Genomic DNA, 72089 nt, shown 5'->3' on the forward strand with positions numbered 1-72089 from the left:
ATTAGCATTTTTTTAAAAAAAATACAACAACAAAGTTCTTTCGTTGAAATTCTTGTCTACTCTTCTACTGTTCTGTACAGAGATGTTTACTGTTTTGTGTGTTCAAAGCAGTAGAATTTAGAAGCAAGTTTTATTTTCATTTTTTTCGGAATGGATTTGTCGTATTATTTCTTCAAATTTCAATAGAAACAAAAATGTGTTTGTACTAAATACGCTTAAGCTCTTACAATAAAAATAAAGCAATTCGTGCTGACAACCTACTTTCACTTTTACAGTTAAATGTTTGATGACGTAAAATATGACGTCATTGTTTCAGTTTGTGCACGTGCACATGTTCTGCGGGCTGATAACTAGTTCTCGGCCCCAGGCCGCAAACTCATATTAGTGTCCAGCTTTATTTGTCATCCAATGATAACGCTGTATTTCTTAAAAAATATGTGTGTTAATTTTCATAGAAAAAAGAAAGTCGATACTAGATCTATATTGAAATTCGTTCATAGTCGCCTTCTATTTTTCATAGTGCTTCATAGTACCGCGTAGTGACTTAATCAATGGCCAAATAAAGCTGACACTAAATATGTTAGTGTTCATCCTTAGCTGTTCTACAGAAAGTAGAAACATTCTCCTGTCGCTATCGCTCCCGTCGAAGTTTCTAATTTCTGTAGAACAGCACGGATGAACACTAACATATACATAGGTCACGTGACACTCATAATCAGTTGAAATCATAGGCAATTTTGTTACTATATATAGTAACAAGTGTATTAATGTAGGTTCCCTAGCACCGGCTTAAGCAGAATTCAACTTTTAAACATGAAAATGGTGAAATTTTGAATTTAGAAACATCCGAAGATGTCTTCATACGCGTTTATCATGAAACCTTCAATGTGACACTTTCGTGCCATTCAATGAAAAGCGGTGTATGGTCCCCAAGTAGAAGGAATCGTGTGCTCTAAACAAGAAATCAATGGGTGGAACTTTTGAAAGGGGATCAGAGGTTATGAAGCCTGCATATCACAGATTACACATGAAAAGACAAATTCAAAAAGCAGGCAACATATCCTAAGGGTGATTCCAGTAGGAATTTTGGAACCACCGAACTAGAAAAATGCTGAAAAGTAAAAAATTAAAATACCACAACACAACAATAATGTCGTGCTGAACGATCTTCGAGGATCGGAAATATAACATCCCTGATTGAATGTGCGGGGCGACTTTTTACGGCCTCCACACGGCACAAATAACCCTGATCATGTTGCAATAAGATAGAGAAAATAGAAATCCCTAAAGAAAGTCCGAAACTGCCATATTGAAAATGTTGCAGGCTCGGTTTGAAAATGTTGCAGACTCGGTTTGATTGATTTTTGAAAAGGGCAACATATCGTATTTAAATAACTGGTAAGTCTTTAGTGATTCCGTTTTGTAAATTAAAAAATGAATACATGTTTGAATCAGTAATCTTTGCTTATATAAACAACCATTTAAAATTCGTTACGATAAATTTCAACTTATTTTACTTCCGATAATTGACATAACGTCCATAGTGACAGATACTGTTCTAGGATGTTTGCCTTTGTTTACATAAAGATTAAAAACAATGCGCAGACTGAAGCCAAATAAATAAATCATAACGTAAAACGTCATATTTTCATTTGCCTTAATATTTAGCGCAGCAGGCAGACCGTCTGTGTTAGTGTTGTATTCCGCCGTGCTTTAAATTATCAACAGAATTTACGAAACTCTTTACAATTTTCAACATTTAAGCATTAACATAATCGACTCATGGTTAGGTACTACTACATTTGAGTGTTTTAGGTTTCTTTCTAATTTGACCGGTATTGTTTCAAAAAGTTACAAATGAGTGAGATGGAAAAAAGTATAGTGTTGATATGCACTTTGTAAAGTTTGAGGAAAACGTCAAACATCAGGAAAAAGCATTATTAGAAATGTAAAAAATATAATGAAATAATTTGTGTTATATATTGATCCATATACATTGTATTCAAATTGTCAATATTTCGTACCCGTAGCATGGGAAGGAAAATGAAATAAAATAAAAAAAAAACACAACTTTCCAAAGTTACCTTACGACCAAATTATCATTCCAGAAAAAACTAATGGCATTAAACTATTGAAAAAACACTTCAGGGTTTAATTCGCGCTTCTTTAAATAAGAGTGATCCCTGCTTTGTCATTTAACTTTTATTATCATGCAATCAAAAACTACGCAGTTAAAAGAACTGAATATGAAATAGATCCCTTTTTACATGTATGTGTTTTCTTTCATTAAATTTTCGTACGGGTTAAGACGCAATTTCTTTGTATGATAATTCTTTTTCGCCTATGACGATTTCACGATTGCATAACGTGTGCTGTGTTGATCCGTGAAGAAATGTAAATTGATACTGCATGTCATGGAAGAGGTCAGACGACTGTATAAACGTATAAACTAGTTTTGTCTATATAAACAAATGACGAGACAGTTTTTACGGCTTAGAACAAATTTACCAACTAGGATAAATGGATAATACTGCAAAGGTAAGGACTCTTAAACATGATTCAAATGTATACGTATATATACATGTTTATTGCATATAAGTGTTCTTTATTTATATCTAAATATCAACATTAAATAATCTATAATCTTTCTGCTACAAGTATTTCACCACTTTGCTTGTAAAAGATTATTATGATATGATTTCTTTCTTTGTGCAGACTAACCAAGACTTTGTTTTGGTTTGAATCTAACAACAACTAATTCAGACAATGTTTATACCTAGAGCAGAGGAGTATGCAGTAAACTAAAACATTCGTTGTATATTTTTTATTTTTAAACTTTATGGGAATGATTGTACTATTATATAAATAATATAGAAGTAATATGCTAGTACAGGTAACTATACAAATATTTTGTGTCATTCTTTTAGATTAAATATAGTGTATTATAATGACTACCATTGTCATCTGTTATGCACCAGACATTTAATCTGTAATTTACTAACACAACCGTTTTCATCTGTAGTACACAATGAATAATTCTTAAACAAATAGAAATGCCCGAGAGTCAACTAAAGGATGCATTTTTGTCACAATGTTCAAGAATCATTGCCTGAACTTGCATTTTTTATTGTTTTTTTTATTTTTACATTATAGACTAACTTTGGATGAATGTAGATAAATAAAATACAGAAGAATAAGATGGAGATTCTCACATTGCTGGCCTTACTTTCTCTAACTGTGCTACACATAACAGATGTGAAAAGTTCAGAAATAAGTCTAACAACTAAAATCGGAAATCTAAACGGCATAATTGAAAATGTGGAATTAAACGGGGACACTAAAAATGTATCTCAATTTCTCGGAATTCCATTTGCAAAGCCACCGATTGGTGAAAGAAGATTTCTCAGACCTGAAGCTTACGGCACAGTAGCATCGCCATATAATGCCACGTTCTTCAGACCACACTGCATGCAAAGTCCAGTTGTGAATCCGTCTATCAAATACTTCCAAATGAGCGAAGATTGTTTGCATTTAAATGTATTCATTCCCGGTAATACAGCATCTTCTGATAAGAAGTATGCAGTAATGATATTTATACATGGCGGTGGATTTACGTTGAGCGGTTCGGAAATATTTTCGGGTGACAAATTGAGTGCATTTAACAACGTTATTGTTGTGACAGTTAATTATCGTCTCAATACGTTTGGATTTTTAAGTAACGGCACAAAATCCTCTGGTAATTTAGGTCTGTGGGATCAAAGACTTGCTCTCCAATGGGTTCACGATAATATAGCTGACTTTGGTGGGGACCCAGAGAAAGTCACTTTATTTGGTAATTCAGCAGGTGCGGCCAGTGTTTTGTACCAAGTTATGAATCCTGCAAACAAAGGACTGTTCTGCCGGATTATAACGCAGAGTGGCTCAGTACTGGCTCTATGGGCACGGCAATATAATCCGGCTGAAAAGTTTAAAGAATTTATATCAGAAATCAAATGTAACAGGGAAAGATACGATGAAATTCTTGTTTGTCTCCAATCAAAAGACGCTGCAGATCTAGTAACAAACCGTTTCGCTCCAGTTATAGACAACGATTTCATTTTGGAAGACTTTGTTGCAACATTTTCTAAACAAGGTAATGACATACCTTCAGGCTTGGATTTCTTTTCCGAGGTTGACTTTCTATCTGGAGTACAGAGTAAAGATGGTGCATTCGATATAAATAGGAGAGCGGAACAATATAAACAGTTTGGTATAGATTTAGCAAACGGGGTATCAAGGAGTACTTTTGAAAGTAAGATTGTCCCGTCAATGCTGTCTGAAGTATATGGTTCTACAGAACCACCAGTTTTAAAACAAGCCGTCATACAGCAATACATCGACTGGTCTAGACCTGATGATGCTACGTTAATAAGAGACAAAATCGTCGACTTTTTTTCGGACGTCTATTTCTTTGTACCTGCTATAAAAGTGCTGAAGAAACACCGTTTATTGAGGAAAACTAACAAAACGTCATATTTCTATGTTTTTGATCATAAGTCGTCATTGGACTTAAGAAATATTTGGTTAAAGGGATCAAACCATGCCACGGAGTTACCTTATGTATTCGGACTCCCGGATGCAATGAAAGTTGCGGCAGGGTTGCCTCCGGGTTCGCCAATAACACTTACCCCGACTGAAATGAAATTTTCTAGTGTCGTCATGAAATTGTGGACCAACTTTGCAAAAACAGGGTAACATAATTGACTTTGTTATTCGTTTTCATTAGATACCTTATAATAAGTATTAAATTTAATTAACTTGTTACAACATGCATCCAATATTTATGTATTATAAACGTGTATTACTAGTATTGAAAGACAAAATTCAAATATCGCAATAACATAATAATGTTTTTGCATTAAATTCTTAGTTCTTGATCAATCTGTTAACATCCTTCTAGGATTTTTATCTTTACTTGAAGTAATGTCATAAAGCAATTAATAATTCATGTTGATCTTTTCTTTTAGTAATCCAAACTTACCGACGAAGGATGACGTCCAAGAAGTGCCCTCTTGGCCACAGTATGATATCAATTCGCAGTCATATTTGGAGTTTTCGTTAAATATGACGACAGAGTCCGTGAAGAACCACTTTTCTGGATCAAGGATAGAATTCTGGACAACTCTTGTTCCGTTGTTAGAGAATTGTAAAACATGTGGCGATCAGAATTGCTCTCACTCTCGGCAGACTTCACAAGCACATTCTTTATCAAAACTCGCTCCAGTACAAGTAGCTCTCTTATTGTTTGTCCAAATATCCATATGTATGACGAATTATATGTAATTTTTGTTTGTCTTTACTATTTCCCCTGTTGTTCCCTATTGGATCATTCTTTTTTTCTTTTCTTCTTTACTTCTTCTTCTTCGTCTTCTTATTTTTACTTATTATTATTATTTTTATTATAATTATTATTATTATTATTATAACTATTATTTTTATTATTATTCAAACATTTAGAAGTTTCGCTTCAGTTTTGTTATACCTAGACCAGAATAAAAAAAATGTGTTGAAGGTTATGATTGTCGAGAACGCTTAAGAAAATGATCATTAGGACTATTAATCTTTTTAAAAGTAGACTATATACATTAAACATATAAAGTGAACGGACATTATCAGTAGAAAAAGTTTAAGCATTTTATAACCTCAGAATATTATTATAAGAAGCTTACAACTTTGAGCAGTGTCCTGCGAAATTATCCAATAGTGTCATGCGATAGTATCCAGTGGTGTCATGCGAAAGAATACACTGGTGTCAGCAAAGAATTTAGTGGTTTTTATTCTGTATTCTGATATCATTCATTTTTTGGATTGAGTTCTAGTGCTTTAAAAGATGAAGAAAAACAGCCAGACACACAGGCAAATCCGAAGCTATTTCAATGAACCTTTATCTTCAAAGGGAATGATAAAAGCATAATGGATTGGCCTATTACGTATCCCATGGAAATATTTTTTTCGCATTACGCGTCAACGATGCAATGTTATGTATTTTCCCTACATGTGAGCTGATTTTATTTTAAGTATATCATGAAATCGCAAAAGAAGTTTCTTTATCATGATATTGTCAGATTTTTTATTTTTAATGGATATTAAAACACAAAGCGAGTCAGAAAATATCACAAATTTATCATGGGTATGCTGTTCTATGTATGACAATGCTAAATCTATAGCTTTTGCATCAGCAGTAAAAATTGATGCATTATCTGGTAACCTCATACTAGATGTAAAATCATTTTCATACACAGCCGCACCTACTTTGCAACCCTCCTTTGAACCGTCCGTATAAACATGTATAAAATTTTCATGTTCTTCCTTAATTGCTAGAAACTTCTCTTTGAAATGTTCATGTGAATTTGATTTTTTTTTATATTTGAAAGGTTAATATTTATTTAAGGGTAATTATAAGACCAAGGTGACGTAATTAACGTTTTATTAATGTTCAGAACACTAAAAAGGGCATTATTTAATTATTTTACATAACCAACAAAGTAGATACAATATAACAAAAGAGCACGCCTGTAAAATGCAACAAACCTGGACGAATAAGAAATATACGTTGATGACTACACGACTCGTTTAACCTATGTACTAATGACGTACATATATTTTCAATTTAAAACAACAAGTTATAGTCATTTTTTAAGTCGGGTTTTAAAGAGATGATAACCCTTTTTATTAAAGCCGACATATGTTTACATAACATGATAACAATATTTACAGAACGTATAAAAACATGTTGAAATGACATTAATATTTCAAATACGGTTCATGAAGTTAAAGAAATAACAATAAACAAGGAATGACAAAAACAATCTTTGTTACAAGTATTCGTTACAGATTAGAATATTATATTGCAGAACAAGGTCAACATGGAGTAAAAACGCATTAGTAATTTATAACACAGATAAAACATGTAAGATAAGATTACACTGATTTTGAATAAAGCAAAAGCAAGTTAACAAAAATATAATAGGTAGACCAAACAAGATATAATATTTTACTTGCTAAACAGTCTGTGCTTATTCCTCGTTTTTGACGCCAGGTGACCCTTATTCCAAATGGACCTAGAAATCACCAAAACAAACCTTCAGACAAATATCCAGGATAATTGAAATCATCAAAACAAACCTTTAACCAGATGTCCAGGATAATTGTATCAAAACAGAGTGTTAACAATTTTTTTTCTATTTTAGCTCTTGTGACCTAGTTTTTCATTAGAAATGACCAATGTTCGAACTCATCCGAGCAATTACCTAGAAAAGCATCCTGACCAAGTCTGATGACAATTGAGTCAAAAATGTGACCACTTGAGTGTTAACAAGGTTTTCCCATATTCGGGCAGTGTGACCCAGTTGTTGACCACAGGTGACCCATATTCGAAGATCACTTAGAAATCATCAAAATAAATTTTCAAACCAAATTTAAGGATATTTTTTATCAAAACGTTAGCCACTAGTGTTTACAAGATTTTTCTATTTTTTAGCTCCTCTGATCTAGTTCTTCATCCAAAATGACCAATGTTCGAACTCATTCGATCAATAACCTAGACAAGCATCCTGACAAAATTGATGATGATTGAGGAAAAAATGTTCCGCTAGAGTGTCAACGAACAAATCTGGATGGGCAACGGATGACGGATATTAAATGATCCTAAAAGCTCGCACTGAGCAAGCTTAGGTTAGCTTAAAAGGATTGTTGAATTCGAATGTCATGTACTGGTATATGTATATCATTTTTGTAACCGCTGAGGTGGTAGAACCATGAACTCGCCTTGTTGTGAATTTGGAAATTAAGGCTATTGAGAATTTACTTTGCTTATCATTATAAACGTTATATACAAACATTACTAGTACTGAACAAGATATGATACATTTTGAGACGTTAAATTGCATATAATAATGTGCAACTAAGATAAGTATGCAGGCCTACCAATGAAAAACAATAATATCAAAATTTCGACCTAGCTTTATCAACATCTCTAGTTCATATTCCATATCTTACTTAGATGTGTGAAAATTTAATTAAACTCCTTAAAATAGTGTACCAGTAGGTAGAGTCGCGGAACGGTATTCCGAGGTCACGGTTTTGAGTCTCGGTCAGACTTTAGGGTAAACGCACGTTTTTTCGTGTTTTAACGTCTGCATAGTCCCGATGAACAGTTGGTGCCCGAGCCCGGAACCTCTGGACTGTGCAGACGTTAAAACACGGAAAAAACGTGCATTAACCCTATATTATCTCACCTTGTAACGTTCCGAGGACATATTCATGTAAATATGAAGGTAAATAACACGCACGCAAGGTTTTTATCTACAAATGCATGTTTTTTCTCCGTGAATGTACACCTGTGCATGCAGTTTTTATCAAGGAATGCTAGATTATGAGTTTGTTTTACGTATGCAGAGTGTTGATCCAAAAATCATCATTTAATGGCGGCCATATTTGATTTTGAAGCCATATTTAATTTTCTACATATGCTGCTAAAATACTATTCCAAGCAGTTGCTATTATTGACCTACAATGTCATTTTCATGCTATAAATAACATCCTTTTGTCATGTCCCATGTACATTGTACATTTTGGCGGCCATCTTGTATTTTTAAAAAGTGGATTCCTGGCTAAAATAAAATGAAATACAATTTCCTGCCACCATGTCAAGTTTCACAGAAGGTGCAGCATTATTTACTAGTGAATAAATAGCTCTCCCTATCCTTCAAATAGTCGAGCTAAAACAAGAGATTTAGTCATTAGCCATTGAATATAGAATGGCTTATTAGCCAATCCTTTGATTTGAACCGAGCGACAATGTGACATCGCGACAACACGCTGCATGATAACGCGCCGTTTGGCGTACATCGTTAGCGACAGGACGACAAGACGAAAGTCCAACAACTCGCCGTTTGGCGCTTTTTCCTGTTGTCACTATCGCCAACACGACGCATAAAAGCGTTCCAAATCAGTCACCATACTGGGAAGCTTTCTGTTGAAAATGTGTCAAGAGTTCAATCGTATACATGTACATGCACAGTGCGTTTCCTGGAGTGCAGGTATTAGAGGAGGGGTACTGACGTCTTCCTTCTCTAGTAAATCTGAAAGCTGGCCAGATGAAAAAGAAAAACAAAAAACAAAAAAAGAGAAAAAAAAACAAAAACAAAAAAAAACAAAAAAAAACAACAAAACAACCAACTAGAAATATGTCACGGGTGCCCCCACATTCCACTGTTTTGTCAATCTACTGACCTTGGGCTACACATGATACAAGTTGAAAACTGAAAATCTGTTACAATAGCCAATGGCAAAAACTCTACAAATACTGAATATATCCACAAGCAAACGCCAAGGTGCAAACTTCACATGCTGACCAACATTCTTGTATAATATCAGGACTACAGGTCAAATACTTTTTGAGCTATGCATGGTTTGACTAAGTATAAATTATATACTTAATTTACACGAAGTCAATGGCAATAACTATTAGAAAACTAAAACAATCAACATGCAAAACCCCAGATGCACAGCTTCAAAGTGATGTTGATCATCATTTCTGTAAAGTTGGTTGATTCTTACTTAAGCACTCAAGGAACACATTACTCAACATTTTGGAATGTCTTTTTTACTGAGTCAAGGGCAATAACTCTACAAATACTGAACATATCTACAATCAAACCCGCAGGTGCACAACTACATATGCCAACCCATATTTATATAAAGTTTCATGTCTCAAAGTCAAATACTTTTTGACATATACACGACACAAGTTGAAAAGTGCAAATGTTTACTTAGTTAAGGGCAATAACTCTGCAAGTACTGAAAAAAAGCCACAACCGAAACCTCTGATGCACAATTACACATTCTTACCAACATTCCTATAAATTTTCACGACTCTAGGTCAAATAATTTTAGCTACGCAAGATACAAGTTAAAAATTGAAAATTGTCTATTAAGTCAAGGGCAATAACTCTGACAAAGCAGAATTAATCCATAAGCAAAACAACAGGTACACAACTTCACATGCTTATCAACATTCCTATAATGTTTCATGACTATGTCAAACATTTTTGAGCTACGTGCGACACTAAATGAAAATTGTAAATTATACCTAGTTAAAGGGCAATAACTCAAAAAATACAGAATAAATCCACAAGCAAACCCCAAAGGGCATTCCTGTTGAGTTTCATGACTATAGGTCACATACTGTTTAAACTACGCACGACACAAATTGAAAAAAATGCAAATTTTTACTAAGTCAAGGGCCATAACTCTGACAAAACATTATAATTCAACAAGCGAAACCCATGGGCACAATTACACATGCTGACCGATATTCCTGTAAAGTTTCATCACTCTAGGTCAAATACTTTTTGAGCTACGAGCGACACAAAACAGAACGGGCGGACGGACGGACGAACGGATGGACGGACAAGGGTAAATTTAAATGCCCCCCTCCTTCTTTAGTGGGGGCACAACAAGTCATTTTCATATCAGAAGTAATATTTCAAACTATCAATCGTTATTGTCCTAGCAATTTCTACGTAAATTTTAGTTTCATGCACGTATCTACGGTGGCACAAAGGTGACATGTGTGTGTTTTTATTTATCTCGTGGTCACGAGATACTATGTCGTGGCCACGAGTTACTAAGTCGTGGCCACGAGATAGCTAAGTCGTGGCCACGAGATACTATGTCGTGGTCACGAGTTACTAAGTCGTGGCCACGAGATAGCTAAGTCGTGGCCACGAGAAACTATGTCGTGGCCACGAGTTACTAAGTCGTGGCCACGAGTTACTAAGTCGTGGCCACGAGATAGCTAAGTCATGGCCACGAGATACTATGTCGTTTTGGTTAATTATCTCGTTGCCACGACTTAGCTATCTCGTTCCTACGACTTAGTGGCCACGAGATAAATAAAAACACACACATGTCGCCTTTGTGCCACCGTACGTATCTGTATGTCGAGGTTAATTGCGGTGCTAGTGCGCATTGACGGTAGTATTTTTTATTTACCTAAACCGTCATTGATCACGTTCAATAAAACTTGTAAAGACTGTTAATTTACAATTTTGTCTTGTTGAACGTTCTTTACTCTTTTCATCTTATTTTTTACATTATATTCTGTGTGTATAGTTAAAGAAATCTTAATTGGTTAAGATTAGTTATTTATCTATTTTTTCGTTGTTGTATAAAAATTATAACAGTAACAGTTCAAATTGATATATTTTTAACTAACCACAATAAAGAAAATACATAAATCATTGTACAATTATTTTTTGTATGTCAAAACTTATAAAGGAATACATGTAGTAAGTATAAGTATGAGAACTGACATGAGTAAACCGCTTCTATTGTATGTACAAGTAATGTCGACTCTATAGAAAATGTGCGTAACCTGCACTATGTAAGCTATAAGATTTACCAAAATGAATGAGATATTAATTAATATAAATCTTCACATCCGTTAAATGTAAGCGCTCCTACCTTCAATAGTGCGATATTTAGTATCACAATAGAATTAAACACACCAAAATATCAGACAGATATACAGCACTATACAAAAAAGAATGAGTTTGTGTTCGATACTGCAGTCCATTGTTTATAATTCAAGTTGTTACTCTACTGACGTGATACTTTTAATACAAGTTCAATACAATAACAGTACAATAACGATTGTTGATGACCATTTATCTTCGTGTATGCTTACTGTAATAAGTCAATCAAGAAATCCAGTGTCTGCAAGAATCTGTCCATATTCATGCTCGGATACTGTAAAAAATACGAAAAGAAAAGAAACATATTTCTAAAATCAATTAATGAAACCAATTAAAATGTAAATGAAAAGTATATTTTAACAGTTTACAGGTCCTTATACGAGTAATATATATGTACTATATCGCTTAGGTGTTTACATAATGATGTTACGGGCAATTTATTAAAAAATACCTTGAACTGTTCTAAGATCTTCATAGTCAGGTGACTTAAACCCAGTGTCGCTGCTTGATGCTGAAAAATAAACCTTTCTTTATACTGGTACTAGTATTCTTGTAATACATCAATGCAACTCACCGAGTTAATGACTTCATAACGAATTAAAAAAATATGGTTGAAATATACAAGTGTCACACTTTTAATACATGCTATCTATTATCTTTTGAACAACAACAACAACAAAGACAACTTACAATGCCTGTATATTTATCTTGCGTGTATAATTAAAAGACTAGCAAATCATTTTAAATGGAAATACCTTGTACAATTCCATGCTTGTTGACACTGCCAGCATTTGCTGAATTTCCACATTCTAGTTCGATGCCTGAAAGTATTTGAATAATGATGTTACTAATTTATCTAAATTGTCGGTCCGTCGGTCTGTTTGTCCGTCGGATAACCACATGGTTTCCGCTGATTACTTTAAACACTATTTATCAAAAAGTCTTCATATTTCACATTTTCACATACTGATTGGTCATAACTAAGAGATGACCCCTATTGATTTTGAGGTCACTAGTTTTAAGGTCATGGTCACAAGGGTCTTAAATGTCAGAATGGTTTTCGCTCATTATCTTGAAAACGTTTTTATCACTAAGTCTTCATATTTCACTTTTTGATTGCTTATAACTAGTAGATGACCACTATCGATGTATTTAGGTCAAAGGTAAAGGTCACAGGAACCTTTAATCTGTCTGTTCATCCGTCCGGTCACCACATGGTTTCCGCTCATTATTTTAATAACTATTTATCACAAAGTCTTCATATTTCACATACTGATTGGTTATAACTGGTAGATAATCCCTATTGAATTTTTAAGTAACTAGGTAAGGGTCAAGCTCACGCGAGCCTTAAATGTCAGAGTTGTTTCCGCTAATTATCTTGAAAACTATCACAAAGTCTTGATATTTGACATATTAATTTTTCATATGTATAAATTACCACTACTCATTCTGGTGTCACTAGTTCAAATGTCAAGGTCACAGGGGCCTATTTATTTGGTGTCACTAGTTCAAAGGTCACAGGGGCCTTAAATGTCAGAATGGTTTCGCTCAATTATCTTGAGAACTATTTATCAGTAAATCTTCTATTTCACATATTAACTGGCTATAACTAGTAGATGACCCCTATTAATTGTGGGGTCTTTAGGTAAAGGTCAAGGTCACAAAGACCTTAAATGTCAGAATGGTTTCCTTTCATTATCTTTAAAACTACTTGTTATCAAGTCTTTGTGTTTCACATTTTAATTGATCATCACTAGTAGATGACTTCTATTTTTTGAGGTCACTAGATCAAATGACAAGGTAACAATACCCTTGAATGTTAAAAGGGTTTCCGCTTATTCTCTCGTTACACCAATTAGCAAACAAGTCAAAATTTCACACTTTGATTGGTCAGAACTAGTAGATGACTTTTTGTGAGATTGGGGTCACTAATTCATAGATCAAAGTCACAGGGACCTTACATGTCGGATTGGTTTCCCGCTCATATCTTTAAAACTATTTATCAAAAAGTCTTCATATTTCGCATATTGATTGGTCATAACTAGAAGATGACCTTTATTGATTTAGGGTCACTAGGTCAAAGGTAAAGGCCACAGTAACCTCAAATATAAAAGTGGTTTCCGATTAATAACTATTGAATGGCAAGTCTTACAAATGTCAAAATTGGTATGATCTATAATCATGACCAGTAGATGGGCTTTATAGATAAATGGGGTTACTTGGTCAAAGTTCATGGTCACAGTAACTATGTTTGTCAAAATTGTTTCCGTTCGTTATCTTGAAAACTAGTGGTCATCAAGTGTTTTTATTTCGCATTTTGATAAGTCATGACGAGTATTTTGGGTACACTTGGTTTAAGGTCTATATCACCTTCATGCACCAATTGATGGCATGTTTCTGTAACAACATTACCAATAGTGTGAGTCAAGGGCTAGAAAGGGGGGCATAATGTGTCGTTCGACATTTCTTGTTTCCTTTTGAAACTCGGTAGTGAGAACAAATTATTATCTTGATAGGAAGTCATTAAATTAAGAACTGGCCGTGCAAAATGGAGATTTAAGGGGAGCGGTGCCAGTCTGCCTCTCAATCAAGGGATCTTGAAATTGAGTTGATGAAGTATTGGTTGGTTCTAGGAAGCGGACTCGGAAATGACAAACATTAGTGCAAGAACCTGTTTTGCAATCGAGCTTAAATAAATAATGTTTAAAATGGATATGAAGAGCATAAAATTCATGATGAATTAGAAAAGTGTCCATAGGACACGGGTGCCCAAACACTCTTGTTCAAATATTTTTGGGCTACACTACATAAGTACCAACATTTTTGTAAACTTTCATGCCTACAGGTCACATACTTTTTGAGTTATGCATGAACAAGTTGAATTATTCAAATTTTTACTTTATACTAAGTCAAGGGCAATAACTATGACAAAACTGAAACAAATCCACATGAAAAACCCCACAGAGATGTTTCATGGCAAAATCCTTTTTGTGCTATGTGCGACACAAAATGAAAATTGCCAAATTTTTACTAAGTCAAGGGCAATAACTTCGACCAAATAAAATCAATTCACAATAAAAACCCAAGGTGCACAATTTCACATGCTGAGCAAGATTCATGAAAGGTTCATGACTCTAGGTCAAATACTTTTTGAGCTAATGATAATGTGCAACACGAATTGAGAATTGCAAATTTTTACAAAGGCGAGGGCAATTACTCTGACAAAACTGAAAAAAAATCTACAAGCAAAACCCAAGATGAACAACTTCACATGCTGAGCAACATTCCTGTAAAGTTTCATGACTCCTGGTCAAATACTTTTTTTTTGCTTTGTGCGACACAAGTTGAAAAAGTGTAAATATTTACCAAGTAAAGGGCAAAAATTCTACAATACTTAATAAATCCACACGCAAATACTTAGGTGGACAACTACACATGCTGACTTACATTCCATGAGTCAAGTTTCATGACTCTAGGTCAAATACTTTTTGAGCTACGTGCGAAAAAAGATGAGCACGGACCGACGGACGGACGTTCTAACGGGACAGTAATTATGTAGCTACTCTATTGTTCTCTCTATTGTTCTTTTTAGCCACACAAAAGAAAATAGCCACATAAAAAGCATTACGGAATGAAGGACATCAAAGAGAAAGAACAGTTACCTATTGTCCCTCTTGCCACATTATTACTGTCCCGTGAGAGCGGAAGGACTGACGGAGGGACAAGGGTAAATCTAAATGCCCCTCCATAGTGTAGGCACAAAAATCAATTATTCGTTAGAAAAAACATATACATTTACCAGAGTTTTCATAAATAGGTCCTTTTGTCTTGTAAGTATCATTGACCCTGTAAAGTAAATGAAATGTTTGACTTATTTCATTTAGATCATTTGACTTATAACAGATACATATACAGTACTCAAAAACTATTGTAATATATTCATGTTGCCAAGACAATATATTGAATAGAAGTAATTTTAAATGCACGAAAGTAAAAAGCTAATCTGAAATATTATGATGTGTTGCATTTGTTGAAATCGTTTTTTGAAAGTACCGAACCGAAAGAAATGGCTTTCAGGATAATCTCTCTCCTGCAAATGCATCAAATTTAATATGTTGATAATAAGCTTAGGGTAAATTTAATATTCTTGTTGTTTTAGAGAAATGTAACTTTAAAAAAGTTAATCAAGTAATTCAAAGTCATAAGGAGGGGCATAACTAAGAAAAATAATAAAGTTACATGTCCTAAAGAAATGCATTCCAATTTAAAAATGTAACAAGTTTTCCAAGTTTGAAGTGACATTGTTTTCAGGAAAAAAAACACAGCAAAAAGGCATAGCTTCCTTTCTGAAATGTTGTCACATGTATAACAAGTTTAAAGAGTTCTGGTGTCTGAGAAAATAAACCTTCGCAAAAAGTTTAAACAAGGCTAAACGTCTCAGTTGAAAAGGGGGTATTACTTTGCAAATAAATTTAGAAATGGCTTTTGTAATGGCATTCTTCTATGACAATAAATATGTATACTAAGTGTAAAAGTGAATACGTTTTATAGTTTCTGAGAAAAGGTAAACCAATGTCAATGCCAACGGCGAAGCCAACGAGAGGGACATGACAATAGCTTGACTATTGGTGTTTTTTTAAGCGGAACTAAAAAGGCGAAAACTATTTAGAAGTGTTGACATACTTTATATATTGTACAGCTTTATTAACGTTCATGTTAGGTAAGTTCTATCTGGACTTTAATTCAGTTGAATATATAAACAATCTTTACCTTTTCCGATATTTCGTAACCACAAGCATGATGTTAACAACTATTGATACAGCAAGAATTGTTCCAAGGGATATAGCAGCGGTATTTACTGACTGCTCTGAGGAGCTTGAGTCTAAAATTTTATTCCATAAAAAAACATCAGTAAACAGCACAATGATCTAGAAAAAAGCGTGCTACATGGGTATAATACATAAGACATATTTTAAAGTTTAAACATTTTGTATCTCTATAAATTCACCAGGGCATAACATTTAATTATATGACTTGCATATCATATTGAATACTGATACTCTATACGTAAATGCGTGTATAATTGCTGTCGCAGTAACTATTAATTAATCCCTATCATTTAAATAATCATCATCAACATTATTTTCATCATCATAGCCAACAGCATCAGCATCCCCTTTCACAATCATCATCATTACAAATGTATGGTTCAAAATCGATCTGTTTTAAATTAATCTTACCTAAATCAAGAGGGCAAATGTGGTCATTCTTTACTCTAATTCGGCAACCTTTTGTACATTGGCCGTTTTCTTTCTTACAAAGTGTACCGTTGCAATAAACAGAACATTTCTCAGAACATCGTAAACTATGGAAACCATCTACGCATCCAAGTAAACACTTTCCATTACTTTGTTGACATATACTCCCACTCGTTGTTGTTTGTATCTTACATGTAGAGGCGCATGCAAAATTGCATTTATCACCATAAAAGTTTACTTTGCAACCGTCACAAAGACCGGTTTCGATATGACAGGACTTTAGACAGTTCTGAGGACATTGTTGGTCACATTGGTCATTGAAGTATCCAGACTTACATTGTTTACACCTAGTGTCTGACAAACATGTGATACAGTTGTTATTATTGATACAACATCTGTCACCAGAATAATTGTCTAAACAGCCATAAGAGCAATTGCCAGTATCTCTGTCACATACACCGCTCAAACAATGAGTCGGGCATCTCTCAGAGCAAAGTGAACCATTAAAACCAAGACGACATCTATCACATTTCTCTCCATCGAAGTTGTCATTACAATTAATACAATTACCAGAGCTTTTCAAGCAGCCTTTCTCGTCACAATTTTTTGGACAGTCACTGTGGCATGATTCTCCAAATTTACCAGACATACAGTGATTGCATTGTCCTCCTTCAAAATTATCAAGACATCCATTTGAGCATTCACCATTACTTCTCTTGCATTGCTGATTTTTACAGCCAACAGAACAAGACAGTGTACAGTACTGTCCATACCAGCCCGTTAAACAAACATCACATTTATCCCCAACGATCGTTTCTTTAGTACATCCTTCTGTACAATCCCCGGAATCTTTATCACATACGTTACCTTTACACCCAGTAGGACATTGTTGATCGCACATAATTCCATATTTTCCAGTTCTGCATTTGTCACATCTTTCTCCAGCAAAATTAGGAGAACAATGGCAGTTTCCAGTCAGTATATAGCAAGTGTTTGACATACAACCAGCTGCACAACTTTTCTCGCAGTTTGCACCATAAAGACCAGTTTTACAAAGCAAGCAACTGTTATAGGACAAACATTGTTCACAGTTATCTCGACATTTGTATGTACAGTCATTCAACAAGGGGAGCTTAATGTTGTCGTACTGCTTACCTTTGTAATACCCATTCTTACACGATCCACAATCAGTATTCGACAAACACGTGGCACAGTTACCTGGACATAAACTATTACATAAATTACCGGTATCGTAATATCCGTCCTTACATGATGTACATTTATTATCTTCACAATTACAATTTTCAGAACAGTAACGATTACGACAATCATTGTCACCATTGTCGTTATTGTATCCCTCCTTGCACGATGTGCATGCGGCACCATTAGTACATGTTTTACATCCGGATAAACATTGTGATGTGCAGTCACTAGCATTGCCGGGGTAATAGCCATCATAACATTCAGTACACGTATCTTCATGACCAGGGCATTGTGTACAATTGTGTGTACATCGCGAGTAGCACCGAGCACCTCTATGACCATCAATACAACCTAGAGTACAATCTGCATTAGTCCATTGCCCTGGTCCACATTTTCTATCTATACAGCATGCACAATCTACTTTACATAATTCGTCTATTTCTGTAATGGGGAAAAACAATATTTCATTTCATTAGCACTACCAACACCTTTTTGTGCTTCATGTATGTATTTTCTTTTAATTTGGATGATATAATACGCTTTCAGTTAACAAACATAAATATTACATAGCTGTCTGTAATAAAGATTGATGTAAATTAAATTACCTCCTTCTACCTGATTGTTGCTAATATTTAACCATATACACCATGAAAACAAGATCTGAAATATATATTATGAAACTTCATAAATAATACATGTACTTCTTTTCTAAGACTGGTTAAACCATGCATATTCATAAATGATAAATAATAATGGTATTATTTGAATTTAAACAACTGAGTTTTTGCCACACTCTTTTAAACATTAACCAAAATTAAATAGGTTCTGTAAATGTTTTTAGAAAATTTGAAACGCTCTTAGAACTTGTACAAATTTCTAAACTTTTGATATCAGTGTATCATATTTACAAATGAACAAATAATTGAAGAAAATTACTGAAAGTTGAATATCATCAACTTTATTTAATGAAATGAAAACTACAATTTGGATAAAGGGTAAAATGTAAAATAAAAACTACGTATTTAAAAGCATACTAATATAATAACTATCAAAACATTGATTTAACGAATTTGTAATGTGAAGGGAAAAGATAAATAGATTTAAAATAAAGATAATAAGTACGGCAAATACATGATATTAGAAAATCAAAAGACAGGCGATGTTATTTAATGTACATTTCCAAAGGAATTTCCTCGGGAAGTGTCATCCGGTGACATTGAAAAGAAAATGGGAACACGATGTAGAGCTCTACCATAAAGAAACCGTGTGCTAATAGGATCATTAATTAATTGCTGAAGAATAAACACTTCTACTTTGGAAAATGTAAAATAAAATTATCTGACTTCAGCTGACCTATCAAAAATATCCGATCAGCTATTTGCATTTGTAGGTTTCGTGAAATAGTTTCTCATTTTTAGACAGTGAAATACTACCAGACATTCGTTGATAAACGCCATCAATACTTTGAATTCTCTAAGCAAAATTTTGGAAGACCTTTCGATGCCCCCTCCCTTTTTTATCAAATAGAATAAAGCATACTTTACTATTTGCATCGCCAAAATCTGTAACGACATTTAGTTAGATGTAAGATAGAGTAATACAGAATCCTTAGAGAAAGCCCAACACAACAAAATTGAAAATGTTGCAGGCTCGGTTTGATTGAGCCTGTTCATGGACGGTACTGGAAAGTGCAAGTTACCGTCCACGCCCCCTAGTACCGGCTTAAGCTAATTGCACCGGCTAAGCTGTAAAGGTAATTTTAATAAGCTTGAAGGTAAATACACTAATCAGGGTATTATATGCTGTATCAGTCTGTTTGTTTGTTTCATTTACGCCTTTTCCCAACAGTATTTCAGTCATATAGGCGGGTAGTTTCCTAACCATCGTTCCTGGAGTGTTACACCAGTACTAGACTACCTTCCTCCGTGCTAAACTACCAAAGCATCTCCCGGGGATCGAACCCACGCCAGAGAGGTAACTGGATTAAAAGTCATGGACTCTAACCCCTCGACCACGGAGGTGGTCATAAATGTCACACCATGATAAAGAAACATGAGAGAGATATTTTGCAGTTGTGGAAGATTTGTGTGTTCAAATTGCGGGACAGTTAGAATGTTTGATTCTGCGAAAAATAGCAACACATTAGCTTTTTTTGTCAGTCTCTGGATACGCTCTAATCAGGAATAAGCGGTGGTGTGTTTTAAGGTTTTAGGCGGTCAAACTTATTAATGCACAAATACCAACAAAGACTACTGGTACTGTATTTTCATGGTGAACAAATCTTTGTATTTAGTGCGTTTGTCCGACTGTTACGTTTTTTTGTCAGGTATCAGAGCTTTCTGCTATATAATATTTTACTGAGATTATAATTGAATGTTTTCGTGAATTGTTAAATATTGTATAGAGTAAATGCTTCAGTGATTTATTTATCTCATATTACTTTATAGGTACCTTATATTCAAAATGAGCATCAATGAAAGCAGTTATCAATCATTCTTATGTTCAGAGTTACATGTATTAGCTTTAATTCTACAGACCATATAATATCTCAATTGATATGTTAATAAACAAATCCTAAGAACAAGGAATCAGCAGCTGTCAGAGACATTTTGTTTGACCATTCAAAATTACTAAACCAATTATAAGAATTTTAATCAGAAAATGGGAAACTTTATAATTACGTATAATTGGTAAAATACAAAACAGCAAAATAAAATTTATGTTAAGAGAAAATCGTTCAACTGAGAATTGTATTCTAATTTTAAAGTTTTGATGTTATTAAATTTTACTTCATCAGTCTTTATTAATTTTAACGAGTGTGATTTGACAAAATTCTGAGTTTTGTTAATTAAATATAATTCATATATAACACTCACAACTTCGTGGTCTAATGTTTACTTTATAACAATATGATAAAAGACATTGTTTAGCACACATATCATTGTTTTAAGAGTTTTAAGACTAACTAACTGATCAAGATTAAGTATGAGAGTGAGATAGCATGAATGGAATCCCGGGTAAACAGTAGTTGCCTTGTTCAAGGGCTTGTCTGGTCCTAGCTACTTTACATATAGGACTTCGGTCACACCTGTAAGAAACTTGACATTTACCATCGAGATTATCACAAGACGAAGGTGTAACAACTCAACAACAGATCCACACCCGTGAATGTGATTTCCATTTACTAATATTATAATTGATATTATGATCTCAGAAGCATTCTAAAAGAAGGTTTAAAGTACATGCATATATCAATTGCATTTAATTGGAAGGATAACTTATAACCAATTGTTCCATAAAAGACTAGTGATAATTAGATATTTAAATAAAACTACACTAAAATGCTTCTTACTTTTTATTAGCATTTATACTTTTTATGATGATATACAATTTTTATATTTCATTAATTGCACGAAAATAAAAAGGATGATTTACTTTAATTAGAGATATAGTTGGAGAGATAATGAGTATTCGATTAACAATAATTGTGACTAAGGTGAAATTGCAATTGCTTTTGGGATGTTTAACTGGACATCAAAATGAAAATAAATATGATATCAGAAGTAACACCCGTCGGGACAGGTTGATATTGTTTGTCTTAACCACACTTCTTCTAATAGTACATCAGTTATAAACACCACATGTGAAAATCTAAATAGTGAGTTACCACCCAACCAGGAAACTATAGATTCTCTGAATGAGTTTCATGACGAAACAACGGAAGAAATTTTAGAAAACAGTGACATACTTAATAATAGTGCCTATGATAGTGAACACCTGTATGACATTTTTGATGATGTTTAAAACCTCAAAAACGTAGGAAAATAGGAAAAGACCGATAATTGGTCATCTTTATATTAATAGTATTAGATATAAATTTCAGGAAATTAGACCCATTTTTGATGAAAATTTTGTTGATATTTTCTGTATTTCTGAAACCAAAATTGATCATTCTTTCAGTGATAACCTGTTCTCAGTTGATGGCTACAAGTAACACAGATGTGATAGAGATGCCCATGGTGGAGGCTTGCTGACACTAATACGGGCTGATTTACCTATTAAACGCCGTACAGACTTAGAAAATCAAGGTCTGGAAAATTTATGTTTTGAATTGAATTTGTTTAAAGGAAAGTGGGGAATTAATTTTATACATAGACCACCTTCAATGTCTGACCATCTTTTTGAATCAAGGCTATTTGAAACATTAGACAAATTATTCATTGAGTTTGACCATGCAATTATAACTGGGGACTTAAACTATGATATGCTAAATCCTACCAAAAGTAAACTCCTTACAAACATTATGGATAGTTTCAACCTGGTAAATCTAATTGACAAACCAACATGTTTGAAGAATTTAGATAACACAACTCCTATTGATGTAATTTTAACAAACACCTCTTCTTCGCTATGTAATTCATCAGTTATCAGTAGCAGCATAAGTGACTGCCACAGTATGATATTTACTACTCTAAAGAACAGGCTAATAACGTTTCTAAAAAGAACACTTAAAAGAATTTCAAATTGATAATGTAACAATTGATAATGTAACAATAAAATGTGAAGATTGTGTTAAACTGCTAGGGGTAGACATAGACCTTTTACTTAACTTTGATATACAGGTCACCAGACTTGTAAAAAACTGCCAATCAATTAAACGTGCTCTTAAGAATTAGGAAATTTTTAAATTCAGAATGTCTTCTTCGTATTTACAAATCTTTTATCAGATCTAATTTTAACTACTGCCCCCCTTGTCTGGCATTTTTGCTCTAAAACAAACACAGAAAAGCTTGAAAAACTCCAGCAAAGAGCTCTAAAAATAGTATTTAATGATTTTAATTCTTTAATGACACATTATTAAAAAAAGTAAATATGCCTACTTTACATTTATCAAGAATTAAAACTATAGCCAAAGAAGTGTTTAAATGCCTGTATAGAAAATCACCACCATATATAAATGATTTAATTCAATTTAAAAATTCCAATTATTCTTTTAGGTATCAAAAAAGTGTAAATATTCCAAGGGTCAAAACAGTAACATACGGTAAGAATTCCTTTAGGTTTGAAGGCGCCCAGATATGGAATAGTCTCCCTAATTACATCCGAAAGGTTGAAAACTACAAAGAGTTTGGGAGACTGATCCAGGTCTGGAGTGGCCCAAATTGTAAATGTGCTATGTCTCTGTAAATTTGCTATGTGTTTGTTATTTTGCTTAGTTTTAATTTCTGTAAAATGCTTAGACTACTACTAGTTGAATCTTTGCTGTATGATTTGTATGCTTTGTTCATTAAAACTCCTTATTCTCCCTTCGATTAGGCTGTGCATGCAACTTAATTTAGTTAACTTTGTTTGTTACCCTGTATGTGCTTTATCTTGTTTCTTTTTTATGCTGTTTTAGTTCTATCATAAATTTTTATGTACTTTTTTTTAAGAAGTAAGTCAATTTATTTATCTGTTTATTTTTTTTTTATTTTTTTTTAGGAAACTTTCAATTACGTATAAATTCTACATGTTAACTTATAACTATTCCTATTTTATTAATTTTATATTTTTATTATAATTATTTTTATTTATTTCACATTACTACATGTATCATACTTAAATTTCTATACTACAGTCATTTATTACTTTTATAAATTGTTATTACCTTTAATACAATATGTACTGTGCATGTCATCAAACTTTGCTTTAATTTACCATCATCTTATTGATACTTTTATTTCTATTAGTTTTATATGTTTTTACTTTCAGATCTGTTATATGTTTAGTAAATATGTTTTTTGTCTTTGTTATTGTCGGTAAATAGCTTATTAGCTAATGTTTCTTGTAATATGTAAACCGACTTAAAATAAAGTTTCTTGTATCTTGTAACCAGTTATGGGGTCAGATGTGATAGTTGGAAGAGGATCAAACATATATGATGACCGGATAAGGAAAATCTCACTAGTGGTCGCATTTGATCACTTGATCTGCATATTAGAAGATTGATGCTCTCTAATTTAGGATCTATCGTTACAGAAACTACTGGTATACTAAAATGATCTGAAAGATGTTTTTTTTAGTTTTTTGTTTCCAAACATAAACCAGTTTTCCTATTTTTGTATCAGTCAGAAGTAGTTTATTTCACTATAAATTCATAATTGCACCTGAGGAAACGACAACGAGAAACAACGACAGAAAGAGAAAGATAAATATTCTGTTTGTCGATCACTTTATTCGTTTTGACAACACGATAACATGAGGACGAACAAATCAAGGAGTGGGGCACACAGGCGAAAGTACGATAAAACGCAAAATTTAAGGCGTAATACATAAATATAACGATTTTTTCCGTCGCATTTGATATTATATCCGCTCTCATTTTTTCGTTATTTCGTGTTGTCCCTGTTAAAGGGCACCCGGCACGAAATAACGACAAAACGAAAAATAATGGCAATTAAATGAAATTATGTATAGGTAAGCATTTACATTATAAAATTGGTCAAGAATGGCACAGGGATTTGACAAAAGTCACTAATGAACACTCACAAATTTAGTGTTGGTAGTCAATTTCAGTAAAGTAAATTTATTACGATTCATTTGAAATACTGCAATCCTATTGGATCAAATATAATAACAAACACTAAATATATTTCTCGTTCTGTCACCCTTTGCGTTGTTTCCCCTTCAATCGTATCAACACGAAATAACGAAATGGTAGAATTCAGACAGTATATAATTCCCCATCAATTTGCCAAAAGACAGTTGGACTATTTATTTCCTTATACGTAGATCTATCTTGCAGTAAAACTTTATTTTTTTTGTAAATCTAAATTTTTAATGTTTGTTTAAATGATTTACTGATTTAAGAATACGTTTTGTGACACTTTGAATTAAAAGTTCTGTAATTTAATGACGCAGTTACTTGATCAAGCTCCAAAATGAATTTTTGTATTTCCTCCGCCAGTTTGAAAAACGCCTGAACGGTACAAGTCGCATGCAAATGTTGCGTGCATCCAATAATTGAATTGTAATCTTTAGATTATGGGACAAGTTATTAGATCTTTTTGATGATTAATGTGTATGGTTATTAATAGCAAGTTTTAAATTTGTAGTATCCGTTTCCGGAAAGATTTAGGATAATTTGATCTACTTTTCAAAGAGAGCGGCCATTTTCAGTTACAGATATCAATTCCAGCCCAGTTAGAAATGAATCAATGGACAAGAAACAGTATGAAACACTCCTGACAAGTTTCAAAGCATTTATTACCATGAATTTAATGCTTTAAGAACCGAGCAGGTTTCAAAATGCCCTACGAAAAATGCAAAATTTGGCAATATTTGCATATATTCGGATGAAAGTAAATATTTTCAGAGAATCAAACATGAAAACATCGAAATCTTTGTTCTATGCTGAAGATTTATACCAACTTTCAAAGCGTTTTGTAAGTAAACAAAGTCAAAAACAAGGGCAACATTTTTTCATAAAAAATTCTGATTGACATATGGGTATTATAGATATGTGTAGCAATTAGCTCCAAGTGTTAACTTGACCTTTGAACTGGATCACGTAAAAAGCAATACTTAATTAACAGTGGTGGATAATTTTATTATGTATCATAAAAATCTTTGATGCATGTAGGAGATATGCTCCACACAAAACCCATAAACTTCATCATCTTTAGTGACCTTGGCTTTGTATGAATTGACCTATAATACAAGTGTCATGGCGGAAGTCATGATAATGACCAGTGTTACAATCCCTCAATAAATGATTTCTTAATGGTCCCTATACACATCTTCAATTCTTTATTATGTGTGACCTTGACCTTGTCTGCTTGGACCTGAATTATGCGCGCAACACTAAACCTTAAAATTTTGAACATTTGTGCAAAGTAATATTGAAAGCCCACTATGCATGCAGAAGTTTTGCTCCGGACAAGCCTTTTTCAATGACCTCTAAGTGTGACCTTGACCTTTGAGCTCGAGATCTAGTTTATAAGCGCGACACAGCTTATCAGAGTGGTGAACTTTTCTATGAAGTCTTATCAAAATCCCTCCATACGTGTACGAGATATGCTCTGGAAAAAATCTCGATATACTAGTAAAAGATTATATCTTTTGTGACCTTGACCTTGCATAATTACATTGACCTAAATTATAAGTGCAACTGATGTTGTTATGATAATGACCATTAGCGTTACAATCCCTCAATAAATGATGACTAAATGGTCCCTTTACACATTTTCATATTTTTATTTGAACTTTGACCCCTATATGTAACATTAACCTTAGCCGCTTGGACATGAATATTGGGCGTGACAATCCCTGTCAAAATGGTGAACATTTGTGTAAAGCAATATTAAAAGCTCTTTACGAGGATTGATCAAAAAAGTTCTTGGTTCGATGTACTTCATGTAGTAGAACCCAGCTAATGGTCTTACTTTTCAAAATTATCGCTAACTACATCAGTGCATTTTGCCCACCTATGCTCTAACTTGTTTAACCCATCAAATTAGAACTCTCTATGTTGGTCCTCAAAGAAGTCATTGACCGCCTCCATGACACTTTCTTTGCTTCTAAAACGTCTACCACGAAGCTTGGTTTTCAGTTTCGAAAACAGGTTACACAGGCCTCGACATTAGCGCCGAGACCACCTGATTTTGGCAGGGACCACCTAATTTTACAGGCAACTGGTCCGTTAGACCACTTGAATTTTTCAAATGGTGCAGGGCTCATCTGGGAGAATGGTTATTTGGTCGAAAAACGTGTTCTATAATTGTTGTTTAAAATCATTTCTCCGATGTACAGGTATATGTTCATTTATCTCATTAGTTCAAAAAGATATTAAGACATCTTTATAACAAATTTCAAGATTTTATTGATAAGTCTTTAGGCCTCCGGCCCATAAACATTTACAACATATATATATATAATATACATACATAAACAGTGAGTGATACAGACATGATTAAATACAAAACTAACAGTATTTCAGTATTCATTGAAAAATATCTAAGAAACCTTGTCTTTTATCTAATGCATAGAACAAATACATTGCAGTGTTTCTAATTTCATTTTCGTTAGACATTAATGAATAAAATTTAACAAGTGTTGGTAGCATTCTGTAATTTTCCGAAATATATTGGCAGCGTATATCATTATATAAAGGACAGGTTAACATAAAATGGAACTCGTCCTCTATTGAAGTTTCACAATAAGGACATATACGTTCTTCTCTACTTAAGCCATAATGTCTACCTGTTTCAATAAAAAGATTGTGAACAGAGCATCTAAAAGAAGCAAAACATTTTCGAAATTTGACAATATCTAGAACATGTACATAATATTCAACTGTAAATCTTGTTTTATATGATGACTAATATGTCAATTTCTTATTAAGCATACATTTGGCACTCCAATTTTGTAGATATTGATCTTTTAGTCTATTGACATACAGATTCAAAAAATCATCATTAATAGTTTCATTTTGGTTTTCCCAAATATAGCCAAAACCATTACTAAATAAATTTTCTCTGATATCTGAAACCCAATTTTTCCTACCTATTGTATCATAGTATAATAGCATATTATAACATAATTTAGGATATCTATTGTTTGGCATTTTTAACAGTCTTAGCCAATATTTAATACAATTTTTTGATGAGTAGATATACATTGGGTATCGTCCCAAGTCACCCATAACTGCATCATTGCAAGCATTAGAGTTTACTTGTAAAAATCTTTTACAACAAAATATATGGAGTGATTCAATACAGGAAATATTACTAAGACCCCACAATTCCGAACCATACAGCATAATGGGTTTTATCTTAACATCAAATATTTTAAAGAAAGTATTATAAGGTATGCAACCATATTCCTGAACAGAACTTAGAATATACAGAAACACTCTTTTTGCCTTAATAGACATATGCTCTGCCATTTTGTACATAGATAATTTGCTGGTAAAATGAACACCTACATAATCAAATCCTTTAACAACTTCAATATTTTTACCAGAATAGTGCCAATGTTCATGTTTTGACAATTGTCCCCCATTTTTAAAAACCATAATTTTTGTTTTGTCTATATTAACAACAAGTTTATATTGATTACAAAAATCTTGGAGACAATTGAGCTGTCGTTGAAGACCAACGATAGTATCAGATACAGACGCTATATCATCTGCAAACATAATCATAAATATTTCCAGAGTATCAGGATACAATTGAATACCCCTTATATTATTACTTAAAAACAAATCATGTAATTCATTAATATATAATGCAAATAATATCGGACTTAGACTACAGCCTTGACGTAATCCTGTGGGGCAATCAAAAATATCAGAAACTTCAGATTTAGATTTAACAAAGCTTTTAACCGATACATAAATAGATTTAATTGTGTTATACAAACAACCAGTTATTTTGTTTTTACGTAATATATCATATAAAATCGGCCGATCTATAGAATCAAAAGCTTTCTGAAAATCGATGAAAGCTACATAAACTGGCTTTCGTTTCTGTTGGAGATATTTAGATACAATAGAGTATAGTATAAAATATTGTCAGTAGTACAATAGTTTTTCCTAAACCTGCCTGACATTCTGAAAGCTTTCCATATGCCTCAATGTAAAAAGTAATTCTTTTGGTAATAATATTAATATATACTTTGCTTATGACATCAATTAAGGATATTCCTCGATAATTATTAGGGTTTAGCAAATTACCTTTTTTATGAACAGGTATAATTACACAATGACACCATTTTTCAGGGAATATCCCAGAAATAAATATCTTATTAAATAATTTGCACATATAAGGAAGTAGAGTATCTAAACCATAAATGATATGCGAAGGTATTAGTGTGCCTCAAAGTGCCTTGTTAGACTTTGATTTTTTAAGAGCTTCATTTACTTCATCCTGAGATATTTGGCTATTAAACAGAAGCTTCTCAATCTCATCTTAATTATCTTTTTCATCTGAATTAACATCTTCACTAACTGTAGCCTGTAAATGTTCACCAATACCTCCATCAATATTAGCAACAGAATACAACTGTTTAAAATGAGTAAACCATGTATCTATACTTATAGGTTAATATCTGTTACATGGTTTTGATATATTATTTATTTTCTTCCAAAATCTTTTGGAGTTATTAACGCTATTATCAATATCAGCTATAAATTGTTTTTCATATGCATATCTTTTTTGTCTACATATATTTTTATATGAATGCTTATTGTCAATATAAATGTTTAAATTATCCAAACTTGGACATAATCAAAATGAAGACCTAGAAATTTTACGGGCGTTTTTCATTCAGCACCAAACCATGCCCTATTTTGTAGTCTATGGTTTTTGTTATGTTTACAACAGAGATTCACTACAAAAACTGACAACCTTCTCAAATTCATCAAGTAAAATATTTACATCATTACAATGTTCATACAGTGAGTCTAACCTGTCAAACATACCTGACTTCTTAGCATCACCAAGAGTAGATGAATATACAGATTTACCATTTTCATTAAAATTATATGCTGTAGTAGGTATATTTTCAAAATTTCTACCAAAGTAATTGCTAGAGTGAATTATCAAACACAAAGGGAAATGTGTACTTTCAATCACATCTAAAACTTTAAAGTCTACAGTTAAATCAAAAATATTTTTGGATGCTAAACAATAGTCTACAACACTGCATCCATTCTGGTTAGCAAATGTAAAGTTTCCATATGAACCATCTGTATTTTCAGGTAACAGTCTACCATTATAAATGTAACAAGAATATTCTTTACAAAAATTAATTAAATGTTTACCATCATTATTTACAATGTTATCTTGTGATTGTCTTTCAATTGTAATACCACTTTCTAATACATCTCTAACATCTTGAAACTCTGGTCCATCAAAATATGACACATAATCAACAAGATTACCAATTCTTGCATTAAAACCGTGTAGAATGGTGATTTTTCTGGAGGAGAATATAACGAGACCAATAGCACATTCTTTTCAATACTAAAAATTGATTTATGTAACAAAAGCATTACACCATACTCAAAATTATCACAAATCCTTTGGACATATCTAGTAAGCTGGTTTTCAATCATAATAACAACTCCGCCCATGGATCTGCCTCCCACTACAGATTTTTTAGCATTACATGCAAAATTAGTGAATTTTTCAACATTTAAACAAGCACAACTATCATCATCCCATGTTTCCTGCAGACAAACAATATTGAATTCAGAAATAAATCTGCACACATTTTCAAATTTTAAAACATGGTTTAACCCTTCGATATTCCATGAAAGGAGATATAGCTTTTTTACTGGGCCTTGACCGTTATCCTATTTGGTATTATCAATAGTGCCTCTTTGTAATTCCCCCTGTGGTGATGATATATTTTAATCAATGTCAATTGAATTTGCACCGCTTACAACACTGGCATAACTATGTCGATTAGCGTGTACAAATCTCCTGTTGGAGTCTGTTTGATGCCTAGTAGGTTGATTTGGCTTATATGTTACCAATTTACCATTCTTGAAATATCCGCGTAAACCTCTATTATTAAGTTCTTTCAACTGCTGACGTTGTAAGTATGTAAGATCATAAGAGAGTCGAATACCTGCAGTCCTGAGATGATCACGATACTTAAAAAGTTTGAACTTGTCATCTGGGTTTTTGAATTCCACTATTACTAGCCTAGGTTTACCAGTTTTTTTACCAACTCTTCTAGCAGATTTTATTGACATCCATAACTTTTTATTAACTCGCTAACAGTGTAGTTAAAAAAGTAGAAAATTATTTGAATAATTGAAGTATAAAATTCATTCAAACGTATCTAGTACTGCATTGAATTTATAACATTGTATCACTATTGGATATCGGATAAACACATGAATAATGTAGGAATTTTTCTGTTTATCATTAATATTTCATTGTTTCAAAGACAAGAATATAATAACTTAATAGTTTAATTAAAATGTTAATCTATAAAAAGCAATAATTATTCTTATAAGATGTACCAGGAAACAGCAATTAGTATTTGAATAACAGTAAGGAAATAAGTCATTCACAAATGGTTTCACTATTCCCTAACCTGAGTTGCGGAAGAAGTCACTTAACCGAAGTATGAGTACTGTCATGTATTTTTCAATGAGATATTAAATACTAAATAGGATTACAATGACTTACTATCTGATCTAAGATTGAAATAGAAAATATACATGTTTTTTTCAGTTGTTATAAATCTAATAATAAATATGTCTCTGTCACCAACTTTAAGTGTAGGCCTTCTAAATCTGAAGTTTCCTTAAAAACAAATGAGTAAAAAAAAGATTGACCACCTGTGTTCAGAAAGGACCACCTGATTTTTGGATCCAGTGGTCCGGCATACCACCTGCTGAAAAAGTTAGTGTCGAGCCCTGCAGGTAGAAGTCAGAGGGGGCCAATTCCGGAGAATATAGGGGATAGGAAAGAATTTCGAAGCCGCAGTGAGTTACAGCAGCCATCGCAACTTGGGATGTGTGAGCTGGCGTATTGTCGTGCATGAGTATAACGCATTGAGTCAGTTTGTCGCAATTTCTCAATTCGTCTGCATAGTACGTACCGTTTATGGTACAGCCTTGCTCAAGATAGTCAATCATGATTATCCCCTGACTATCCCAACAAAATTGAAGCCATCATCTTCCCTGCTGATGGCATCCTCTTAAATTTCTTCGGAGGGGATGAGCCAGGGTGCTTCCACTGCATACTCTGTATTTTAGATTCTGGATCGAAGTGATGAACCCATGTGTCATCCTGAGTTACAATCCGGTAGATAAGATCAGATTCATCCTCGTAACGAGACAAAAGATATCTTGAAATGTCAAATGTCAAGCAGTTTTCAATGACCTCTGGTCCGTCTCTGGTCGTCAGTCAACTGTCTGTGGACCCATCTAGCGGAAAGTTGTGACATGCCATAGACATCAGTCAGAATTGCCTGAACTGAACCAAAGCTTATACCCACATCCCTACCAATGTTTCGCAGGTCTCGCCTTCTGTCGCACATGACCAGATCGTGCACAGCTTCGGCAGTTTCATTGTTTGTGGCTGCTTTTGGCCGCCCAGGCCGCTCATCATCTCCAATGCTCTTTCTGTCCCCTTAAATTCAGCAGCCCATTTTTTCACAGTGCTATATGAAGGGATTTCCTTTCTGAGTGTAGCTATGAAGTATTCATGGATTTCCTTGGGGAACATTCCTTTCTTACAGTGGTACTTAATGACGGCTCTGATTTCAACTTTCTCCATTTGGTCTAAATTACACACCCCTCTACTTATCAAAGTGTGTTTTATGTTATTTAATCTGTGTAAAACCGCGTGTAACTCGGTCAGTAATCTTCAATAAGATATCGGTATGTAATAGTTACCGTAGGAGGAATAGGTCTGCATATTATTTACAGACCCGGGTGGCGATTTGAAGACCGAGAGAGCGTAGCGATTGAGGTTTTTAAAATGCCACTGGGTCTGTAAATACTACGCAGACCTATTCCGAGTGCGGTAACTATCTTACCTACATGCTCTTGTTTTTGTTTCCATACATCAGTTTTTAATATTACTCAAAAGAAACATATTATTTATGTACATTATCATGTTTAGGAAGCATTCCAAAGCCATGCAAAGATACCATTCGCAACGCTCTTGTAATTCATTCGTTCACAAATCAGGTGTTATTTGAATATTCTCGTGTTTTTCGTGGGGTTTCATTATGTAATAAGGTTAGGAATGTACTTGTTGAGATGACAGAACTTAACGAGTAGGCAAAGGTAAGATTATTATTTTGATATAATTTCATTTATGTTTGGAAGAATTTTCTTTCGGTGTATTCTTAATTAACATCTTCCGTTATTCATATGTTGATAAGACCGCATGTAAGCACGCGGTCTAGAATGGAAGCGCAACTCGTATTCTTGCGAAGAACAGGCGAGTACTGGTATACAAATTCCAAATTGTAATGTAAAAAACTGAAAAAAGAAAGAAAAAAAAAACGGATTTATACTTAAGATGGGGCGTCCGTGGCCGAGTGGTTAAGGCCGTTGACTTCAAATCACTTGCCCCTCACCGCTCAGGTGCCCGTTCGTGCCTGAAATATGCAAGGAAGGACACCCGAGGTCTTCCTCGATCAGTAAAGCTGGAACGTCGCGATATGACCTATACTGTGTCGATGTGACGTAAAACCCAAAACAAAAAAAAGCAAAAAACAAAAATATACTTAAGATGAACTATGCTCTCACTGAAAGTAATATTTTGGGAAAGAAAGATGCAGAAGTTGACTTTGATTCGATATGCACCGTCCAATAATCTAATTGTCGTATATATCCCATAATGCAGAATTGTTAAAGTAATGCAAGATTGTGCAAAATCAGACGGAGTTGTGGAAATAAATGCTGAAAACTAGTATCTTATGAAGCTATATAGTTCGGCAAATGAGTTAGGTATACCGAAAAGCAAACTATAAAGAAATGTTAAGTGTACGTTATTGTACTCATTAATATCGGCGAAACACAAACTTCAACGCCATAACAGTAGCCAGTTCGTTTTTCTCGCAAATAATCTGGAATATATGTTAAGAGGGTCCTTACAGCCGTATACGCTAATTTATTTCTATTTATATGATGAAGTGAACTTTAAAATATATATGGACCCTTTTCCTTTTCGAAGTAGTCATAACTCCCCCCATATTTTTTTTAAATTTCTGCGTTTACGGTGAATATTGTGTAATGCACGAGTTTGTCGACTTCACATATTTTCTATTGTATAGAGAACAATAGAACAAAAACAGGTCGGTATATATTTGCAGACCTGTTAAGCGGTCGGTAAGTGATTTACTAGACCGCTTTTAACAAAAGAGCCGGTAGGTAACGACGAATCGTGTGTTAATGTCAGTGTAGTGGCTATAAGTATATCGGGCCGAGAACGTTTTGATCATACCTCGTATGCATGTACAAGTTTGGTTCGGACAAGCATTTTTCAATGACCTCTAAGTGTGACCTTGACCTTTGACTTAGAGACCTGGTTCATTCGCGCGACGCGGTTTCTTATAGTGGCGATATTTCTATGAAGTTTCATCAAAATCCCTCCATGCGTGTAGGAGTTATGCTCTGGACAAAAGTGGACCCAGGGGCGTTCCTATAATACGACCCGTTTTTTCAAACGGGTGTTAATATCAACAACAAAAAAGATTTATCAACCGTGGTACTGGTTACCTACAACGTGTGATTATTACGAGACACTGGCTTATTCACATCGATTGTGCAATATGATATAGCAAGTTGTAAGTCAGGTATTTGAAAAGTGCTAATATTAAGTAAAAACACCAGAAAATCTGACTAAGATATATACAAAATACTTTTTAGTTTTTGACAGATGTACTATAGAGAAAGACTTTTGAATTCATTTCATCTGGTGATAAACATCAGATCACATCATATGAATTACATGACATATCATACCTTATATCATAATAAGATGTTTTGCTGGTACTTGTAAATGAATTAGACCGTTTTCTTATAACTCTATTGGAAACCCGTGGTCCTGGGGTAACACGCTATTTAAGGATGTGAGAGATGTGAAAAGTGCCTTTTTAGCGATTTTAACAGTTTAAGGAATAAGCCACGATATACAAAGACTGTCAAAAAATTCAAATAAATGATATTATAAAAATGACATTATAATGTAAGTAAGTAACTCTGGCCATGCAAAATTCTGAATGTCTCAAATTCAAACTGTAACAGCCAAAAATCTAGATGGTTAAAATGTTTTATATTGATTGAACTTATATGTCAAATTTAAGCATTTGAAAAGGGGAGTTTAATTTACGCGCATGCATTTATCTAAGATGAAATAATGTAAAACACAATGAATACTATCTAGGTAAGAAAAAAAATTATGAAAACTTATTTTTTTCGGTGACCATAAGGATACGTAATCCTTAAAACTTATTTAGAGAACGTAGTGGTGATAGATATTACGAATTACCTGATTTTAAAAGTATTTATCAAGGATGTACAGAGATAAGTAGACTTGAAATAAGCTGAAATATATATAATTTTGTCAAAAAAAAACCCCAACAAAAAAAAAACAATACGTGTCATAGTGCAATCCTTACAAATACATTTAGATAATTCATATGTTCTAATGCGCCCTATAAAAACATGTCGGCAGGAAAAAAAGTATGTGGTTTTCAATGCAAACTTTTCATTTAAAAACATATATGAAAAGTAAAATTTATGGATTTAAATGTATCTACGTACCAAATTTAAACTCCACTTCATTATTCTAAATAAAGGAATAGTTATTGTTTATCCAAAACAATCCCAACACCGACTTACGTAAACTAAGTCGTTGAAAAAAACCTTATTTTCCCAAGCAGGCAGACATGAAAGGATTATTTATGTTAATTGCGCACTTCAATATACATATTGATATATACGGAAGTGAACGGAATTCAGTATACATGTATCATCAATATATGGGTAAAATGCGGGAAATTTGAAAAATGTATTTGACCGTTATGATAAGGGTCCGTAAATGATAAATATACGGAAACTTTGTAGTACAAGGTCCGTATTTTATTAAAATACGGAATTTTATTACAAGTCTTTATATTACTAAAACACGAAATTCAATATTCTTGCAAATACTGATTCTGTATACAGAGATTAACTTAACATAAAATGAATTAACCGTTTCCTTTAATAAGACATAAATAATCTTATCTGATCTGATTTTTCAGTTATTTGTCAGAATATCATGAAATAGTTAAGCTTACAAATACCTCTAAACAATTAATATATTGTTATATTTATAATTATATTTTCTGGATCAGTTGCATACTGTTAATATGGTCAGTGAACAGAACGTGTAAAACATAGATCATTTACAGCGTCCGTAGCATGTTAAGACAAAAATGACGATATATATTCATAAATATCTTTTTATTTGTATAAAGATATACAACAGCTCAAGAACGCTTGGTTCACTTTTTGCCAATTCATTTCTGCCTATTCATGCTGTTGATAAGCAAAAACAGAGAAATTGTAATAAAGTTACTGAATCGAACGGGCTACGTCTCTAATCCAACGCCCCTTTAAGCTACCATTTCCAACATTTCTGTCGATAATTGACTAAATTTTATCTTTGACGAGTTATGGTGGCTGATTTGTTCCATTCGTGTTTTCGCCCTGCGGCCACACCAAGCGAAAAGTCGAGAATTAACAAGTTAAAATGGCGGGGTCGCGCTAATTAGCGGGGGCGCGCGGCGAAGTGTAATAAATAAAACTTCGCCCCGCTCGGGCGCGGAGTGTGAATAAAGAAATAAAACGGCGGGGGCGCGGGGCGAAGTTTTATAAATTAAAACTTCGCCCTGCGACCCCCCGCTTATTAGCGTGTTTTCGTACTGTGGCCAAGCGAAAAGTCGAGAATTAACAAATTAAAATTTGCGGGGTCGCGGAGCGAAAACACGCTAATTAGCGGGGGCGCGCGGCGAAGTTTAATAAATAAAACTTCGCCCTGCGAGGGCGCGGAGCGAAAATTAAGAAATAAAACGGAGGGGTTTGATAAGATAAAACTTCGCATCACGACCCCGCTAATTAGCGTGTCTCCGCCAAGCGAAAGAGTTTAAATGGCTGGGGCGCGGGACGAAAACACAAATGACACAAACCAGCCACCATAGAAAAGTACATCTTATTTTGTCAATATTTTGCGCTGGTATTTTAGAAATACTGTGTCAAATTATTGTAATAGTTTATGCTAAATAAGCGAAAATCTGGGTTATTGAATAGTGAGATAATATCCATAACACTCACAGTATATCACTTATAGTGTTGTTAACATAGAGTTTTGAAGTTTTCATGGTCTAAATATTAGTTTATGATCACGTTAATATAATTGAAAAATGTATTGTTTATACTATTCTTTTAAAGCTTATTTCTTGATTCAAATACATTACTGCGCATGTACTAAATACTTAAGATTTTCACCGCAATGTTGACTCAAACTTGTAACTTCTTCCGATTTGCGCATCGTACGCGTAGCCGTGAAACGCCTGACATCATTTTCGTTACGTGGATCTGTTTCCAATGCCTCAATGAAATGTTTTCGCGGATATACTATAAATGAACACACAACGACAAAAGTAATCCTTCCTTTAGATACTGATTTTCTCTCACTTGTATACTCAGATCGTATGTAATTACCGGACCGGGCATTGTTTGCATTTTACATGTACCGGCAAACGCTTATTTTGTTACAACCATAAAGATTGTCAGAATTATAAAGATTAATGTTTTATTTCATTGTGTACACAGAGTTATAGCTGCATTTCAGAAATCAATAGGGTAAACTGTTTTGCTGAACAACATCCACTTTCGGATGAAACCTCGATAAAAGTAGATCCTCATTTTGCAGGATTGTCACATTTAAATCACTTTTTATTAAAAATATTGTTTGCATAGTTGTCAATAAGCTTTGAAAGTTCAAAACTATGCACTTTCAGTTTAAAGAAACATTTTTAAACATGAAAGCAAAAAATATGAAAATTACTATTTCATTGATAAAAGCTTTTTGTACACCTACGCTTCAAACTTCGTATCCACGCATGCGCGTGCAAGAATGAATGAATTAAGACAGACTCTGTATAAAAATATGTCCAACATCCAAAATAAAAATATTAAATCAAACAAGTAGACCTTATTAACTCTTAAATTTACACTTGCATATTTTTTTCTATTTCAAACTGTTTTACAAAACGAGCATATACAGATATATGTCTTATTTAGTGGTATGTAACATTGTAAGCGTCTGAATGAATTGAATAAAAGTTAACATTTTGAAAACGTATTGTCATATATTTGCATATAATAGAACCCTATCAACATGGTGGCATCGGAGGAATATGCAATTATTTGTTGCACACCTGCAGTGTGAAGTATTTCTGTCACTTAAGTGAAATATATCGCCCAAAAGCCATTTTCGGGAAGCGGAAGATTCATACTCAATATTATTCGATTTGAAGATACGTACTCAATATTCGAACTTAGCCTTCGTAATCGGTATTATTCGAACTGACAATCATGGCAGATACGTTTAGACCCCAAGGACATTTAGATGTTGAAAATGGTAATATATCTCATAACTTTATCAAATGGAAGCGCCAAATGGAAATTTACTTGACTGCCAGTGGAAATGCTGAGAAAGATGAAAAGATACTGTAAGTAAATATCCTATTACACTGTGCTGGACCTAAAGTTATAGAGATTTATGATCAATTTACATGGGCAAATGCAGATTGAACATAAACTGAAAGTGGACAAAGTATTTGACAAAATAGAAAGCTATTGCAATCCAAGAAAAATGAAGTGCTAGGATCACACAGATTTTTGGTAACAAATTCAGATGAATATACATCATTTGACAGTTTTCTTACAGAGTTTTGAAAGCACGTTGAGTCTTGTAATTTTGATACACAGAAAGAAAGAATGCTTAGTTAGAGATAAAATTGTGTTTAGCAGCAACGGAAAACAACAAGAACTTCTGTTAAGAGAAGAAAATCTGGGCTTTGAAAAGGAAATCAAAATATGCCAAGCTTACAAACAATCGAATAAGCATGTGAAAGAAGTTCGCAATACAAATGATCAACCAATCCACAAAGTTGAGAAGACATATTCATCTTATTCTCATTCTGGCACCCGTCCAACACAACAGTTCAAATCGTCCTAGTCAACCGCGTCAGTATAAACCACCAGTGGTAAAGAAACAACAACGTCCACATCAGAATCGATCACAATTTTAATATTGCGGATACAATCACGATTTTAGAAAAGAGAAGTGTACGGCATGGGGTAAATTATGTGAGGGATGTGGCGGCAGACATCATTTCATAGAACAGATGTAAGAAAATACACAAAATTGAAATTGAATCATCAAGTGAAAATGAATGTTGGTTACAATGTGTCGAAATAGGCCAAAAATCCAAAATAAAAGCAAAAATGATTGCAAGTTGATTTTCAAATTGATACAGGTGCAGAGATCAATACAATCAACAGAAAATATGTAAAGAAAAGTCAAAGAAAGAAAATTTTCTGTAAACTTAAAATGTGGAATAGGTCAACAGTAAGTTCACATGGTGAAGTATACTGACTAACAAAAATCAAGGTGATATCACAGCTTTGATTGTATTACTTACTTTAAATCAGTATATCTACGTGTTAAAACAATTGAATACATTTAATTTATATGCAGAAAAATGCTTATCTGTAAATGCACATATGCAGACAGTCACTTCCAATTCTACATGTATTCTTATTAACATATTAATATATATTGAAATGTCTCAGCATGTAAGGGACTCGAACACCTAGCTAACTCTCGGAATACCGTTCTTCCAACTGAGCTATCCGGCTGGTTACACATAATTATCTCCCCTAAATAGTAAACAGTTTTATTTATGCATGTACATAACTTTGGACAGATAAGAAAATAATATGGTGGCAGATTTGTGCCTTGGCATTTATTTGTTTCGCAAGGCAAAAACACAAAAATACAACAAATTATTAACCACTTTGTCATACTTTCCTGTTTTTACCTGACACACAGCTAACATTTTAGTATTTTGCCTGGCGGGTTGGCTCTTTCCGAAACCTGGTGGGTCAGACCCGTGTGCCTACATTAAAAAATAAGAAGGGAGATGATCCTTTACAAACCATAGACACATATTAGAATTAATAAAAAATGAATTCAGTATTTGATATTTTTGAGACCTGATTTTTTTTCTAGATCTTTTCTTCCCTTTATTTAAGGACCTGTATAATGGTGTTGTAGTTAAGATTTCTGTTTGCTGCCCTGTGTGTGTAAAATTCCATCATGGGCCCTGTCACAACTAGAAATGTACACCAATTTAACCTCAGGTCTGTCACAAGTTAAGAAATATATTTTAAAATATATTATTTACAATCAAATCACTCAGTCAGGCTGAGCCACCCTTAACATTTTTTCCAGAACTCTTTAGACTATTGATATATATAGGTAAAATTATTAGCCATAAATGAGCTTATGATTGCATGGGCAGTCAAATTAAAGCCATTAGTAAAAAAAGGGTTGACCTGGGATAACCCCAGTGAAGAGTGAAATATGACAACACCTACAGGTACATTCTAAATATTTAGATTAGTGTTTATGATCAGTTTTAGCACAAATAGTAATTTAATTTCCCCTGATACCACAAATATGAATTTATTTAGAGTCCTGAAGATCACTGAAAAATCAGGTTTAACTGAATAATTATAAAATTCCTTGCCACAATAACTAGAAGGTACATAAAGCCAGTCAAAAAATATTTCTATCCATATTCATCATTCCTGTACCTCTATCCATTTGATGAATTTCTCCAAGTGGTAAATTTTTCATCTTATTATGTTCTGTTTGTTAATATTAAAGAAAATTTCTTATGTTTATATACAGCTAGAATAGTCTGTAAAGACTAAGATAGACAGATAAGAACAAACTATTTAGTATGCATGAGCTACATCCCTTCAAATGGAGAAAAAGATGAAACCCATTAGAAATTGCCATGTTTGACAGACAGCAAAATTATAAAATTCTGCAGACTCAGTTTGATTAGGCCCATTAGGAGGTAGTGGTAATAATTGTGGGTCAAAAATTAAATGATATCATTTTCAAGGGATGTTTCTGATATGATTTACTTTTAAGAAAGGGTCATTATCAATGAATGTTTCTTTGACTTCTATGCTCATGAATAATAGATTATTGACATTGCCAGCTAGATAGCTCAGCTGAGTGAGTCAGTACAGCCCACATACATGTATAATATTCTGATTCAGGTTTGATTCCGGTCAAACTGCACATTTTTTTCTCACCCTGTGACATTTTCACCCTGTTACTTTTAGTGTCCAATATACAATGTAAGTCTATGATGGTACATAACTCAATCATAAGTCAATTCACTTTGTTACTTAAGTGTTCTAATGAAAAAGACAAATTTCAATATGCTTGGGGTTATGTCAATGCATAGAACGATGAGACTGAAAATGTTTAAGCTGTAGAGCTGCTGTATGGTATTCCAAGGGTTCTGGGTTTTTTGGTAGTGCTGAGGTATGGTATTCTAAGTGTCTCTGGTTTGAGTTTTAGTCATGCTGCATTTTATTTTCTCACTCTTTGATATTGATAAATATTTTCAGCTCATTATTGCCTGGACTGCATATATTAATGATTTATTTGTATTAAATCAATATTGTTAAATATTTAATTATTATCTATATATGTGACTTTATTTTTGATAAGGCATTGTAACAGTACTACTTTTTTTAATTTGCCCTTCTTTTTATGAGGGGGAGAAGCCCTTAATTAACTCCTTACCAGTAAGTTTTATTTTGCACGATAATGATAGCTTGAAAGGATTTAGATTAATAAAATACTACATGAATCATTTTTTCCTATTGGATTGTAAAATATTTATGGACTGTCAAAAAACTATATGGAGTTCTCCACGGTGACATTAAACAGTCACAACTGGCCATACATGTAGGAACTTGCAGACCATGAGACTGGGTGGTCTGTACCAAGACAGACCCGATATCAAGACAGGGTGAACAGTACAGGCAGTGATGTTCAGATCCCCGACTCAGAAAGGAAGTACACTCAAGGTCCTGGTCTTCAATTACTTCAGTTGCTTACTTTGAGTAAAGGTGCCGGGAACAATAGTATTGTATCACAAAAAGCACATACTGTAATAAAAGTCAATCCAAAAATGATAATATAAACTGAATTCATAGATTATATAAAAGAAATTTATTAATTCTTTATAGTAAACATAAAAATAAAGATATTGGGTATTTAACTTTGATATATAGCATATGAGCACATATAAAGTGCATGATGCCATATAAATTTCAACTTGGTGCTTAAATACTTTCTGATGCACTCAGTAAATCCACATGCTTTAAACATGATTTACTAATCTTTGGATTCCCACACTCCTCCCCACCTAGCTCCAATGAGATCCACTAGGTAGACCATATCATGTACCTTACCTCATAAATTTTGATTACAGTTTGGAATAAAAAATGAAAGTTTATTCTAAATATTATACAGCTTTTATTAAATTTTACAAGGCTTTCAAGAGTGGACACATCAACAATGTAATTGTCATTTTATTTTTGGAAATATGTTGGACTGCCGGTCTGATGCATGTAGATGCTGCGTTGGCATATAACGATTCCCCTCTGTGTGTGTGTGTGTGTGTGTGTGTGAGTGCGTGCGTGCGTGCGTGCGCGCGTGTGTGTGTGTTTCATACATAATATAATAAACATCTTTTGAAAAACATCGTGTCAAATTTCAACCAAACTTGGCAGGGTTGTTCCATGAGTGAAGGGCTTCCAAAGTTGTTCAAAGACTTAAATATGGCCTAGAGCATAGATATTTTGCATAAGGCATTGTCTGGTAGACATTCACAAGATTTTCACATTATACCCCTGGGGTCAAATTAGCCTTGCGCTAGGGTTCATAGATTTTCCTGATATGTATGTAGTTAAAACTTAAAATCTTCCTCTCTGAATTGACAAAGGCTAGAGGTTGATATTTGTCATGAAACATTGGGTAGTGAACTTCTACCAAGATTATTCACGTTACAGCCCAAGGGTCAAAATTAACTTCACCCCTGGAGTCATATATTAAGGTTTTCCTTATGTGTATATAGCAAACTCTTTTTAAAAAAATCTTTTTATCAGAAGGCTTAAGGCTTAGAGCTTAGATACTTGGTAAATAATATCATCAGTACGTCCTTCACCAAAGTTGTTCAAATGTTGCCACAGTGAAATAGCACCAGGGTGTCATAGGTTTTCCTTAAATGTATAAACATGTATAGAAAAAAACTTAAAAAATATTCTCCTCTGGATTGACAAAGGCTAGATGTTTGATATTTGGCATGAAACCTTTACCTGTGTAGTAGACCTCTATCACTATTGTTCAAATTATAGCCCTTGGGTCAAAATTGGCTCTGCCAAGGAGTCTTCATAGGTTTTCCTTATATGGTATGTACGAGTATATAGTAAAATCTTAAAAAAAAAATCTTGTCTGAAGGTACAAGGTTTACCAGGCACCAGGGTGTGTTAGGTTTTCCTTAAATGTATATACATGTATAGAAAAAAAATTAAACACTATTCTCTTCTGAACTGACAAAGACTAGAGGTAAGATATTTGGCATGAAACATTGTGTAGTAGACTTCTACCAAGATTGTTTTAATTTTAGGCCTGGGATAAAATTTGCCTTGTGCGAGGGTTGGGGGAGGGAGTCATTAATTTTCGTTATGTACTTGTAATAACAAATTTAAGAATGTACAAGGCTTGAGCTTAGGGCTTTGATGCCTAAATTTTGTCAAGTACAAATACTTTTATTTTGAATCAATTATTGCACTATGGTGTGCATATTTTCCAGTGAATGTGTTTTGCATGTAAACGAAAATGTTCACCTAACTTAAAGTTTTGCTGAATGATTCAATTCCACATTTTTATAGACTACAAATCTGCATATTGGTCTTGTTTTTAAAGTAATAAATAAAAACACTGAAGACTCTATTTTACTATTTCAGTATTGTATACTGCAGATAATAAACAGGTCTTTGCAAACTGATTTCTGTATTGCTCTTCAGTTTCGCAAACCAAATACTAGTAGTCCTGCCTGGAAAAACAAAGCGATAGTCTGTAGGAACAACACCTCTTTCTTGTTCTATTAAAAACTTGAGGAGAAATAAGCCTAGATTTGTGTTCGGAATTGACTGTAACCAGAAAATGACTTCTATTGAGGTCAGTAGATTAAAGTCACGTGGTCTTGATAACACAAATAGAGATCGTTTTGTCAAGCAATGTATACCTCAGTGCTTGCAGCGCTTTGATTGATTATTGTTAGCATGTAAGAAGTTTTTAACAGTTGTTGTTATTGGCTGATGCATTATGGGTTGTATAACTTCGCTGCAAATAGCAATTTCTTCCGAAGCTTAGTATACAAACTGCATACTCCCCGCAGGGGTTCCTTCCCCTGATCGGTACATTATGTTTCATCAAAAGCATCAAACTTACATCCATTCTATGGCACTTATCATTTTTAATAAACATTATATATATTGATATATCATATTTTGGTATAAACATTCATAGAACTTAAGCTATAAATTGTTGATGTTCGGACGTTCGGTAAGTTTACCGCAGTTTTCGAACGTCAAACACTGTCCATCGACCAAGAGGTACAATTGAACATTTTTCGAACCTTTCTGTGTTCGTTTTTGTAGATTTGGTTATTCTTTAGCTTATAATTCTGCGTTTGACCAATTATCATCCAAGAATAATTGATAAGAACTTTGAATTTGTATCTCACATAACTACGACCAAACTTTGAAATTACGTTTTCACATTTCAAAGAGATGAAAATTAATAGATAGTCGCACTCATAATCTATGCGAAGTTTATAAGATGTATGAGATATTAAGAACATTGCATATACATGTGTTGATGTTATTTGCAATACCGATATTTAATTGACATTAAAATTTATTAACCGTTAAAAACTTATGAAAATAATAAACTGTGAACAAACTTTCATAACTGCAAATCGACTCTTACTCGGCAGTAATTAGTGTAATCGCTTTTTTCATGAGGAAACCAGTGCCGATAGTGAAAATTGTAATTGGCATATTTTAATTAGCCAGGTCAGGTGTTTCTAAAAAGTGTCGAATAATTGATTGCACAGGTTAATTAGTCATACATTTTATATGATTCAAAAGAATGACAACAAAGATCTTAATATAAGTGCATATGTTTATTTCATGATGTGAACTGTAAAATATGACATTGATTTATATATATTATACTACAATATACATGCAGGCTGGGCTGGGTGGTAATAGTATGTCAAAATTGATTAATGGGAGTTCTGCATGTGGCTCTAGACGTTGTCATTATTGCAAGCTGTCATTATGAAATACTATTCTCAACGCCCAGTTGGATAGTTCGAATTTCGTACTTGACTTGTACACTTGTGTATTTGTATATTAAAATGTAAAACATCTGTGAGTTCTCTTTCTGTAATACGACAAAAGGCTGTAAACACTGCAGCAATGTCAGGATACTGTTGTGAAATTTGAAACTAGTCTTTTGCTAGAAGAGTATTCTTTTAGGATGGTATATCTGGACAACATTTCTAAGCTGGTTAAAATGTTTATGTTACATTTTACTCATTTTTTTGTTGTAAAACAATTGAGTCATTAACAGTACAGCTCAGTTATTTTTAGATTATGAGCATACCTCATTCCAAATTTGGAAAGGTCGCGCAGACTAAAAGTACAAGGTTTAAGTTATTTTTAGCCCTTCAGCATCTCAATTGTTGTTAACAAAGCATAATTTGGTCATATCAGATTTTATGAATGGGATTCCTTACTGCTTTATCTATGTACAGGTTACTTGGTTCAAATGTTGAGCTGTATGTTGTAAAGCTGAAGAGATTATATTTAATTATCAGTCAGTATTATAAGTTTATAGAAATGTCAATCAGTAGTAAGTGTATTGGTCTTATAAGCCATATATAGTACATATATCTTTATTAATACAAGTGTATTTTGCACTATTACATGTATTAAGTTGCATTATTGGACAGATAATAATTATGCTATTGAGTGTTAACATGTAAATTTATATAACTATTATGTATTTTTGTACTTATGTCTGTATTGTACAACAGTCTATATACCTGAACCAGTTGCAGGCCATTTTGAACATTGTTAAGGCATTGTCAGCACTTTTAATAGGTTGCGCAACATTCAGGTCGCGCAATGAGTTGTGTGCCAAACTGGTTAGCGCAAGTGGGTCGCGCGACAATCTACTTTTGCACACCACCCTAGCTGCGCAAACAGAAGGGTATATAAGCTGGGAACTTTTCTAGCTGGGTTGGTTTTTGAGGAGTTTTGAAGTGAGTTGGGGTTTTGAGTTGGAGTTGGTTGAGTTGAGTTAGTTAGTAATTGAAGAAATGTATTTGTTGAAGTTGTTAAGAATTTTACTTTGGTTTTGACTGTTGATAGAAAATAAAATGATGCATTATTTTGATTTACTGCAATAAATATAATCCTGCTTTCACTTGGACTTGACTTGTTCATTGTACCAGCATAGAGAAATGGTTGACTTTTAAGCGAAAAGAGTGAATAAACAAAACTTTTCACAAAAGAAGAAGTTTTCGCAACACTGGTGGCAGCGGTGGGATAAGGACTTTAACATGCTTCAGCGCAGGGATAAAGACTTTGAAATTTTCTACTTTTGAGTGTAATGGACTTACAAAATGGAAAAGGAATTAGAATCATTGCGTCAGACTGTTTCTTTGTGCTGTTTAGAAATAGGAAATATCTCCAAAGAACTAGCTGGTCATAGTGAAAATCTTACAAGTGCATTTAGTGATTTTTGTAACAAAGTGAATGAAATTTTAGAAATGAAAAATAATGAAATCAGTGAATTAAAATCATATAATGCAAAATTACGTGCTTCTATGTTAGACGATGACACTCAGGTTGTATAAGAAAGTCAGTAAAATGGGACCTAAGAAATCTGCTAGATCTGCATCAGCATCACGTCTTGAAAATTCAGAACTTACAATGGATTTACGTCAACAACTTTCCAGAAAAATTGATGAAAATGAGGATTTACAAGCTAATTAAACTAATGCATTGGCAAATATTGAGAAATTAAATGAAACTGTCAAAATTTTACAAACTGAAAAAGTTGGATTACAAGAAATTATAGAAAGTGAAAATGAACAATTTCGAAAAGATAAGGAAAATTTGAACAGTCTATATCATACAACTCAGATGAATAGAGACAGACAAATCCAGAGATTGTCAAATGAAATTGATGAATTACAAAATATTTTACAATCAAGAGATGTTGAACTTAATCGCCTGCAGGACATTGCATTAGGAGAAAGTAACCAAAGAAATTCTCGAGATTATAATGTTCCACTACCAAACCAGGTTCTTTTTGATGGTAAAACATCATACACCGCATTCATACGTCAATTTGCTGTGTTGGCTGAAACGTGCCAATGGAGTGATAAAGAGAGGGCATTTCGCTTGCTGAATAGTCTGAGGGATGATGCAGCAGAGTTTGTATTCAACCAGGTCAGTCCTGAAACTCAACAATCTTACAAACAGCTTGAGCAATGTCTAGCAGCAAGATTTGTAGAAAGACGTTCGACCGCCTCTTATCTGATGGAGCTCGAGAATGTAAAGCTTAACTCAAGGGAAAAACTCGTGGAGTATGTTGCAGATATAAAGCGTCTGGTTCGAAAGGGCTACCCCACTGCAGATGATCATACTATTGGTACAATTTGTTTACGGCATAGAGGTCTGGGTGACTCCCAGATGGCTCTGGCTATAGGGATGAAGGATCCGACCAGTATCGAAAATGCACGCGAGATTCTTGAGACATACTATAGTTTGAAGGACGAAACTAAGGCAAACACCAAAGTTCGAATGGTTCGACAAGGGAACAACAATGTTTCTCAAGAGCAGTTTTTGTCTTTCAAGAAAGAAATAGATAAAAAATTTGATGAAATTCCGTCTGCCATTAAAAAGCAAGATATGCAGCCAGAAAAATTCAAAAGAAGGGATTTATCTACTGTTGAGTGTTATAAGTGTCATAATTTAGGTCATTATGCACTTGATTGCACGAGTCAGCAGAGTGATAAAAATAAAGCTGAAAACTAGGTGGGACTAAGGCAGACGGCCTTGCGTTAGTCCAAAATCATAGTGAAAAAGTGATAAAAATTCATTTTTAACGATACCTGCAATGGATTATCTTTATTATTACCTGTGAAATTTGGTGATATCAGTGCAAATTTAGTAGTAGATACTGGAGCAGTTGTTACTATTGTTTCTTCTAATATCTATCATAGTGTGCCTTCTGATATTCGTCCATCATTGGAGAAAATAGATCAAAATTTTAAGCTTGAAGTTGCAAATGAAGGATATCTGCCTATTTTAGGTAAAACTGTGATGTGTTTTAAAATTCATAAGGATGTATTTAAGTTCAATGTGTTTATTGCACCAATTCAAGAAGATGGTCTTTTAGGTCTTGATTTTCTACAAGAAAATAATTTTGTGTTAAGTGCAGAAAATGGTTTGCGTCTAAATGGAAAGAGGTATCCTACGTTGATGCAATCTTTAGTTTTCAAAGTGATGCGTGTCAAAAGTTCAAAATCAGTCATTGTACCAGCAAATAGTGAAGTGATAATAGAAGGTAGTTGTTCTGGCGGCAAAATTGATACCGAGTTTGGAATTGTTACGCCATTAAAAAAAGGTGATGATAGTGAAAATAGCTTAATTGTTGGCCATACGCTGGTCAACCCTCATTCTAAAAATGGTTGTGTTCCAATTCGTTTAATGAATATTAGCAATGAAAATGTAAAAATTGAAGCTAATACTACTCTTGGATATATTGAGAATGCTGAAAAAGTTAGTTTTTGTGAGAAAAATGAGTGTTTTGTTAATGAAAAGTGTGACTCAAAGCTTCCATCTCATTTAAATGAGCTTTATGAAAATTCAGTGAAAAATCTTAATTATGATCAAAGAGTGAAACTTAAGAATCTTTTGATTAAGCATTCAAATGTGTTTGCAAAGTCACCAAATGATTTTGGTCGTACATCTGTAATTAAGCACAAAATCAATACTGGGGCAGTAAAGCCTATTAAGCAACGCCCTAGGCGCCAACCAAAAACTTTCGCAAATGAAGAAGAGAAAATAATTAAAGATCAGTTAGCAGCCAATGTTATTCAGGAAAGTAATTCTCATTGGGCGTCACCATTAGTATATGTCAGGAAACGTGATGGAACAACACGACCTTGTGTGGATTATCGTCAGCTTAACAACGTAACAGAAAAAGATGCATACCCCTTACCTAATATTAGTGATTGTTTGGAAAGTTTAGGGGGATCATCATCATATTTTTCGTGCTTGGATATTTTGTCAGCATATTATCAGATTGAAGTTGATGAGGCTGATCGCCCAAAAGACAGCCTTCACTACAAAATTCGGTTTATTTGAATATTTGGTAATGCCGTTCGATTATGTAATGCACCGTCAACCCTTCCAACGATGTATGGAATTAGTAATGAGAGGTCTTCAGTGGGAAATTTTGCTGATATACCTTGATGATTTGATTATTTTTGGCCGCACATTTGAAGAACATTTAGATAAACTTGATACAGTTTTAATGCGTTTGTGTGAGTGTGGAATGAAACTGAAGCCAAACAAATGTTTTCTGTTAAAAACTGAAGTGTCATTCTTAGGACATGTAGTTAGTAAGGAGGGAATAAGCCCTCAAAAGTCTAAAGTTAGTTGTATTGCAAATTGGGAAAGGCCGTACGATTTAACAACTCTGTGATCCTTTCTTGGTTTTTGTTCATACTACAGGATATATATTCGTGATTTTTTGACAAGAGCTAGGCCATTAAATAGGTTGTTGGAGGCCGGACAACCATTCGAATGGTCTGATGAATGTCAGAAAAGTTTCGACGATTTACGCAGTGCATTGACTGGTGATGAAGTCATGGCATACCCTCAAGATGATGGATTATTCATACTTGATTGTGATGCGTCGAATTTCGGTATAGGAGGAGTTTTGTCACAAATGCAGTTTAGTGAAAAACTTGGACAGTGTATCGAGAAGCCAATAGCATATGCGAGCAAAAGCTTGAATAAGGCTCAAAGACGCTATTGTGTAACACGTCGGGAACTGTTGGCAGTTGTTACATTTGTTACTATGTTTAAACAGTATTTGTTAGGACGTTCGTTCTTAGTGAGAAATGATCATTCTTCATTAAGATGGATTATGTCCTTCAAAGAACCAGAAAATCAGATGGCTAGATGGCTTGAAGTGCTATCACAATATGACTTTAAGCTAGAGCATCGCAAGGGAACTAAGCATGCAAATGCTGACTTTTTGTCGAGGATTCCGTGTGACCCTTGTTCATGTACTTGTTACAGTGGTCACTCTATTCTAAGTGAGCTTCCGTGTGGCGGTTGTAAAGAATGTGTGAAAAAGCATGAACAGTGGTCGGAACTTGCAGATTTTATGATGTGGTTCCACTGGTGTCTAAGAAAGTCAAGCGAGTCAGAGGAAAAGGTGTTCCTGCCGACTTAATTAGGGACTGTCCTGCATCAGTGCTGAATTTTCTGTTTGTTTTTGCGTTGTATCTGGGAGCGTTTCTCAGGCAAATTGAAAAGAAATTTTGTGGTTGTGAGAAATTTGTTTCTGTGAGAAGACTTAGGGCAACGGAGGAGAAACGTGCACCTAAGTCTGGTGCTGAGGATAACATTGATTTAAGTGATGCCACCAAAGAGAAAGATATGGCACAGACATCACATGCAGGGGGTCTGTACCCAAATGGTGACATTTCTTCTGAAAAGGTGTATAAGTTCTCAAATTGGGTAGGTTCGTATACCACAAGTGAACTTTTAAAAATGCAGAAAGAAGACAGTGATATAGGCAAAATCTTATTTTGGCTGTCTAGTTCTGATATTAGACCGCCACGTTACAAAGTTGCCGCTGAAAAGCCCAGCGACAAGAAGTTTATGGTTGCAGTGGTCTCAGTTGTATCTTAAAGATGGAATTTTGTTTAGGAAGTTTATTCAAACAGATAATGTTACCAGTTATGATCAAACTTGTGTTACCATCACTTTTACGTAATCAAAGTTATTAAAGCTTCACATAATGCTATTCTATCTGGACATTTAGGGGTCAAGAAAACACTGGCAAAAATAAAAATGAACTTTTACTGGTATAAAAATGTCATCTTCTGTGAAACTGTGGATTAAACAATGTGCTTTCTGTGGAGCCAGAAAGAAACCAAATAAGAAAGCTAAGGCACCATTACAGGAATATCATGTTGGATTTCCTATGGACAGAGTTTCAACAGATATTTTGGGTCCGTTTCCCATTTCAGAGAGCAAAAATAGGTACATTTTAGTCGTTATGGACAATTTTACGAAATATTTTGAATGTTACGCTATACCAGACCAACGTGCTGAAACAGTTGCAAATAAGATAGTGTTCGAGTATTTCAGTAGATTTGGATTACCGCTGGACTTACATTCAGATCAAGGAAAGAATTTTCAGTCTGAATTATTTAGACAAATGTGTTGTTTATTAGAAATAAATCAAACAAGATGTACACCATACAGAGCATCTTCTAATGGTATGGTGGAACGCTTTAATCAGTCATTGCTTAACCTTATTACTACTTATGTGAATGAAGAACAAACAAATTGGGATTTGAACTTGCCTATAATGACTAGTGCCTACAGATCAAGTGTCCATGAGAGTACTCAATATACACCTAACATGTTAATGTTTGGAAGAGAGTTTAACTTACCAGTAAATTTTCTAGTAGGACATTCTTGTCAGTCTGAAAACTTTGAAAATTATACTGACTATGTAGTTGGTTTAAATGAGAAATTTTCAAGAATATACAGTATTGTTCGAGAGAATTTGAATAAATCTTCACAAAGACAAAAACGTGATTATGATACAAGAATTTCCATGAATAATTATAATGTTGGGGATGTTGTTTACTGTCTTGATTCATCAACAATTGTCGGGAAAAGTCCTAAGTTAAAGGCTGAAGTTTGGAAGGGACCATTTGTAATATCAAGAAATTGTTTATTAAAATCCATAATGCTTATTTGTTAATTTGTTTAGTTTTGCTTATGTTTAATTTGCATAATATCATATAATACTTAGTCGTTTTTCACATGTATTGTTTAGTACCAATATCATTCTTTTATTATTATTTCAATTTCACTTAACAAGAGTTTTCAAGGTTTGTTTCAAATTTTAAAACTTAACATGTGTTAATTAATTGGTTTTGCTTCCGGAGTAAGCAAAGTCCAAAGGTGGGAGAGTGTTGTGAAATTTGAAACTAGTCTTTTACTAGAAGAGTATTCTTTTAGGATGGTATATCTGGACAACATTTCTAAGCTGGTTAAAATGTTTATGTTACATTTTACTCATTTTTTTGTTGTAAAACAACTGAGTCATTAACAGTACAGCTCAGTTATTTTTAGATTATGAGCATACCTCATTCCAAATTTGGAAAGGTCGCGCAGACAAAGGTCGCGCGACACTTAAGGTCGCGCAATAGTAAAGGTCGCGCAGACTAAAAGTACAAGGTTTAAGTTATTTTTAGCCCTTCAGCATCTCAATTGTTGTTAACAAAGCATAATTTGGTCATATCAGATTTTATGAATGGGATTCCTTACTGCTTTATCTATGTACAGGTTACTTGGTTCAAATGTTGAGCTGTATGTTGTAAAGCTGGAGAGATTATATTTAATTATCAGTCAGTATTATAAGTTTATAGAAATGTCAATCAGTAGTAAGTGTATTGGTCTTATAAGCCATATAAAGTACATATATCTTTATTAATACAAGTGTATTTTGCACTATTACATGTATTAAGTTGCATTATTGGACAGATAATAATTATGCTATTGAGTGTTTACATGTAAATTTATATAACTATTATGTATTTTTGTACTTATGTCTGTATTGTACAACAGTCTATATACCTGAACCAGTTGCAGGCCATTTTGAACATTGTTAAGGCATTGTCAGCACTTTTAATAGGTTGCGCAACATTCAGGTCGCGCAATGAGTTGTGTGCCAAACTGGTTAGCGCAAGTGGGTCGCGCGACAATCTACTTTTGCACACCACCCTAGCTGCACAAACAGAAGGGTATATAAGCTGGGCACTTTTCTAGCTGGGTTGGTTTTTGAGGAGTTTTTGAAGTGAGTTGGGGTTTTGAGTTGGAGTTGGTTGAGTTGAGTTAGTTAGTAATTGAAGAAATGTATTTGTTGAAGTAAGAATTTTACTTTGGTTTTGACTGTTGATAGAAAATAAAATGATGCATTATTTTGATTTACTGCAATAAATATAATCCTGCTTTCACTTGGACTTGACTTGTTCATTATACCAAAATAGAGAAATGGTTGACTTTTAAGCGAAAAGAGTGAATAAACAAAACTTTTCACAAAAGAAGAAGTTTTCGCAACAATACATTCAAATTATTACATAGATAATACACGTGGAGCTCAGCTCGCAGAGTCAAATGAGTACACAGTAACTTTTTGATATCCTTTTAACTCTAAGAAAAATGTCAAATATTAATTGCTAACTGTTTATATTTTCTAGAAAAAGTAAGTAAAACATTTCATTTCATTGTTTCATATGACAGGAACGAATTGCATTAAAAATCCTAGGTAGTGTTGAAAACTCATTGTTTCTCACTTTCTTTCCAGAATTTTATACTTGCCAGATTAAGTAATTGAACCCCATCCTTGTTTGTACGTGACTGCTGGGGGAAAACAATGTAATGCTTAATATCACTTTCTATATTTTTATCTGATATCAAGTTGTTAGAGCCGATTTGCAGTTATATGGGTAAGAGTTTGATAAGACTCCCTACGGTCGTCTTTATAGAAACTCTTACCCATACTTATTTGTGACTCAAGTTTTATCTTAAACTCTCGTAAATTCATAAGTAAGGAATTGTTACAAGTACATTGGAGTACAGTGACATAGCCATACAGAGTTATACAGATTACAGAGAACCCCACTTTTGATATATGCTTTACTAAATAGATCTCTAGGCTGAAACAAGTATAATCAGTCCCTATAACCTTAACAGCTTCTATTTTAAATAGGACATTGTTATAATTGTGATTATTTTATTGAAGGATAAGGTCTTCGAAAGAGCAAAAACTTGCTCGGGTAAGAGTCTCCTAACAATTGTTAAAACAGTTACCTAAATACATCAATAGATCATTCGCAAATATCATCACTGGCGATTAGACGTGGGTTCACTTTTATGAGCCTAAGCGAAAGATACATAACAGAATATGGGCAACCAAAGGAAGCCAAATACCTTGCATAGCAAAACGCATTATGAGCGTCATATAGGTCATGCATATAATTTTCTTTACCAATCAAGGTGCTGCTATTCAAATAGCCGTACCAAAGTTTAAATCTGTAAAGCCAGTTTAAAAAGGCAAGGTCTTTCGTAAATTAAAGAAATATTTCAAAAACCTTCGACTTGCAACTGGTCTCTGTGGTGTCAGGTTGTTGCATGACAATGCTTCGTCACACAAAGCGGCCATTGTACGAGAATACCTGTAACAGGAAAAGATTGTCGAGCTTCCTCACCCCCTTTTTCGCCAGATTTTGCCTACTATGACTTTTGCTCAAAAAACCTTGCTGGAAGAAAATATCAAACGCGAAAAAAATCTCGGTTCGGCTATTTTCCAGTGTCTGAACAGTATACCTCAAAAAGATATGACAACGCATTTAAAAAATTGGATTTAAAGATTAAAACTTGGTATATCACATGGTCGTGAGTTTTTTGAAGGATTTAGAAAATCATTTTGGCACTGTTTGTTTAGCACTTCTGAAAATTGACCCAGTTGCATTCGTATTTGAACATCCCTCGTTAATAAGTTATTAGTTACTATAAGTTACTATGGTTTAATGCTAATTTGTCCTGATGATAAACCGGTCGGTATTTTGGCAGTATGACCTTACTCTTAACTGCTGACAGCAGACGTGTGCTATTTTAAGATCAACAAGCAGTGTGCAAAATCTTGAAAGGATAGGCCCAACTGTATTTTTTGTACGTTAAGTTCTGCCCATGGTTCGTTCTCGCACATCATTTTACTTGGCTTTTCTTGGAATGGCCAAATGTGTCACATTGAAGGTTCAATGATAACCGCGGTATAAACACATCTACGCATGTTTCAAAATTAAAAATTTCACTATTTTCATGTTTTGGTGCTAAGGGGCGTGGACGGTAACTGGCACTTTCCAGTATCGTCCATGAACAGGCTCAATCAAACCCAGTGTGTAATCTTGCCGTTTTTGGTGTTCTATAGGGATTTTGTTTCTATCTATTTTCGTATGACACTGATGTTATATTTCAGATCCTTAAAGATCGTTCAGAACGACATTGTTGTTGTGTTTGTGGTATTTCTAGTTTTCACTATTTTGGCATTTTCTAGTTGTGTGGTTCCAATATTCATACTTGAATAATGTTGAATAATCCCTAGAAAACGTTGCCTGCGTTTTAATTTTGTTTTTTGACGTATGAAGGCTTCATACCTCTGATCCCCTTTCAAAAGTCCATTTTATTAAGTTCCGCCCATTGTTTTCTCGTTTAGGGCACACACTTTTAATTACTTGGGGGACCTTACGACGCTTTTCAAGGAATGGCACTACTGTTCCATGATAACCGCCGTATGAACACATTTGCAGATGTTTCTAAATTAAAAAAAACCTTTTTATGCTTAAATGTTGAACACTGCATAAGCCGGTGTTAAGGGGCGCGGACGGCAGTTTGCACTTGACAGTACTGTCCACGAACAGGCTCAATCAAACCGACCCTGCAACATATTCAATATTGCCGTTTTGGGCTTTCTTTAGGGATTCTTATTTTCTCTATTTCAAAAGGCGATGTGCTTATAAGGGCCGTGCAGCATACAAATATATTTGTCTTTCATGGCATATGAGGACATATTCTTACAAAATAAATTGATAACCGTTTTAGTCTAATTTTGATGTAAATTAAAAAAAAAAAAAGAAAAAAAAAAACACAAAAAAAAAACACAAAAAAACACGCACAATCTATGCTTGAGTCATTAATTTTATTTTACAATCTTACAATAAAATGTAACTTATTTTAATTCCGATATCATTGACATATCCTCCGCAGTGACACAAAAATCAAAGTCCGACTTGATCGTCTCAGTTCTAACTTACAATGTGAGAAAATTTAATAAAACTCTTTAAAAAATGGCGTAGCATTTATCTTTAACCTATACGTTCTTGAAACGAGTATTCCGAAGATGTTGTAAATATAAATGTTCGCAAATTTGATTATGGAATGAAGTTTCTAAACATTTGTTGTGAGATGAAAAAAAAAACCTGATCAATGACTACGCATACGGCATTAATCGAAACATGATATGCTGGTAGTGGCAACACTATTTCAAGGCTAGAATAATCTTAATATCCTCCAGAGAATATCTTCAAAATTGTATTTCTGGGACAAGTGTGATGAGATAATATAAGTAATATCAATTTACAGCGTTTATTCAACTCTTTGATTCAATTATTACGTGCTTATGTCATTTGGAAATTATGTACAATCTAAGCACGTAAACGTCCTATATCAGATAACGAGGTTAACATCAGAATCGTTAATCAAGGGAATTCTGTTTAATATTATAAGTTACCGCTAGCAATAGGCAGTAAGAAAATAACGAACAAAAGCACCTAAAATACTCTCAATTTGTTGAATGGAAAATGATTTTTATATAGAAGTACATGTAGTCGCAGTCGGATAGCGAAAGGTTATTAGTGTTTTTTTTGGATCTGGATCAGGGATTAGTGACATAATTAATCCACTTGAAATTAGGATAATCTTTTTCAAGCGTATATCATGTCTACTTTCTGTAAGTGGTTATCAAGTGCTCTTGAGATGCCAAGTTTTTTTTCAATTAATATCAAAATGGCGGTTTGCCTTTATGAATCTTTTTAAATTGAATAAAAGATGGCGGTAAGCCATTCGAGTTATTTTTAAATAAGATTAAAAATGGCATCTGATTGGAGGAAGATTCCATTTGGGTTATCAAGTATGTATTGAAATATTATTATTATTATTATTATTATTATTATTATTATTATTATTATTTGATAAAGTTTGCTGGAGGCCGTTGCTCGGGAAGCTGCTCAATGCTAGTCATTTTTCAATAACGTGTTACTCATTAGCGGAGAAAAAATAGCAAATAAAAATGACCAACGATTTCACCGAACACGACTTGTTCAAGTATTTTTCCAGAGTGTCGACGCTTTAGTATTGACGAGAGAGCAGAACAACAGGATTGCCAGTCGCTAGAGACTTTTTTTTCATTTCATCGAATTATTTCTTAAAATAGTATACTACCGCGCAATTTTGATGTTAGAATACAATACGTGACAGTAACATTTAAACATCTGGAAAAAAAATCGTATCTTTTTCCCTCACTAATTCTGTATTGTTAATGTGGCAGCTTTTCCTAGTGTTAATTCAAGTGTACCATGTGACTAAAAATATTGTAACAATATTTTATCAGTAAAAATCTGAAATTTAAAAACCTTTAGAAAAAGTGTCCCAATGAAGTATAAGTTCGGGGTATTAGAATATATAAAACACAGGTTTTTGGGTACAGCAGAAATATCATCGCGTGGAAATCAATGTTAGCTAATTCTTCGGATAACAGTATTTTCCTCGGGATGATATATTTCACTGTTTCTCACAAACTGTATATGTTTTATTTATGATTTTGTACATGAGAAGAGTCACGGTAAGGACAAACTTGTATGAATGCAGGGAAAACAAAAGTGATATGTTAAATGAAAAAAAGGGTATTTTTTATAAATTTTATAAACTGCCAGAAAGCATAAGCATAAAGTGGTTAAAGCTATTTATATTTATATAATGTTGTGACTTGAAGAATCCAGGTCAGGCAATCGGCATCCATTTTTTCAAATGCCACATACATACTGACATAATTTGATATGAAACACCTTTAATAGCTATACTGTTCGGGTTTGTATGTACATACTAATCAACAAATAAATAATCTACATTTTACTTATATTTCTGACATGAAATTTGTCATTTTCAACACGATATGTATACATGTACTAGTACATTTGTAATACAATAAAATGATTCAACCTTTCCGAGCAATTACTTCTTACAAAATTCATGTTAGGTAGGCGAAAACGAAATAATAATGTCCCCTACCGAAGTATGCCAGAAAAGATCATGCATAGCTATTATTTACGATATTTGCGCTATGAATTATCAATTGTAATTTTCTTACAAAACGAATTTATTCCATGAAATTGGACCGTAAAAAGAAACCGAAAATAACATTCATTCCGTCTTATATCTTTTGAATAAGAGTGCTTTCAAACGTTCACTGGCAATATAACCTGGCTATTAATGCTTCCGAGAGACCACCCTTTCTCCAGATATTTACACATCATAACAGCAGGTTTAAAGTGCCATGTGGTAGCCCATACTTCACTTCAGTGTGGCTATATTTTTCTGGTTCTTCTGGATCATTGAGTCCAGCACTTTTCAGTGTTGAAAATTGAGTACCGCACGCCGGTGTTAGGGGGCGTGTCAGGAGGTTGCACTTTTTTATTATTCATCATATAACGGTCTGCAGTTGTCATGTAATTTTGTTGTGATTAATTTAATTCTTCCGCTGGATCACCCTTTCTATTTACAATGTAAGCATTCAGTTCATTATTCATTGCATACAATACAATATATTCAGTATCAGGAAATGCTCCCAATAGAGAAAGGATATAAACATGATACAACATACAAAATAATTCGCGACAAATTCTGTGAGTATTTCTTATTAGTGAATAACAGAAAATATGTCATAAAATAGAATAACAACAGTGTTCCGTGAGGAACAGTTATTTGTTCCTAATCGTCTATTAGTTTAAATTTAGGTTTAAAGAAATTTAAGACATGTGTTTACAATGCTATAAAAAGCAAAGCTGGTCGCACAAGATATGAGTCTCGACAAAACGAAAATAGTTACACTAGACATCGAACTATGTTTTAGACAAGTTCGATTCCAGATTGTTTATTATCATACATGCATGTGAGTTGTGCAGTTTAAAATTATTTTGTAAGTGCGCATTAGTAGAATCTTAATATCATAAAAGTGTTTAATTTTGATTATGATATTTGAACCTGTGCGAACTGTATTATTATACTCGGTCAATGTTTAGCGGATATTTGGCTTCTTTTTTTTTCAAAATAATGTTATATACAATGTTACAAATATATGCAGTTCATAAATCAGAAACATGGCCAGCTACTTTGTATTATGGAACAGTATTATAATATTCGGTTAATGTTTTATCAGATATTAAGCTATTTTTAAAAACCTTTATATACAATGATACAAATATATGCTGTTCATCAGAAACATGACCAGCTACTTTGCATTAATGGAACAGTGTTTCATGGTCTTGCTGTAATTGTTGATGTTCATCTTTCGAGTATGTCAAAAATAAATGGCATAAAACGACTACACTTTGTCTAATTAAAATACATTAGTTCTCTATGTTAGTTCTTTATAAGTTCTCTATATTAGTTTGCTTTACCGTTAACATATCGAATTTTAGTATGTTCTCATATTTACGTCTGTTGATAGTTGATAGTTGCAAAGTTTTAAGCTTTGCAAAAATACAACTGTTACAGTAATAATGTTTAGAATCTGTGTAATTTTTCTACAAAGTTCTACGCAAATGCTCAACAAAATCTCGTTCAATGATTCAGTGCGAAGTTCTCTGTTAAATCAAATGTGTCTTTCGTATTCTTGCATCCTTTTTTGTGAAAAAGGAACTTTGCAGGAATTCGATGCAAAACCTACTATACATAACTTAATAGAGTCCTAACGATGTCTCTCATCAGTATCTCATTATGTAAGTATGCCACTGTAATGTCTCAATCTTCAACGATAGGGCAGTAAGCAAAAAAAAAAAATTAAGCTCAACTCTGTATTAGACTGTTTTGAACCACAAGCAATATGTGAATGTCGCTTTGTATTGTAATTGTATTGTTTTTATTGTGTTACCGTCTACTGCCATTGTCTATCTGAGAATTTACCTTCACTCTCTTTTACCTGTACGTTTTGTGTCAGTAAGCCACTATTAAATGTAATGCAAATTATTTAAATCTGTTTATAAAAAGGATCCGGAGTCAATTTTTTGAATTTGAAGATTATTTAATTCAAATAAGCAATGAGGCTACAAGAAAATCTCTTACTAGACTTAGTTTTCAAAATTTGGAAATTGAAAAGGAAGATTAAATGGGATTGATGGACAGAATAGATTATGTAAATTATGTAATCAAAATGTTTTTAAATCTGAGTACCATTTTATTGCTATGTTGTAATAAATATGATGATTTAAGAAGACAATCCTTAGGAAATATCCCATGGCCAAAATTCATAAATTAAAGTAGCTTATGTCAACAAAAAGTAAATTTACACTTTTTAAAATAGCAAAATATATAGATGAGTCAATGAAATGTGGAACTTCTCACAGCTTCTTAACGAGTTATTCATTATCTCTGAAGTATAAAATTGTTGTTTATTCACTTGTATCAGTTTAAAAATGTAAACATGTTTATAGTTATATTGATGTTAATGTAATTGCCATATAGTCAGTGAATGTGTGAAAATGGCCAATGTTCATTATCGATTTGTCAATAAACTTGACACTTAATAAAATTTCAATTGTTTCTCCTTATCTTCATTACAGATCTCTTGAGCGAGTAATAAGACCAGCAACTTGTCCAAGTAATGCCCTTATTTGTCTCTAAACCATTGGTGTATGGATACAATCCATTTAGATTCACAAGATAACAACCTTTGTACCACCAAGCTCCGCTATAGGACACAGCACAATTCTCGGCGCCGTGTTGGTCATTATTACTGTCTTTTGTTGTAAATCGACTATTGTTATGATACGACATTGAGTCGCCACACGAACCGCCATATCCCCTAACCGACAATCTGTATTTATCACTCTCATCCTTAATTCTGAAGGTTGAGTATTCAGCAAAAGCAGAAACTGGATCAACATTGTCAATTTCAAACGTTTCCAAGTATACATAGAGTGAAGTGTTGTTTATTGTCAAATAGTATATATGTTCAAGTCCGAGCCAATACTCGCTAATCCTGTTCCCAAATCCAATCTTGTAGTCTTCCAAATTTCGGTAGAAATCTTCTGATCCGTCTTGCCGGCGTTGTATAACCGTCCATCCACCATTGGTCATATCACACCACACATCAGTAGCAGTACTTCCAGTTGGTTTGATCACATAAACACCGTCTTCAGTATAGCCTTGTTGATACAGCGCAAGACAGTCAATTGGCTCGGGTTGCCTGTGTATTCTTTTTACTTTTTGACTGCCTTCCTGTAAAACATGATAATAAACGCTTCCTTGAAACATTAAACATTTTGTTTATTTTTTATCTCTATAAACAATCACATGTCAACTGATCATTATCAAAATAAAAATGTATATTATATATTATGAAATTATAAGAAATCATTAGATATTTTAAACGTAAAATACAAATAATATCTTAAGCTATAAAAAAGAGCTCCTCCGAATTGGCCGTGTCATTAGGCGATTTAGTTTATACGATATATTTTATATAAGTAATAGTTTATGATAATTGTTTATAAACATTCTCTATCAAAAGGTACTAAAATTGACAGCTACAAATCTTTAAGATTAGTTTAGAAAAAAAGATGCTAGATAATTAACACAAAAATATAAAACAAATAATTATCTTTATAATGCTTACTTGAATGTACGTTATTGACACCTTTTCCTTTCTTATTCCCCGGATAATAGTTGCGTCAGCATCATCATGTTTGTCCATGTTGTAGACATCATCAGAACTACAATAACATGTAGAATTATTTTCAACGAAGTACGACGATGGCATTTCAAGACTTTGACATTGATAAATGCACGACACCAATGATTTACCATGAAGTACAATTAATGTCGCATCTGTTTGTGGGATATAAGACAGTCTATCTAATTTGGATTCAAATTAAGCACATTCCTTTTCCAAAATTTGTGCGTTTGAAAAACAGAAATAAATCGCAAGAGAAATAAAAATAAAATTTCTGTTGATAAATACAGCAACCATTTTGACGCACGTAATTTATTACTTTTCAATTTTATCCTAGCCAATTGACAGCAAATTGCAAACTGAACTCGCTTAAACAATTTCGAAATGCAAAATAGAATTATGAATAATATGCAGTGCTATTGAAATGGAAAGAACATGAAAGAATAATATTATGTTGGCAATATTGATAATCTATCAAAAGATTAATTTACCTGTATTTAATAGGATTAGTTCTACAAAACCACATTTACAACAAAATACATGTAGAAAAAGCTGTCTTGTTTATCAACAGAAGTAAGATAAATTTTTGCATGTAATTTACGCTAGATTCGGAATCATCGTGTCTTTTGTCCCTAAATATTATCTTTTTATTTCATCAATCAATCAAATATAAAAGAAGAAAACAGAACGAAGCTTTTTCCGAGTGTAAGAGTTGGAACATATATTAATGAGTCACACATAATATATATATATATATATATATATATATATATATATATTTGTATTTGTATATATATACAAATTTGTTCTGGAGGGTATACATACTATAGATGTACAATCGAAGTAGCCATGGTAAAAGAAGTTTTTTAGTGGTGTTAGACCTATGTATGTTTTCCGGTTAGAAAAATGTGGTTGTAATTTTAAGAATAAATAAAGCAATAAATGAGGAAACTCGAGCAACTCTTTTGACACTAATATAGATTTTTCACGTCCATATCTTGTTTTTATAAGAAAACTCATATATTATAAGAGTTTATGTCATTGGCTGTATTTAGTAAATGATACTTAGGATGGGAACTAGTTATGCATATACCTTACAATCTTTATAATGGGAAAGTGATATGAATAAGGTGATAAATCTTAAATAATAATTTTTTTCAGAATTTTTTACATTTGATGTAGCAAACATAACAACTTTTAATGCTCAGTTAAGGTAGTTCACCTCTAATGAACACTATAAGGAACTGTAAAATTGACAACATAGGACAGTTATATGCCCTAAATGTATGGAAAATGAGTGCACGATTTAAACAAAATTTACCGTGTGGTTTATGAGTTATGGACACTTTTCTGAACTGAAACTTTGCCATTAGAAGGTTTTTTTTCAGAAATGAGGAAACTCTAAATTATCTATTATATCATCATTATGAAAAATGTGTTCCTATTGCTCATTGTTAAGAAACAAATAATGACATTCAGGTAACAAATTATATTGACCATTATTGTATACAAATGTAACCCTGCCCCACCCACTTTAAACACTTATTTGACCATTTCCCTATGTCAAAAGCCTTATTTAAAATATCCTTAAAATTTTCCGCAATGAGGGGCTTTTTTCAAAGTTTGCCTAAATTTTCTTAAATGTATATTTATATTTATTTTATTTAACTTTGAAAATGTCTGGTATCATAAAATTATTGGCTATTAAATTTGGCATTATTAAATAAATACCTACAATAATTATATAATTAAAATGGAACACTTTTTTATTCCATTAGGGATCTGAGAGATTCATAAAAAATGTTAAAAAGGAAAAATAAGTTGCTTCTTCTGGGTTTGAACCTACGCCTCTCAGTTTCAATACACTTGACAGTGATTCTAGCCTATTTGTACACTTTTCAAAGTGGAGATAGTGCATTAGAGGTGTATTACCTTAAGTATGATATTGACTTCATGAAAAAAAAAACACTTTTCTACACTAGATTGTGTATAATTGTTTTGCTTGTTTCTGGGACAGTCTGTCACCTTAGTACAGTAACGGGTTAAGTCCTTGCACTAAGGTGACGAATCAATCTAAAATTAAAACAATTATTCTTTTACAATGCTGTCAAATATGAAAATTTTGAGCGTGTTCCTGTCATACATATTTATTTTTTGAATAGCTTATAAATAAAAGAGCGTTTTGATTGTTCTAATAATATTGTTAAACTAGGAATCAATTGATTGAAATGATCCTAAATACAATAGTCAGTGAGGCATATGATTTGTTTACATGTTGTTTATCATGCCATTAACATGGTTACAGTGTATTTCACTTGTAATCCTTTACTTGAATTCTATATGTTGATGAGTTTATAATAAGCCTAACAGATCTTGACAAAACACTCGGCCGAAGTAAAACTTGCATATGTTGCTTCTAAGATTTCGATACTTATGGAAATGTAAGCACAACAATGACATAATATTTTCTTGAAGCTATAAAAAAATATTTTGTAAACATAGATTTTAAATTATATTATTGATATTGATGTCTCTTCAAAGTAAGTCAACCTCCATTTTACAATGTTCCTATTACTTACTTGTTTTTACATTTGACTATGCATATGTAATTTTAATGTTCAGTATCATTAAAACAATCATGTATGAAATATTCAAATAGAAATGAAAGGGTAATAGATAGTAGAAATCAACAATGTTTTATCTTTAATTTAATGCAAAAAGCTTTAATGAAGAAAAAATAACACCAAGAAGAGCTAAGTTGTTAGAGCCATTTTTATTAGAGGTAAATTGTTTTTAGAGCCATTTTACAGCTATTTTACAACAGCTTTCAAATTTAAGGAGAGCCGAAATACCGTTTTGCTAAATCTTGGATAATCTGGTGTATTATCCTATTTTGTAATTACAAAGAGGATATTTGTTTGTTTGTGTGTAAGATGAAATTTTAGCCACGGGTGAAAATACTGTTTTTAAAGTTCACGAGATAAAATAAAATTACATCTTACACAACAAACAAACAAATTTCCTTTATTTCATGCTTAAAAACATGTTAAACAAAATTTCCTTAATATTAACGTTAATATTAAAGTCTGTTTCCCCATTGAGAACCTCATTCAGTCGAATTTCTCATTAAATACAAGAAGTCTTGGGCTGAAAAATAAGTCCGACAATCAACGTTAAATGGCGGTGACATTATTCATTCTATTAATAATTATGAATGATCGCTTGTTTGAACAATAAAAACAAACAATTCTAGTAGGAGAAAAAGTCCAGCCATCCATCCATATTTCTGTTACTTACTGCGAATCTATATTAGACCTGGCTTTGTGAAATGTAAGCGGCCGCCATTTTTTAAAGTTGTGTATTTCACGGGAGGAAAATAATCACGTGTTTGATTCAGAGGGATATCAATTGGACTTGTTAGTCATACACCTTTTTAAATTTGAGGATTGTAATTAATAAGTATTGACAGATGTGTAAACATTCAAAAAGCGGCTAGGAAATCGGAAAACTTGGCATTGTTGAAAGGCTGCCTTACAAACGCTGGGTTGTTTACTTATTATTCGGGCTGATGGCTGCCATTGCTTTTCATGTTTTCAGAAAGCATACGGCAGTTATTACTCGTAGGATACTTAAATATGCCCAAATGTCATCAAGAACAGTTTTGCATGTGGAAGGAATGTATTTTTCCGACTGTTAAAATGAAACAAAAAAATAAGAAGCGATATTTGGTGATTGGTAATTTGAATGGATAGAAGTAAGTTTTCTTCTTTTTATTGCTTTTGACATTTAAGTTATTTATCAACTTCAGCTTTGCTTTTCTCTAAACACCCTAACATTGTCAGAATTGTCAGCAAAAATATTTTGAGATACCACATGGGAACAAGCTTAAAAAAGTAGTTTTGTCATTGAAAAGTGTGAAATTATATTTTGATAATTTTCACTGTGAAATTATCAAAAATAATTTTCACGATATATCAGTTATCCACTGAAAAGCATGAAATAAATCAAGATTATTCTTATTGATATAAAAAAAACCACTTTTATATCAGTAAATCCAAAATCCTAAATGATCAATTATAGAATTCATCCGTTTATACTGTCACATTGATCTTTGTTCATTATCACATAGATCTATAGGTATATCATAATATTCATTGTTTTTTTTCATCATTTAAAGCAAACATATAACGGATCGTTCTTAACTAGCATAATTTGGTATCTGTTTTACGGCGTATATTGTTATGCACATGGCCGCATGTAAGCTGTTTTAATGTCCGTTATGCTCTTTCAATTATTTTAGCATCTGCGTTATACGTGTAACATGTATATACTAAACTCAACTAAACTCAAATCATTTATTTGTACATAGAGGCCTTTGGCCAAAAATACACAGTAAGGTATAACACATAATAAAATGTCAAGTATTTGTATAATGCGAACTTTTAAGTGTCACTAATTATTGTCATAAGCTGATATATAAAAATAGATGTAGGAGTGTATATATATTTAACAATGCCAGGGTTTTGAGCATAGAAATCTTGAGGTTTTGTTCCATATATATTATATATATATATATATATATATATATATATTATAATATATATATATATATATATATATATATATATATATAATATATATATACCATTTAAATAAATGCATTTGTCTAAAAGTATCATATTGAACACATTTAAAATGGCATGGTATTCACAATCAATTGTATTATCATTATTTGACTGTTGGCAAAACGTTACATATACGATTTTCTTTTAGAACATTATTATTTCTACCTAATTTAATATTCAGCCTGATTTGAAAGGCGAAACATTGACCTATCAATTCTATACTTGAACTGAATATCCATGGTCAAATACTACTATGTTTCAACAGTAAGTAGGCTTTTAAAGTTATTTTAATTATCACATCTACTAGAGGTTTCAAGAACTGTTTGCCAGTCTAGTGTACAATGATTAACAACTCTATGTCAAAACATTCTAATAAAAGCATTGACATCGTACTGAATCCATATTTGTACAAAAGCGTTCCAATCTTGGTTGCCCAGCAGTTTCTACCGGCATCATCTAGGGATTGTAACATGTTATATAATTGCTTTGTATGTCTATGGGATGGCAATTACACAAATATCGAATACAATTTATATAATATGTAGTACACAATGGCAATCTACAACATTCACCAAGAACCATACATGTATAAGTAGTTCTACGTACATATAAAATACTTTTACAAAATTTATTATGAATAGATTCTATTGTCTCTACATATTCATAGCCCCAAATTTGATATGCATAACAAAGTATCGGGTTTGAACATGGAATCAAAAATCTTAAATGAATCAACAACAGAAAAACTAACCAAAAGGTCTTTGATAAGCCTTTATGGCAAAGAGAGCTCTTTGCGCCTGAGATACTAACTTAGAATGAGCGGGATGACCATGACAACCTTGATGTAAGTAAGATACCCATGTACTGAGATATATACTGAGAGGTAATATTGATTGTGTCCCACGTTACGACCAGTGCTCATATCGACGAAAGAGGACATCCATTTCGAAAAAACCGTAATTTCAGTCTTATCCATATTTATATCCATCCCAGTATCACAACAAAAGCTGTCAATAATATTTATTTGCTGTTGAAGCTTAAATGCAGTTTCGGCACACCCTGCTACATCATCTGCAAACATCAAACAAAAAATATCTGGAATATCATTTGTGATAAAAATACCACTTTCACAATTTTCACGTAAAAGGACAGACATCTCATCTACAATGAGATCAAAATTGTCGAACTTGTTTTGTCCCCTTGGCGGGTGCCGATATTGCATGAGAAGAAATCAGTGACATTGTTATTGAGTTTGACACATGCTTTTAAATCCGTATAAAGAGACTTGAGAGTATTCATAAATTGATCGTAGATTCCCTTCTTCTCTAAAGAAACAAATAGTCTAGTATGGTTAATTTTATTTATTATGCACATCCGTTATAACTGTTCGTACCTTCAATAGTGCGATATTTAGAATCACAATAGACACATGAAAATATCAGACAAATATTCATCACTATACAATAAAGAATGAGTTTGTGTTTGATACTGCAGTCCATTGTTTATAATTCAAATTGTTACTCTATTGACGTGATACTTTTAATGCAAGTTAAAACGATTGTTGATGACCATTTATCTTCGTGTATGCTAACTGTAATAAGTCATTCAAGAAATCCAGTGTCTGCAAGAATCTGTCCATATTCATGCTCGGATTCTGTAAAAAAACGAAACGAAATGATTCATATTTTTAAAATCAATTAATGAAACCAATTAAAATGTAAATGAAAAGTCTATATAAATAGTTAACAGTTCATTATAATATATATGTACTATATAACTTAGGTGTTTACATAACGATGTTACGGACAATTAATTCACAAATACCTTGAACTCTTCCAAGATCCTCATAGTCAAGTGACTTTAACACAGTGTCGCTGTTTGATGCTGAAAAATAAACCTTTCTATATACTAGTATTTTTGTGATACATAAATGCAACTTACCGAGTAAATGACTACATAACGAATTATAAAATATGATTGAAATATACAAGTGTCAATTTTAATACATGCTATCTATAATCTTTTGAACAACAAATACAACAATAAAGACAACTTACAATGCCCTCGTATATTTATATTGCGTGTATGATTAAAAGACTAGCAAATCATTTTAACTTTAATAAAATGCAACCGCTTGATGAAAGATATCTGAGGATGACATAACAATCAGTAATGCAAAAAGGCACAAATTTACATTTTCAATGAAATATTCAAATGAAATAAGAGTCAGTGCCCAATATTTCATATTATCAAGCTAAATCCATAATAATATTCAAGGTATGTTATGTGATTATAGGTCCGACAGAAATTGTTAGTGATTACATATATTTTAGATGAAATGTAAAGTACGATTTGAAGAAGTCAATCAAAACCCTAGAAAAACACACCAGGAAATACCTTGTACAATTCCATGCTTGCTGACACTGCCAGCATTTGCTGAATTTCCACATTCTAGTTCGATGCCTGGAAATATTTGAAAAATTATTTAAATATTTTATCTAAATTGTCGGTTCGTCGGTCTGTCGGTCTGTTTGTCCGTCGGTCTGATTGTCCGTCGGTAAACCACATGTTTTCCGCTGATTATTTTAAAAACTATTTATCACAAAGTCTTTATATTTCACATTTTCACATACTGATTGGTCATAACTAATAGATGACCCCTATTGATGTTGAGGTCACTAGTTTAAAGTTCATGGTCACATGGGTCTTAAATGTCAGAAGGGTTTCTGCTCACTATCTTGAAAACTTTTTATCACTAAGTCTTTATACTTCACCTTTTGATTGCTTATAACTTGTAGATGACCGATATCGATTGTGGTGTATTTAGGACAAATGTAAAGGTCACAGGAACCTTAAATCTGTCTGTTCATCCGTCGGGTCTCAACATGGTTTCCCCTCATTATTTAAATAACGATTTGTCACAAAGTCTTCATATTTCAAATACTGATTGGTCATAACTGGTAGATAATCCCTATTGACTTTTTGGGTCACTAGGTCAAAAGTCAATGTCACAGGGGCCTTAAATGTCAGAATGGTTTCGCTAATTATCTTGATAACTATCACTTAATCTTCTATTTCACGTATTAAATGGCTAGTAGACGACCCCTATCGATTACGGGGTATTTTGTTCAAAGGTCAAGGTCACAGGGAATTTAAATATCAGAATGGTTTCTGCTCATATCTTGAAAACTATTTATCACAATGTCTTCATATTTCACATATAGATTATTCATATGTAGTAGATAACCGCTATTTATTTTGGTGTCACTAGTTCAAAGGACACAGGGAATTAAATGTCAGAATGGTTTCGCTCATTATCTTGATAACTATTTATCACTAAATCTTCTATTTCACATATTGAATGGCTATAACTAGTAGATGACCCCTATCAATTGTGGGGTCTTTAGATCAAAGGTACCTTAAATGTCTGAATGGTTTCCTTTCATTATCTTCAAAACTACTTGTTATCAAGTCTTTGTGTTTCACATTTTTATTGATCATCACTAGTAAGTAGATGACCCCTTTTTTTAGGTCACTTGGTCAAAGGTCAAGGTAACAATAACCTAATGTTAAAATGGTTTCCGCTTATTCTCTCGTTACATCAATTAGCTAACAAGGCTGCATATTTCCGACTTTGATTGGTCAGAACTAGCGGTGCCCTATTGTTTATGGCGTCTGCCTCTCAATCAAGGGATCGTGTGTTCGATCCCTACTCGGGGGCCACGACCACATTTCTTTATATTACACTAGTATTGGTTGGTTCTAGGAAGATGACACGAAAATGATAAACAATAGTGCTAGAACTTGTCTTGCAATCGAGCTTAAATAGATATGTTTAAAATGGATATGAAGAGCATAAAATTCATGATGAACTAGAAAAGTGTCCATAGGACACGGGTGCCACAACACTCTAGTTCAAATATTTTTGAGCTACACTATATAAATACACATGCTGACCAACATTCTTGTCAACTTTAAGGCCTACAGGTCACAGACTTTTTGAGTTATGCATGAATAAGTTGAAAATTTCAAATTTATACTAAGTAAAGGGCAATAACTATGACAAAACTGAAACACATCCACATGTTAAACCCCAGATGCACAGAGATATTTCATGGCCAAATATTTTTTGTGCAATTTGCGACACAAAATGAAAATTGCAAATTTTTTACTAAGTCAAAGGCAATAACTTCGACCAAACAGAATCAATTCACAATCAAAACCCAAGGTGCACAACTTCACATGCTGAGCAAGATTACCGAAAAGTTCATGACTCTAGGAGCTATGTGATGATGTGTAACACAAGTTGAGAATTGCAAATGTTTACTGATGCGAGGGCAATAACTCAGACAAAACTGAAAAAAATTACAAGCGAAACCCAAGATGAACAACTTCACATGCTGAGCAACATTCCTGTAATTTTTCATGACTCCTGGCCAAATACTTTTTTTAGCTATGTGCGACACAAGTTGAAAAAGTGTAAAGTCAAGGGCAAACATTTTACAATACTAAATAAATCCACACGCAAATACTTAGGTGGACAACTACACATGCTGACCAACATTCCATGAGTCAAGCTTCATGACTCTAGGTCAAATACTTTTTGAACCACGTGCGAAAAAACATGAGCACGGACAGACGGAATGACTGATGGAGAGACAAGGTAAATCTAAATGCCCCTCTATAGAGGGGGCACAAAAAATCAACTATTTGTTAGAAAAAAATATATATATTTACCAGAGTTTTCATAAACAGGCCCTTTTGTCTTGTAAGTATCATTGACCCTGTAATGTAAATGAAATGTTAGACCTATTTCATTTAGATCATTTGATTTGTAACTGATAAATATACAGTACTCAAAAACTGTTGTAATAGATTCATTGTTGCCAAGGCAATAATTTGATAAAAAGTAATTTTAAATGCACGTAAGTAAAAAGCTAATCTGATCTGATGGCTTTCAGGATCATCTCCCTCCTGCAAATGCATTTCAAATTTGATATTTTGATAATACTCTAGGTAAAATTCAATGAGTTTATTTCAAATTTGCATTCAGGCCACCGGCCCATACACATGTATACATAATATATATATATATATATATAGTATATATATATATATATAAACACAATAGCATAATGACATGGCAGGTAGTTAGGATAATATAAACATCACATAATATACAGGTTTACATAGAGTTGTATAAAGTACAATGACATGTTGTCAGAGCAGCATTTTAGCCAATTTTCACAAAAATATATAATTGTGTAATAAGATTTAGCAACTAACATATTAAAGACATTTAACATATAGATTCATTTCGCAGTTTAAATGCATAATATAAAAACATTGATAAGTTTCGTATTGTCTTAACACTTTTGCATGACATTAATAAGTTAAATGTATGATTATTTGGATGTTCCCAATACTTATTTGGTATAAATTGTTGACGTAAATTATCATATATAAAGGACATTTTAACAGAAAATGAAATTCGCATTCAATTTCATATCGACAGTGTATACAAAATCGGATTTCCCTTGGAATACCAATATGTCTTCCTTTCTCTATCATCAATTGATGAGAGGAGGACCTAGAGGCAGCAAGACTACTCCTATATTTCAATATAGCTATACAGTCTAGATATTTTTCAAAATTAATATTACATTTAAAATTTCTATAAAATACTAGCTTTCTGTTTTCTAAACACTCACTGAATATTCTTGATTGTTTTAGAAAAATGTAACTTAAAAAAGTTACTCAAGTAATTCAAAGTCAAAAAAAGGGGGGGGGCATAACAAAGAAAAATAAGAGATTACATGTCCTTTAGAAGTGCATTCCAGTTTAAAAATGTAACAAGTTTTCCAAGTTTGAAGTGACATTTTTTCCAGAAAAAAAAAACAGTAAAAA

The 72089-nt window shown here is 33.2% G+C and overlaps 3 protein-coding genes and 1 long non-coding RNA gene across 4 annotated transcripts in view; 1 reads left to right on the forward strand and 3 right to left on the reverse strand.

Annotated features, from left to right (window-relative positions):
- The first annotated feature begins 2395 nt into the window (after nt 1-2395).
- Nucleotides 2396-6090, forward strand: LOC132754970 (neuroligin-2-like). Its single transcript, XM_060745735.1, has 3 exons — nt 2396-2538; nt 3154-4730; nt 5007-6090. Exons 2-3 carry the CDS (start codon nt 3199-3201, stop codon nt 5320-5322), a joined length of 1848 nt encoding a protein of 615 aa, XP_060601718.1. The 5' UTR covers nt 2396-2538; nt 3154-3198; the 3' UTR covers nt 5323-6090.
- A 3134-nt stretch (nt 6091-9224) lies between these two features.
- On the reverse strand, nt 9225-35411 carry LOC132754971 (cell death abnormality protein 1-like). The gene is made up of 8 exons (XM_060745736.1): nt 35262-35411; nt 18586-18640; nt 16760-18421; nt 16290-16401; nt 15319-15365; nt 12275-12340; nt 11971-12030; nt 9225-11793 (listed from the first exon to the last, which is right to left on the reverse strand). The coding sequence occupies exons 1-8, from the start codon at nt 35280-35282 to the stop codon at nt 11741-11743; spliced, it is 2076 nt and encodes a 691-aa protein (XP_060601719.1). The 5' UTR covers nt 35283-35411; the 3' UTR covers nt 9225-11740.
- A 25005-nt stretch (nt 35412-60416) lies between these two features.
- On the reverse strand, nt 60417-61644 carry LOC132754960 (microfibril-associated glycoprotein 4-like). Its single transcript, XM_060745715.1, has 2 exons — nt 61501-61644; nt 60417-61103 (listed from the first exon to the last, which is right to left on the reverse strand). Exons 1-2 carry the CDS (start codon nt 61642-61644, stop codon nt 60417-60419), a joined length of 831 nt encoding a protein of 276 aa, XP_060601698.1.
- A 4598-nt stretch (nt 61645-66242) lies between these two features.
- Nucleotides 66243-72089, reverse strand: part of LOC132754974 (uncharacterized) — a 6310-nt gene continuing 463 nt past the window's right edge. The window contains exons 2-5 of the long non-coding RNA XR_009629153.1: nt 70920-70966; nt 68580-68645; nt 68007-68066; nt 66243-67836 (exon numbers count right to left, since the gene is read on the reverse strand). This is a non-coding gene — a long non-coding RNA (uncharacterized LOC132754974). The remainder of the gene's footprint in view (nt 67837-68006; nt 68067-68579; nt 68646-70919; nt 70967-72089) is intronic.

Source organism: Ruditapes philippinarum, unplaced genomic scaffold, assembly GCF_026571515.1.
Source record: "Ruditapes philippinarum isolate M1 unplaced genomic scaffold, ASM2657151v2 ctg495_1_1_1_1, whole genome shotgun sequence".
NCBI classification, from domain to species: domain Eukaryota; kingdom Metazoa; phylum Mollusca; class Bivalvia; order Venerida; family Veneridae; genus Ruditapes; species Ruditapes philippinarum.

What these genes read in the sequence shown, in the direction of transcription:
- LOC132754970 (XM_060745735.1), top strand. Translation starts at nt 3,199, where the DNA reads ATGGAGATTCTCACATTGCTGGCCTTACTTTCTCTAACTGTGCTACAC. An exon ending in ACCAACTTTGCAAAAACAGG is followed by an intron (nt 4,731 to 5,006) that starts GTAACATAATTG and finishes CTTTTCTTTTAG; the next exon opens with TAATCCAAACTTACCGACGA.
- LOC132754960 (XM_060745715.1), bottom strand. Translation starts at nt 61,644, where the DNA reads ATGCCATCGTCGTACTTCGTTGAAAATAATTCTACATGTTATTGTAGT. An exon ending in TGTCAATAACGTACATTCAA is followed by an intron (nt 61,104 to 61,500) that starts GTAAGCATTATA and finishes CATGTTTTACAG; the next exon opens with GAAGGCAGTCAAAAAGTAAA.
- LOC132754971 (XM_060745736.1), bottom strand. Translation starts at nt 35,282, where the DNA reads ATGAAGTGGAGTTTAAATTTG. An exon ending in TGAAGTGGAGTTTAAATTTG is followed by an intron (nt 18,641 to 35,261) that starts GTACGTAGATAC and finishes TATATATTTCAG; the next exon opens with ATCTTGTTTTCATGGTGTAT. An exon ending in CAACAATCAGGTAGAAGGAG is followed by an intron (nt 18,422 to 18,585) that starts GTAATTTAATTT and finishes TCCCCATTACAG; the next exon opens with AAATAGACGAATTATGTAAA.